Here is a 72089-nt window from a genome sequence, read left to right on the forward strand (position 1 = left end):
TTTTCTCCTCAAAATTTGGGGTGCGTCTTATAATCCGGAGCGTCTTACAAAGCGAAAAATACGGTACTTATTTTTTTGGCCTAAAATACAAAGGAAATGTGTCATCTTTTACTTTATGCCTTTTAGAGGCAAAATTTTATTTTCAACTTGCTTAACTGTTCACAATAACAGGAATTTTGACCCGAGGTGCCCAAACTTTTACATACCACTGTCTATGTCCTGCATCAATACATACAGTACTGCATAGAAGTTTTAGGCAAGAATAGAAAAAATGCTGCAGACTAAGAATGCTGTCTAAAAATAGAAGTATTAGTAGCTTATTTTATCAATTAACAGAATGCAAAGTGAATGAACAAAAAAGAAATAGAAAGCAAATCAATATCTGGCGTGACCCCCTTTGCCTTCAAAACAGCATCAATTCTACTAGGTACACATGCATAAACTTTTTATAGGATCATAGAGAGGTGATAATGATCATGGGCAGCATGGTGGCTCTGTGGTTAGGGCTACTTTCACACTTGCGTCGTTTGGCCTCTGTCACAATGCGTCGTTTTTGGAAAAAAATGCAACCTGCAAATGTGCCCGCAGGATGCGTTTTTTCACATAGACTTGTATTGCCGAAGGATCGCGACATATGGCCATACGTCGCGTCCGTCGTGCACTGGATGCGTTGTGGTTTGGCGGACCGTCGTCACGAAAAAACGTTCAAGGGAACATTTTTCGTACGTCGGATCCTGCCTTTCCTACCGCGCATGCGCTGCCGGAACTCCGCCCCCTCCTCCCCGGCACTTTAGAATGGGCAGCGGATGCATTGAAAAACTGCATCCGCTGCCCATGTTGTGCTGAATTTTCACAACGTACGTCAGTACGTCGCGCCGACGCTTAGCGACAGCCGCGTACCGACGCAGGTGTGAAAGAAGCCTTATAGCACTGCAGCCTTGTAGCGCTGGAGTCCTGGGTTCAAATCCCACCAAGGACATTATCTGCAAGGAGTTTGTATGTTCTCCCCTTGTTTGCGTGGGTTTGCTCTCACAATTCCAAAGACATACTGATAGGGAATTTAGATTGTGAGCCCCATTGGGGACAGCGATGATAATGTGTGCAAAACTGTAAAGCGCTGTGGAATATGTTAGCGCCATGTAAAAATAAAGATTTTTATTTATTTATCATTTCCATATGAGTTGAAACACAGTGAATGAATTTTTCAAAAGTATTAGCTATGCCATGGAACCCTGTCAAGACGGTCATAAAAAAGTGGCATTGATTTGTAACAGTGACATTATCAAGAATTGGAAGTCCCTCACAAGTTGATGAAAAGAGAACAAGAAAATTGGTCCCAGAGGCTGCCAAGCAATATTAACCCCTTAACTCCCAGAGCTTTTTCGGTTTTGCGGTTTCGCTTTTCGCTCCTCTCCTTCCCAGAGCCATAACTTTTTAATTTTTCTGTCAATATGGCCATGTGAGGACTTGTTTTTTGCGGGACAAGTTGTACTTTTGAATGACACAATTGGTTTTATGATGTCGTGTACTAGAAAACGGGAAAAAAATTCCAAGTGCGGTGAAATTGCAAAAAAGTTCAATTCCACACTTGTTTTTTGTTTGGCTTTTTTGCTAGGTTCGCTAAATGCTAAAACTGACCTGACATTATGATTCTCCAGGTCATTATAATTTCATAAACACCAAACATGTCTAGGTGCTTTTTTATCTAAGTGGTAAAAAAAATTGCGCAATTTTCTGATACCTGTAGCGTCTCTATTTTTAGTGATCTAGGGTCGGGTGAGGGCTTATTTTTTGCGTGCTGAGCTGATGTTTTTAATGATACCATTTTGGTGCAGATACATTCTGTTGATCACCCGTTATTGCATTTTAATGCAAGTCTCAATGACCAAAATAACGTAATTCTGGTGTTTTTACTTTTTTTCTCACTACGCCGTTTAGTGATCAGTTTAATTTTTTTTCTTTGATAGATAGGGCGATTCTGAATGCGGCGATACAAAATATGTGTAGGTTTGATTTTTTTTATTGTTTTATTTTGAATAGGGCGATAGGGGGGTGCTTTAAATTTTAATATATTTTTTATTTTTTTATATTTTTAAAACATTTTTTTTTTATTTTGGCATGTTTCAATAGCCTCCATGGGAGGCTAGAAGCTGCCACAACTCAATTTCTTCTGCTACATAGAGGCGATGCTCAGATCGCCTCTATGTAGTAGAATTACAGCATTGCTATGAGCGCCGACCACAGGGTGGCGCTCATAGTAATCTGGCATCAACAACCATAGAGGTCTTCAGGTGACTTCTGGTTGTCATGCCGATGCACCGATGACCCCTGATCATGTGACGGGGTCACCGGTGTGCGCATTTCTGGCTGGATGGCCAGAAGCGTTTGCTAAATGCAGTTGTCAGAGTTTGGCAGCGGCATTTAACTAGTTAATAGGTGTGGGGACGGATCGCGATTCTGCCCGCGCCTATTGCGGGCACATGTCAGCTGTTCAAAACAGCTGACATGTCCCGGCTTTGATGCGGGCTCACCGGGGGTTCTGCCATTAGACGTACTATTCCATCTAATGGCAGAAAGGGGTTAAAGGAGCTGCAGGAATTTCTGGCAAATACTGTAATGTGTACTTCATGTGACAATTTCCGATATTCTTTAGATATCAGTCCCGTGTAGTAAAGTGGCAAGATGAAAGCATTTCTTTACAAAGAAAAACATCCAAGCTCAGCTATGTTTTACCAAAATCTACATCAAGTCTGCAAAAAATCATGTGGGAAAAATGTTATTTATTTTTATTTATTTATTTTACTCAATTATATAGCACTATTAATTCCACATCATTTTACAGACATTATCGGCACTGTCCCCATTGGGGCTCACAATCTAAATTCCCTATCAGTATGTCTTTGGAGTGTTGGAGGAAACCGGGGTACCAGGAGGAAACCACGGGGAGAATATACAAACTCCTTACAGATCTAACTAGTGATGATGAGCGAATATACTCGTTAGTCGAGATTTCCCGAGCACGCTGGGGGGTCTTCCGAGTACTTTTTAGTGCTCTGAGATTTAGTTTTCATTGCCACAGCTAAATGATTTACATCTGTTAGCCAGCATAAGTACATGTGAGGGTTGCCTAGTTGCTAGGGAATACCCACATGTAATCAAGCTGGCTAAGAGATGTAAATCATTCAGCTGCGGCGATGTAAATGAAATCTCCGAGCACTAAAAAATACTCGGAGGACACCCGAGCGTGCTTTGGAAGTCTCGAGTAACGAGTATATTTGCTCATCACTAGATCTAACCACTGAGCCACCGTGCTGCCCTCTGAGACCAGAGCAAAGAACACCATACCCATAGTCTAACATGGTGGAGGCGGCATTTGTTTTGGGACTGTACAATTATGCAGATTATAAGTGACATTAAGGGCTGAAATTATTTTTCTTGGTATAATTTTTTTACATGACAAAAACCTTGCATTTTAGCAAGGGTGTGTAGACTATTTATATCCACTGTAGGCAGTGGGAACAATATCCAGATTTGTTAGTCACATATACAGTGGGGCAAAAAAGTATTTAGTCAGTCAGCAATAGTGCAAGTTCCACCACTTAAAAAGATGAGAGGCGTCTGTAATTTACATCATAGGTAGACCTCAACTATGGGAGACAAACTGAGAAAAAAAAATCCAGAAAATCACATTGTCTGTTTTTTTAACATTTTATTTGCATATTATGGTGGAAAATAAGTATTTGGTCAGAAACAAAATTTAATCTCAATACTTTGTAATATATCCTTTGTTGGCAATGACAGAGGTCAAACGTTTTCTGTAAGTCTTCACAAGGTTGTCACACACTGTTGTTGGTATGTTGGCCCATTCCTCCATGCAGATCTCCTCTAGAGCAGTGATGTTTTTGGCTTTTCGCTTGGCAACACGGACTTTCAACTCCCTCCAAAGGTTTTCTATAGGGTTGAGATCTGGAGACTGGCTAGGCCACTCCAGGACCTTGAAATGCTTCTTACGAAGCCACTCCTTCGTTGCCCTGGCGGTGTGCTTTGGATCATTGTCATGTTGAAAGACCCAGCCACGTTTCATCTTCAATGCCCTTGCTGATGGAAGGAGGTTTGCACTCAAAATCTCACGATACATGGCCCCATTCATTCTTTCATGTACCCAGATCAGTCGTCCTGGCCCCTTTGCAGAGAAACAGCCCCAAAGCATGATGTTTCCACCACCATGCTTTACAGTAGGTATGGTGTTTGATGGATGCAACTCAGTATTCTTTTTCCTCCAAACACGACAAGTTGTGTTTCTACCAAACAGTTCCAGTGTGGTTTCATCAGACCATAGGACATTCTCCCAAATCTCCTCTGGATCATCCAAATGCTCTCTAGCAAACTTCAGACGGGCCCGGACATGTACTGGCTTAAGCAGTGGGACACGTCTGGCACTGCAGGATCTGAGTCCATGGTGACGTAGTGTGTAACTTATGGTAGGCCTTGTTACATTGGTCCCAACTCTTTGCAGTTCATTCACTAGGTCCCCCCGCGTGGTTCTGGGATTTTTGCTCACCGTTCTTGTCATCATTCTGACCCCACAGGGTGGGATTTTGCGTGGAGCCCCAGATCGAGGGAGATTATCAGTGGTCTTGTATGTCTTCCATTTTCTAATTATTGCTCCCACTGTTGATTTCTTCACTCCAAGCTGGTTGGCTATTGCAGATTCAGTCTTCCCAGCCTGGTGCAGGGCTACAATTTTGTTTCTGGTGTCCTTTGACAGCTCTTTGGTCTTCACCATAGTAGAGTTTGGAGTCAGACTGTTTGAGGGTGTGCACAGGTGTCTTTTTATACTGATAACAAGTTTAAACAGGTGCCATTACTACAGGTAATGAGTGGAGGAAAGAGGAGACTCTTAAAGAAGAAGTTACAGGTCTGTGAGAGCCAGAAATCTTGATTGTTTGTTTCTGACCAAATACTTATTTTCCACCATAATATGCAAAAAAAATGTTAAAAAAAACAGACAATGTGATTTTCTGGATTTATTTTTCTCAGTTTATCTCCCATAGTTGAGGTCTACCTATGATGTAAATTACAGACGCCTCTCATCTTTTTAAGTGGTGGAACTTGCACTATTGCTGACTGACTAAATACTTTTTTGCCCCACTGTATGTAATACAGTAATAAAAAAAAATAATGAAAGTTATATACTTTTTAGACGCAGATAAAATATGTGGTATTCTTGAAGAAATTGAAAAAGTCCTCATTACTGAAGAAGTCTAAAGTTTTTCTATTACAATGAAATATTAACAACATAAAAATATGTTCTAACAGACAATCAGAAAGCGATGACAACCATATGATGGATTTGGCAGATGCTGTTGGAAAGTCAATATATTACACATAGATAATTACTATGAAGCATGCAACGGTCACCAATCAAAATGTCAAAATTAAGAATTGTTGTTTTTACAGTATCTATAGCTTTCATGAGTCTAGACTTAACTTTCCATGAATTTCTTAGTCAAACAGAGTTGAGCCGCCCTCATATACATACACAGCATTGTGAGTTATGCTGAGAAAAACACGCAGTTGATAAAATATTGATAAAGTATCAGTAAGCAAGTCATGCACGAGAATTGAGTAGAGGAACCTAGCGGAAAGTTCTTCTTAAAGATGTTGTCCTCTTTCACCAATTTTTTACCCAAAAGCTCAGTGATGTGTAAAATAACAAACTGAGCCTTAGTTACGCTCCCCAGGTCCAGTATTTCCTCTCTGCTGCTGCCTGTCAGTTGGTTACAGTGGCGTATCACATTAACAGCGCTGCAGCTAATCATTGAGCTCCTCAACTTATACTGTCTACATCGGCTGAACTGCAGAGCTCAGTAATGTAATGTAATGTAATGCTGTCAACATGAAGTCACCGTATAGCTGTTCAAGAGGACGGGGCAGTGGCAGAGAGGTAATGCTGGACCCAGGATGACTAGGTGAAGCTCGCTTTGATATTAGACTGTGGGCTTAAAATTGATGAAAGGGTGCAGCCTCTTCAAGTCTGGAACACAACACAACTTAATGTTACAACTACTTTTTTCATTTTTGTTTTCAGTCAAAAAATTGTGCCCCTTTATAATGGCACCCTTGTCAAACGCCTACTCTGCCTCTCCTACAGTAACATTTAAAATTAAATATAGGGATAGCGAGTAGTGTTGAGCGATACCATCCGATACTTGAAAGTATCGGTATCGGATAGTATCGGCCGATACCCGAAAAGTATCGGATATCGCCGATACCGATATCCGATACCAATACAAGTCAATGGGACACCAAGTATCGGAAGGTATCCTGATTGTTCCCAGGGTCTGAAGGAGAGGAAACTCTCCTTAAGGCCCTAGGATCCATATTAATGTGTAAAATAAAGAATTAAAATAAAAAATATTGATATATTCACCTCTCCGGCGGCTCCTAGACATCACCGCGGGTAACCGGCAGGCTTCTTTGTTTAAAATGAGCGCGTTTAGGACCTGAGAAATGACGTTGCGGCTTCTGATTGGTCGCGTGCCGCTCATGTGACCGCCACGCGACCAATCAGAAGCCGCGACGTCATTCGCAGGTCCTAAATTCCTAGAATGAGGAGTTTAGTGCCTGAGAATGACGTCGCGGCTTGTGATTGGTCACGTGGCGGTCACATGAGCGGCACGCGACCAATCAGAAGCCGCGACGTCATTCTCAGGCACTAAACGCGCTCATTTTAAACAAAGAAGCCTGCCGGTTACCCACGGTGATGTCCAGGGGCCGCCGGAGAGGTGAATATATCAATATTTTTTATTTTAATTCTTTATTTTACACATCACTATGGATCCGATACCGATTCCCGATACCACAAAAGTATCGGAACTCGGTATCGGAATTCCGATACCGCAAGTATCGTCCGATACCCGATACTTGCGGTATCGGAATGCTCAACACTAATAGCGAGACAACATCATATGACCCCTTGGAGAGCCAGTAATGACACATTTGGTAGGGTACTGGCACCAGAGGTGAGTGTAGCTGTTATTATTTTACTTGGGGGAAGCACAGGCATTGAATTTCATGTCAATGACACCTTTAGAATCTACTTGTTTAGAAAATTGCTGATGTATTCAATACTTATTTGACCCTCTGCAAGGCATAGGAAGCTGAATAAAATGATACTCTGATATATGCAATTGGATGTTTTATTTCAGAAAAATCCATGTTTTTCTTATGTGTAAATGAGCCGGACAGTGATCATTATTAAAATCTACCTCAAGGAATTATTTTAACCCCTTTCTGACATCATACGTACTATTCTGTCCAAGTGACTCGGGCTAATTTGACCATGGATGGAATAGTACATCTAAGCGATCGGCGGCAATCACGGGGGAAGCGCAGCTGATCGCCACTGGATGTCAGCTGATTCTGACAGTTGGCACCCGGCAGTAGATGCCAGGAGCGGTCACAGACCACTCCCGACACTTTAACCTCCGAAATACTGCAATCGAACATGATCGCAGCATTCCAGAAGCCGGTGCAGGGGCTGACAGTCCCTCTGACTTTGCATCTGAGACCCGGCGGCGTGACATGGGGTCCCGATGTTGCCATGGTGACCCGATGTTGTTATGACGACATCCGGGTCACCAGAGCTAGGAAACTTAATGATCATGTGCAATGCATGATCACCAAGTCTCCCTGTCAGTGCAGCACTGACAACTTATATGGCATGCAGATGCTGCTTCATCTGCATGCCACAGAAGCGATCAGCCTGCAAAAAATGATTGTCCCATAGTGGGACAAAGTAAAAAAGATAGGAAAAAGTAAAAAAAAAAATTTAAATAATTGTAAAAAATATTTAATAAAATAAAAAATAATAATAATAAAATCAATATTTATTCTAACAATAAATATTTTAATTGAAAAAAATCTAAACAATAAAAGTACACATATTTGCTATCGCCACATCTGCAACGACCTGACCTATAAAACTATACTACTAGATAACCCCTTTATTGAACACCATATGAAAAAAACCAAAACAAAGGCAAAGAACAATGCTTTATCATCATACCGTCGATTAAAAAGACTGATATAAATAAACATGGTACCGCTGAAAACGTCATATTGTCGGACAAAAAAACAGCTCTCATACAGCTCCATCAGCAGAGAAATAAAAAAAGTTATAGCTCTTAGAATAAAGAGATGCAAAAATAATTATTTTTTTATATAAGATGGTTTTTATTGTATAAAAGCGCCAAAACATAAAAAAGATATAACTGAGGTATCGCTGTAATCGTTCTGCCCCAAATAATAAAACTGCATTATCAATTTTACCACACATGGAACGGTATAAACACGCCCCCAAAAGAAATTCATGAATTACTAGTTTTTGTTCATTCTGCCTTCCAAAAATCGGAACAGAAAGCGAAAAAAATGTCATGTGCCTGAAAAGGTGCGAATAAAAATGTCAACTTGTCCCGCAAAAAACGAGACCTCACATGACTCTGTCGGCTGAAATATGAAAAAATTATAGCTTTCAAAATATGGTGATGCAAAAACAAACCATCTTTTAGTGTGTGACAGCAGCCAAGCATAAAACCCGCTATAAGGTCTCTTTCACACATCCTGATATTTCTGGTACCAGAGATGTCACTGTCCGTGTGTGTAATACTTGAGGCACACGTGTAGCATGCGTGTGCCGTGTCAGTACCACAAAGACGAACGCCAGGGAAGAAGCGTTACAGTCAGTGCTGTTTCACGGCTGAGGGTGCTGAACACAGCTTTCTCATCATTCTCCCCTACTCTGCCAGCGATCAACGCTAGCAGGTTAGAATGATGAAAGTTACCTTTAAACAATAAAAGAGACAGCAGGCGGCAGCTGATGGGACTATTACTCCCATCAGCCTACCACTGCTGCTACTAACAGTTACAGCAGGAGCGGCGGATGGGAGTATTCATCCGCCGCTACTGCGCTGTAAATAAATACAGTTCCCCCAATTTTTGATAACCAGCCAGACAAAACTCACAGCTGGGGGCTGCAACCCTCAGCTGCCAGCTTCAGCAAGATTGGATATTAAGAATAGAGTAGTCCCCACGCCATATTTTATACTTCTTTAAATAATTTTAAAAAAATTGCATGGGGTCCCCCCATTTTTGACAACCAGCCGCACACTACCTGAGAAAGGATTATCCTTTCTCTCACAGCTAAATTCGTGCATACCCCCCCCCCCCTCTGGCTAGTGAAGCACTAAGGAGGAATCCTTGGCTGGCTTTGGTGATCCTACACCTTGGCAGGTAGTGTGCGGCTATATAATCATTATATATGGGCCCACCAGACAACATACCCACTGTATGCATTTCTTTTCACAGCTATACCCAATATTTATAGACAACCGTACACTATGATGGCAACCTTTTTGCTACATGTCTGGCTTCAGAAATATAAAATATCCATTGGCAAGTACGTTATGGCTATTCTCTTCCACGTACTAGGGGATATACTGGGGCCCTCCCTGTGAGATACGATTTACATGGCTATAATTTTCCTATACCATCACATCCTGGGTTTGGGACTTATATCCTTTATGGTCTGTATTCTCTAAATCGTGCCATACTAGTTCAGCCCATCTGGGTGGTTGGGCTCCTAAAAATACCATTACCAGCCTGCCTTACACACATATTCTGTTCATTGACTCAGCCTTTTCTAACATGTACTCCCTATTGCCCTCTACAGGACTGTGTCTCCCTATTTCTGGCCTGTGTTCTCAGCGACACCGTAGATCTAGCTAAAGACAGCGCCACATAAGGGTATGCTCAATGGTTCTTACCGTTTCTTGAGTAGCGTTTTCCGAATACTGTTTTTTGAATAATGTCTTTTCAGTATGCACTCCGTATCTCTGTAAACCTTTCCCTCCATTTTGGTATCCTTATACCATATGTCATGTATTATGTATTAATTTACATTTGATATCTTGTATGATACGACTTCATATTTGGCACTGATCCTGACATGTTTTCGACATTGTATATATGCAAATTTTAGTTTTGTATAGTTATTTATTTATTGTTCTTCTATTCTATTTGTTTCAGCGATAATGTGATCAAGGCCACAGGTTGGCCGAAACCACAGCTCTATTCCAATAAATTTTTTCACTTGAAAGAAACATTTTCTATAGTATGAGTGCACTGATTATACGATTTTATAACATTTTTATTATTACGCCTAATTCCAGCAAAGCCCTCGATCTCCTGTAATAAAAATAAAATAATAAAACAACAATACACCATACCTGTCCATCATTGTGTCCCACACCGTAATCAATGTCTGGCAGATAAACAGTTTTCAACCTGGATGGTGCCAAGGTGCAACTTACAAAGCCTCATAACACCGTTGAACCGGGAGCGTAAAATGCGGGAGTACCAAGACTCACTGGTACGTTCCATCATGTTCTCCCTTCCAACCAAGAGCAGTGCTGCTAGTGCTTTACAAAGCAGCTCAGTGTGTCGAGGCAGTGGAGGAAGCTCTGCACAAAGAGGAAGCAGAAGCAGTGCCTCAGCACAAGGCAAGACCAGTTTTGCCCAAATGTGGCAAAGTTTTGTGTGCCCGCCACAAATGTCTACACTATCACAGATGGCTCCAGTCAGCAGGAGGCAACGTTTCCGTCAGATGGTGACAGACTACATGCCTTGCCCTCTCAGTGTACTCCCACACGGCTCTTCCCCCTTCAAGTTTTGGGTCTCTAAGCTGGATACCTGGCCAGAGCTTAGCCAGTACGCATTGGAGGTGCTGGCGTGCCCTGCCGCTAGTGTATTATCGGAACGCGTCTTTAGTGCCACAGGTGGTGTACTAACAGACCGTCGCATGCGACTACCCTCCGATAACGTTGACCGGCTTTCCTTTCTGAAAATGAACAAGGCCTGGATCTCACAGGAATTTGCCAGTCCTCTTCCAGATTAAATAATTGGTTGGCAACAGTATCCAGGTCTCCTGTTGTGTTCATGTTTCTACCACCTGAACTGTAATCCCTGGGCTCCAACACCGCCAGTAGCTGCTCAGAAGTGCTGTCTGCACATTCAACACATGACCCAGTGTTATTGGATTTCAGTAACGTCAGATGATCCCCTGCTGTGTATCCGACAATTTCTCCTGGTCCGTCCACACTCACACTACAACAGATATTAAACTTGCTCCAATTAGGCCTCAGCCTACACTCTGCTTCTCCTGGATTCCCTGGGCTCCAACACTGCCAGTTGCTGCTCAGAAGTGCCATCTGCACAGTCAACACTTGCTGCCGTGTTATTGGGTTTCAGTAACGTCAGCTGATCCCCTGCTGTGTATCTGGCAATTTCTCCTGTTCCGTCCACACTCACACTACAACAGATATTAAACTTCCTCCAATTAGGCCTCAGCCTACACTCTGCTTCTCCTGGATACCCTGGGCTCCAACACCGCCAGTTGCTGCTCGGAAGTGCCGTCTGCACAATCAACAGTTGCTCCTCTGTTATTGGGGCTCAGTAACGCCATCTGCTCCCCTGCTGTGTATGCAGCAATTTCTCCTGCTCCCTCCACACTAAGACTACAACACATATTAAACTTGCTCAAATTAGGCCTTGGCCTACACTCTGCCTCTAGCATTGACCCTGGGCTCCAACAGTGCCAGTCGTTGCTTAGAAGTGCCATCTGCACAGTCAACAGTTGCTCCTCTGTTATTGGTGTTCATTAACATCAGCTGCTCCCCTGCTGTGTGTTCGGCAATTTCTCCTGCTCTGTCCACTCTCACACTACTACAGAAATTAAACTGCCTCCAAATAGGTCTCAGCCTACACTGTGTTTCTAGCATTGACCCTGGGCTCCAACACCACCAGTTGCTGCTCAGAAGTGTCTTTGGCACGGGTACTCCCTCCTGCCCAGCCTGTTTCCAGCACGCCAGCTGTTTCCGGGTAGTGTCAATGTCACTTTGCCTCCAATACGATGTCCTGTCGGGTTGTGGTCGGGTTATGGTGCCTGCAGTTTAGATGCTTCCTATGTGGGCTCCAGGAACTGGCAATCGAGGCCGGTTCCGTAGTGCCAATAGGACAAGCTTCCCCTGCAGGACTGTGGGTTCTCGGTAACTCCGGCCGGCTCACGGCCTAGCAATTTTTTATTCATGTGGACCTTCTGCTGCCTATCTGAGTTCCAGCACCATTAGCTGGTTCTTTGGAAGTCAATCTTTAATAGGTCCCTCTGGTTCCAGTACCGTCAGCTGGTTCCAGGCAGAGCCTTTGGCTTAGGTGCCTCCTTCTCGGTATCCGAGTTCCACCAATGTCTGGTGGTCCTTTGTAGTGCTTTCTGGCACGGGTACCTCCTGCTTAGTAACCAGGTTCCAGTACCATCAGCTGGTCCTCGGTAGTTCCATTGGCACTTGTACCTTCGGCTACCCATCCGGGTTCCAGTACCGTCAGCTGGTTCTCGGCAGTGTCTTTTCCTCTTGTACCTTCTGGTCCCCATCCTGGTTCCAGTACCGTCAGCTTGTTCCAGGCAGAGCCTTTGGCTTAGGTGCCTCCTTCTTGGTATCCGAGTTCCACCAACGTCTGGTGGTCCTTGGTAGTGCTTTCTGGCATGGGTACCTCCTGCTTAGTAACAGGGTTCCAGTACCATCAGCTGGTCCTCGGTAGTTCCATTGGCTCTTGTACCTTCTGCTACCCATTTGGGTTCCAGTACCATCAGTTGGTTCTCGGCAGTGTCTTTGGCTTTTGTACCTTCTGCTCCCCATCCTGGTTCCAGTACCGTCAGCTGGTTCCAGGCAGAGCCTTTGGCTTAGGTGCCTCCTTCTCGGTATCTGAGTTCCACCAACGTCTGGTGGTCCTTGGTAGTGCTTTCTGGCACAGGTACCTCCTGCTTAGTAACCGGGTTCCAGTACCGTCAGCTGGTCCTCGGTAGTTCCATTAGCTCTTGTACCTTCGGGTAGCCATCCGGGTTCCAGTACCGTCAGCTGGTTCTCGGCAGTTCCTCAGCCTTCTTGTACCTTCTGCTACATTTCCAAGTTCAAGCTTTTGGAAATGATTTTTGCTAATGACTCTGGATCTCCCTGACGACGACCCTAAAGACAACGACCCTGAAGACCACCCCGAAGAAGATGACCCCGGAGATGACGACCCCGGAGACGACGACCCTGGAGACCACCCTGAAGAAGATGACGACCCCGGAGACAACGACCCTGGAGACGACGACCCTGAAGACCACCCCGAAGAAGACCAAGAAGCAGAAGAACAAGAAGCTGCAGAACAAAAAGCAGAAGAACATTAAGCATAAGACTAAAAATCAGAGTAAAAGATATTATCTAAATTATAAGCAGAAGAAGACTAAGCAGTGTATCGGGGTGAGTTCGTTCCTCCTCGTGGTGCCCCTGGAAAATACCTGCTGCTGCAGGCCAACCTGAACGCAGACAAATCCTGTTGTAAAACTTTTATAGATAACAACTACAGGAATGCCTGTCACAAAGAAGAATATGATGAAGAAGAAGAATATGAAGAAGATGAAGAAGTAGAATATGAAGAAGAATAATAGTTGAATAAGAAGAACATGAAGAATGCAAAAAAAAGAATAATGGGAAGAAGGTGAAGAAGAAGAAGGTGAATAAGGTGAAGAAGAAGTTGATGAAAAAGATACTGCTGATGAGGATGATGAAGAAGAAAGTGTGGGAGAAGTAAAATAGAAGGTGAAGAGCATGGAAGTAGTGAAACATAAATATCTGACAAAATATAAAAAAGCTTAACATAGTCAATATCTTTGTAACTCCGAATGTTTAAAAAAAAAATGTAATTCCTGTTATTCCATTTGATTGGGCTAAACCTCTATGCCTTTAATGTCTCCTCCACCTCCCCCAATACATTCTACATTATTCTTAGTTGTTTTCCTTCATGTAGAATTAACCTACAAGGAAAGAAAGGGTTTATTTTATTTCCGATATTTGTGTCCCATTGACTTGCATTGGTATCGGGTATCGGTATCGGCGATATCCGATATTTTTCGGATATCGGCCGATCCAATCCGATACCGATATTTCGGAATATTGGAAGGTATCGCTCAACACTAGTGCTGACATTAAAAATGGACATGTCAGCGTGTTTTGCCCATGGACACACGGTCCGTGGAAACCCACTGACATGTGCACATACCCATTCACTTAACCCCTTAGTGACAGAGCCAATTTGGTACTTAATGACCGAGCCAATTTTTGCAATTCTGACCACTGTCATTTTATGAGGTTATAACTCTGGAACGCTTCAACGGATCCCGCTGATTCTGAGATTGTTTTTTCGAGACATATTGTACTTCATGTTAGTGGTAACATTTCTTCGATATTACTTGCGATTATTTATGAAAAAAATGGAAATATGGCGAAAAATTTTTAAATTTTGCAATTTTCAAACTTTGTATTTTTATGCCCTTAAATCAGAGAGATATGTCACAAAAAATAGTTAATAAATAACATTTCCCACATGTCTACTTTACATCAGCACAATTTTGGAAACAAAATTTTTTTTTGTTAGGGAGTTATAAGGGTTAAAAGTTGACCAGCAATTTCTCATTTTTACAACACCATTTTTTTTAGGGACCACATCACATTTGAAGTCATTTTGAGGGGTCTATATGATAGAAAATAATGAAGTGTGACACCATTCTAAAAACTACACCCCTCAAGGTTCTCAAAACCACATTCAAGAAGTTTATTAACCCTTTACGTGCTTCACAGGAACTGAAACAATGTGGAAGGAAAAAATGAACATTTAACTTTTTTTTGCAAACATCTTAATTCAGAACCATTTTTTTTATTTTCACAAGTGTAAAAACAGAAATGTAACCATAAATTTTGTTATGCAATTTCTCCTGAATACGCCAATACCCCATATGTGGGGGTAAACCACTTTTTGGGCGCACCGCAGAACTTAGAAGTGAAGGAGCGCCGTTTGACTTTTTCAATGCAGAATTGGCTGGAATTGAGATCAGACGCCATGTCACGTTTAGAGAGCCCCTGATGTGCCTAAACAGTGGAAATTCCCCACAAGTGACACCATTTTGGAAACTAGACCCCTTAAGGAACTTATCTAGATGTGTGGTGAGCACTTTGAACCCCTAAGTGCTTCACAGAAGTTTATAACGTAGAGCCGTGAAAATAAAAAATCGCTTTTGTTTACACAAATATGATCTTTTCGCCCACAAATTCTTATTTTCACAAGGGTAACAGGAGAAATTAGACCACAAAAGTTGTTGTGCGATTTCTCCTGAATACGTCGATACCCCATATGTGAGGGTAAACCACTGTTTGGGAGCACCGCAGAGCTTGGAAGTGAAGGAGCGCCGTTTTACTTTTTCAATGCAGAATTGGCTGGAATTGAGATTGGACGCCATGTCGCGTTTGGAGAGCCCCTGATGTGCCTAAACAGTGGAAACCCCCCACAAGTGACACCATTTTGGAAACTAGACACCTTACGGAACTTATCTAGATGTGTGGTGAGCACTTTGAACCCCCATGTGCTTCACAGAAGTTTATAACGTAGAGCCATGAAAAAAAAAATCACATTTTTTTCTACAAAAATTATCTTTTTGCCCACATATTTTTATTTTCACAAGGGTAACAGGAGAAATTAGACCACTAAAGTTGTTGTGCAATTTCTCCTGAGTACGTCGATACCCAATATGTGGGGGTAAACCATTGTTTGGGCGCACCGCAGAGCTTGGAAGAGAAGGAGTGCCGTTTTACTTTTTCAATGTAGAATTGGCTGGAATTGAGATCGGACGCCATGTCGCGTTTGGAGAGCCCCTGATGTGCCTAAACAGTAGAAATCCCCCACAAGTGACCCCATTTTGGAAACTAGACCCCCCATGGAACTTATCTAGATGTGTGGTGAGAATTTTGAATGCCCAAGTGCTTCACAGAAGTTTATAATGCAGAGTCGTGAAAATAAAAAATATTTTTTTTTTCACAAAAAAGATTTTTTAGCCCCCAAGTTTTTATTTTCACAAGGGTAACAAGAGAAATTGGACCCCAAACGTTGTTGTCCAATTTGTCCTGAGTATGCTGGTACCCCATGTGTGGGGGTAAACCACTGTTTGGGCGCACGGCAGAGCTCGGAAGGAAGGAGCGCCGTTTTGGAATGCAGACTTTGATAGAATGGTCTGCGGGCATTATGTTGCGTTTGCAGAGCCCCTGATGTACCTAACCAGTAGAAACCCTCCACAAGTGACCCCATTTTGGAAACTAGACCCCCCAAGGAACTTATCTACATGTGTGGTGAGAACTTTGAATGCCCAAGTGCTTCACAGAAGTTTAGAATGCAGAGTCATACAAAAAAAAAAAGATTTTGTAGCCCCCAAGTTTTTGTTTTCACAAGGGTAACAAGAGAAATTGGACCCCAGAAGTTGTTGTCCAATTTATCCCGAGTACGCTGATGCCCCATATGTGGGGGTAACCCACTGTTTGGGCGCACGGCAGAGCTCAGAAGGGAGGGAGCACCATTTGACTTTTTGAGCGCAAAATTGGCTGTCGTGTTTGGAGACCCCCTGATGTACCTAAACAGTGGAAACCCCCCAATTCTAGCTCCAACCCTAACCCCAACACACCCCTAACCCTAATCTCAACCTGATCCATAATCCTAATCACTAACCCTAACCATAATCACAACCCTTACCCCAAAACAACCCTAATGTCAACCCTAACCATAACCCTAATCAAAACCCTAAATCCAACCCTAACCTCAAACCTAACCCTAATCCCAATACACCCCTAATCACAACCCTAACCTTAACCCTAATCCCAAACCTAACCCTAATCCCAAGCGTAACCCAAATTCCAACCCTAACCCTAATACCAACCCTAATCCAAACCCTAACCCTAATTCCAACTCTAACCCTAACTTTAGCCCCAACCCTAGCCCTAACTTTTAGCCCCAACCCTAACCCTAGCCCTAAGGGAAGATAAAAAAAATTGGGGGCGAAAGATCATTTTTGCTCTACGTTATAAACTTCTGTGAAGCAGTGGGGGGTTCAAAGTGCTCACCACACATCTAGATAAGTTCATTGGGGGTCTAGTTTCCAAAATGGTGTCACTTGTGGGGGGGTTTCACTGCTTAGGCACATCAGGGGCTCTCCAAATGCGACATGGCGTCCGATCTCAATTCCAGCCAATTTTGCATTGAAAAGTGAAACGGAGCTCCTTCCCTTCCGAGCTCTGCCATGCACCCAAAGCATATTCAGCCCACAATATCTTTTGGGGTCCAATTCTCCTGCTACTTTTGGTAAAATAAAAAAAAATTGGCCTGAATTAAAAATGTTTGTGAAAAAAACTTAAATGTTCATTTTTTTTTAAACATTCCAAAAATTCATGTGAAGCACCTGAAGGGTTAATAAACATCTTGCATGTGGTTTTAAGCACCTTGAGGGGTGCAGTTTTTAGAATGGCATTACTTTTGGGTATTTTCTATCATATAGACCCCCCTCAAAGTGACTTCAAATGTGAGGTGGTCTCTAAAAAAAAAATGGTGTTTTAAAATGAGAAATCGCTGTTTAACTTTTAACCCTTATAACTTCCTAACGAAAAAAATGTTGGTACCAGAATTGTGCTAATGTAAAGTAGACATGTGGGAAATGTTACTTATTAACTATTTTGTGTGACATATCTTATTGATTTAAGGGCATAAAAATTCAAAGTTGGAAAATTGCAACATTTTCAAAATTTTTGCCAAATTTCCGTTTTTTTCACAAATAATCACAAGTCATATCAAAGCAATTTTACCACAAACATGAAGTACAATATGTCTCGAAAAAATAGTGACCGAATCACTGGCATCCATTGAAGCATTCCAGAGTTATTACCTCATAAAGGGACAGTGGTCAGAATTGTAAAAATTGGCTTTGTCATTATCTTGCAAACCACCCTCAGGTGTAAAGGGGTTAAACAAGGCAATAGTAAAATTGAACTTTGTCTTCTTGCAAACACATTTTTGCTTCTCTCTCAGTTCTTCTGTATTGTAACAATATTACAGTCCTGCTTGCCTGTGAACTGGAAGGTGAAGCTGAGCGGAAGCTGCAGATGTGTCAGGTATAATCACACACAGCTCTGCAGTGAGATCAGGAGAGCAGAGAGCGGCCATTACATATCACACTGGTAACACTGGTAACCATTGCACATTACACTGGTAGCACTGGTAACCATAATACATCACACTGGTAACTCCCCTTTCATGTAAAATAAACCTTGGAGGCAGATTGCTATGCAGATCAGTGTCCGGCCCATAGCCTGGAAAGCTCATTTACATATAAGAAACACATGGATTCCTCTGGAATAAGACATCAGTTCGCAGATATCAACGCATCATTTCATTCAGTTTTCTAGGACCTAGATGCCCATATAGACGGTTTACGAGGGATGATCCTACTGACAGATTCCCTTTAAAGTGGTAATCCAAGTGAATTATACTTGATTGTCAAATAGTGTGAGAAATGCACAAAAGCCATGTGATTTTATCTATGTATGCACAAAATCACATGACAACAATACCACACAGCATCCAATTACATACAGCTGTCATACACTACACTCTTTAACTAATAACCTTGCCTAGCATTCATGGTAACACATGGCATAGAAAACATACAGATACATTGGGACCTTTAAATTCATTCAGATACCAGATCAGAGTTGCTAACGTAAAGTTTTAATATCTTTTTCTGGTCAGAATATAGAAAAATTATAGACAGACAATATTTTGACTGTCATTTTTTTTCCCGACCCATTAGAAAACCATATATGATACGATACGATACGATATACTTTATTGATCCCAGGGGGAAATTACAGTATTACAGCAGCAATACAAGCAGCAGTACATAAAATATTTGGACTCAAGAAATATGAAACCAAGAAGATTTTAAGTGACATGAGTCTAAAGCCCATAATTCTGCTAGGAAGACACTAGCAGCATTCACTGTAAACTGTAAGATGCTGATAATTACAGTCATAATAATGTGCAACCTCCCCCAAAAAATCCAATTCACATCAAACTTATTTGGCAAACAGGGAAAACAAAGCCTATTTTTATGGACTGTTCAAGAATTTCTGGTTGGTGGGCAACTCTTCCCCAGGCTTTGAAAATATATTCAATATAAAGTGACTAGCACACTCCAGGGTGTTGTGATGCAAAAAAAAGTGGAGATTTATTACATACAGTAAATCACAAACGTTTCGGTCGATACTGGACCTTCATCAGTGTGCTAGGTATAATTCTATACTTGTATGGCCCCAAAGACAATAGAATACTCGGATTTGCATCAATCAGACATGCTGGAAAAAAAGGCAACAAGCAGGGAAGAAACAGAACCAGGCTGGTCAACTGACGGTGAATCAGAATAATAGGTGGCGCTGAGGCTTAAAAGAGCTGTCAGTACGCCGGGACACTAGGGATAAATGCGGTATCCACCGCTAATAGAGTTTGTGCCACTGTTTCTTCCCGGCTTGTTGCCTTTTTTTCCAGCATGTCTGATTGATGCAAATCCGAGTATTCTATTGTCTTTGGGGCCATACAAGTATACAATTATACCTAGCACACTGATGAAGGTCCAGTATCGACCGAAATGTTTGTGATTTACTGTATGTAATAAATCCCCACTTTTTTTGCATCACAACACCCTGGAGTGTGCTAGTCACTTTATATTGTATACATTCAGGTTTGGGCACCTATGACTGTGCACCTCCCCTATTTAGGCTGTGCTTAGCATCTTCTATATCACATTGAAAATATATTCAGACTGTAGACTTGACCTCTGAACAAATACAGATCTCTCACAAAACCACAAAATACAACTCTCAGACCAAAGCAAAAAAAGACAAAAAAAACAGCGGCACCTCAGGGGCCAATGCATCCTCATTGCTTCATGGTACTGTGTCCTCGATGTAGAAGAGATCCTAGCACCATAGCGCTATAATGTATGAACCAAAGCATACTAGATAGCATCCTGACCTAAGTTAAAGGGACTCTGTCACCTGAATTTGGCGGGCTCTGTTAATGGTCAGATGGGTGGTGTTTTCTGTTCTTTCATGCACCCCTTCCTTTCCTGCTGGCCGCAATATTGTCTTGAATTTGATTAGGTTTCCTCCGTAGTACACGCGTGCGCAATGCAATCTCGCCTTGCGCACGCGCAGTATGCTTTGCCCAACTGCAGGCAAAGCCGAAAAGCATTAGTGCACATGTGCCGGCGCACTATGTCCCGGAAGTATTTCGCTGTGTTCCGGGACATAGTGCGCCGATACATGCGCATTAATGCTTTTCGGATTTGCCCGCAGTTGGGCAAAGCATATTGCGCGTGCACTAGTTGAGATTGCACTGCGCACGCGTGTACTACGGAGGAAACCTAATCAAATTCAAGACAATATTGCGGCCAGCGGGAAAGGAAGGGGTGCATGAAAGAATAGAAAACACCGCCCATCTGACCATTAACAGAGCCCGCCAAATTCAGGTGACAGAGTCCCTTTAAAAATAGTACTAGCTCAAATTTTCAGGGCATCTGGTGAGGGGTCAGACCCATCGGATCCATCCATAAATGGCTAAAGGCAAAAGATGCAACAATTTTAACCCAAGTCCTCCAGCTGCAATAATGATTCTTTGTCCAAAATACATGTATTTAAAAAAAAAATACCCTCAAGGTGTTTATATCCTTTCATTAGTTAATAAGTTGTATTTGACCTTACATGCATTAAAGAGGACCTGTCAGGTAATTCATGCTGCGCAAACCACTTGCAGCCAGCTATATTATACCTTGAAATACTCCAGAGTTGCAGAGAAAATATACCGTACTCTGAAGATCCAGATGGGGATCATAGTTGGAGACTGTAGCGCTCTTCGCAGCGTTGCTAGAAGTGTTTAACAGGTCTGTCTTATGTTCACACCCAGGAGAGACCTGTCAATCACCTACAGAAGTGCTGAGAAGAGGCGGCTGGGGGCGATGCCAGACAAGGCTGGATCTTCAATGTATATTTTCTCTGAAAACACAAAAGCATTTCAGAAAATAATATCCCAGGCTGAAATTGTGCAGTCAGACTGTGATTCATTCTGCCAATGGTTTGTACAGCATAAGTAGCCTGATAGGTTTAATATAAGTTGACCTGAGATAAACAAGACTCATAGAGTCAAGTTGAAAAAAAAAATGAGGGCACTTGAAATATGGAAAATGGCAAAAGTCACAATATTTTAGGGCAACCTCAAGAATCGCCAAATTTTTGTGACTTTTCAAAGTTTTTAGAGCCACTGGAGTAAAAATCTTTGATCAATGGGGCCCATAATAGATTCACAAAAGTTATGTATAGTTATATTTTATGCTGTGAATTTGTGGGATCTCAGTGTGTATCCATTATATATTGAAGAAAATACAATAACAGGACTTGCCGAATTATTTCATGTTCACATTCTACTTAATTTACAGTGAACGGTGCTTCAGCAAAATCTGCGGAATGACCAGAAAAAAAAGTCTGCAGGTCTCGATAATCGGGTCACTAAGTGTATTGTGTGTTGTGTCTTCTAGCTACAGTCATGGCCAAAAGTATTGACACCCCTGCAATTCTGTCAGATAATACTCATTTTCTTCCTGAAAATGATTGCAAACACAAATTATTTGGTATTATTATCTTCATTTACTTTATCTTAAATGAAAAAAACACAAAAAGAATTGTCCTAAAGCCAAATTGGATATAATTCCACACCAAACATAAAAAAGGGGTTGGACAAAAGTATTGGCACTGTTCGAAAAATCATGTGATGCTTCTCTAATTTGTGTAATTAACAGCACCTGTAACTTACCTGTGGCACCTAACAGGTGTTGGCAATAAGTAAATCACACTTGCAGCCAGTTGACATGGATTAAAGTTGACTTAACCTCCGTCCTGTGTCCTTGTGTGTACCACATTGAGCATGGAGAAAAGAAAGAAGACCAAAGAACTGTCTGAGGACTTGAGAAACCAAATTGTGAGGAAGCATGAGCAATCTCAAGGCTACAAGTCCATCTCCAAAGACCTGAATGTTTCTGTGTCTACCGTGCGCAAGTGTCATCAATAAGTTTAAAGCCCATGGCACTGTGGCTAACCTCCCTAGATGTGGACGGAAAAGAAAAATTGACAAGAGATTTCAACGCAAGATTGTGCGGATGTTGGATAAAGAACCTCGACTAACTTCCAAACAAGTTCAAGCTGCCCTGCAGTCCGAGGGTACAACAGTGTCAACCTGTACTATCCATCAGCATCTGAATGAAAAGGGACTGTATGGTAGGAGACCCAGGAAGACCCCACTTCTTACCCCGAGACATAAAAAAGCCAGGCTGCAGTTTGCCAAAACTTACCTGAAAAAGCCTAAAACGTTTTGGAAGAATGTTCTCTGGTCAGATGAGACAAAAGTAGAGCTTTTTGGGCAAAGGCATCAACATAGAGTTTACAAGAGAAAAAAAGAGGCATTCAAAGAAAAGAACACGGTCCCTACAGTCAAACATGGCGGAGGTTCCCTGATGTTTTGGGGTTGCTTTGCTGCCTCTGGCACTGGACTGCTTGACCGTGTGCATGGCATTATGAAGTCTGAAGACTACCAACAAATTTTGCAGCATAATGTAGGGCCCAGTGTGAGAAAGCTGGGTCTCCCTCAGAGGTCATGGGTCTTCCAGTAGGACAATGACCCAAAACACACTTCAAAAAGCACTAGAAATGGTTTGAGAGAAAGCACTGGAGACTTCTAAGGTGGCCAGCAATGAGTCCAGACCTGAATCCCATAGAACACCTGTGGAGAGATCTAAAAATGGCAGTTTGGAGAAGGCACCCTTCAAATATCAGGGACCTGGAGCAGTTTGCCAAAGAAGAATGGTCTAAAATTCCAGCAGAGCATTGTAAGAAACTCATTGATGGTTACTGGAAGCGGTTGGTCGCAGTTATTTTGGCTAAAGGTTGTGCAACCAAGTATTAGGCTGAGGGTGCCAATACTTTTGTCTGGCCCATTTTTGGAGTTTTGTGTGAAATGATCAATGTTTTGCTTTTTGCTTCATTCTCTTTTGTGTTTTTTTCATTTAAGACAAATTAAATGAAGATAATAATACCAAAGAATTTGTGTTTGCAATCATTTTCAGGAAGAAACTGGGTATTATCTGACAGAATTGCAGGGGTGTCAATACTTTTGGCCATGACTGTATTTCATAGTTTTCATTTCTATTTCGTGGTTGTGCAGATTGTCCAAATAGACCTGAAGGGACCCCGCAGATATTTCTCTCACTATTTCTTTACATATTAGCTTCCATAGACGTTGGATAACCTTATTATCATTTTGAAAACACACTGGAAAGTAAATGAGGTAGTAAGCTGATAAAATAACTTCAGGGAACTGCAGAGTGTGTGTTCAATCAATGACCAAATCAATTTCCTACAGAAAAAAAATCCACATTCCGAGCTGAGGTGTACAAAATGGTAGAGTAATGATAAAATAAAATGGTAAAGAACAGCAAGACTAGGACAACACTGCAGCCTCCCGAAATTTCACAGTGCTTCCATTTAATAATTTCTTCAACCTTTTTTCTTTCATATTAAATATTTATCGGTTTGCCTTTTTTCTTTTTGAGAGAGAAGATCATGTGACAATAAGTTTCATTTCACGCTTTTCAATAAAGCAAAAGTTTTATTAATTATACTCCGATACTCTGGGCATCACTGAGAATGGAGGAGGTGGTGGAGATGTCATAGCTGGCCAGCACACCCGTAATGTTAACCTCATTAGAGGGTGAGTGTTCCCACCTCTTGTTGTGCGTCATTCGTGTTGCCCAGCCATGATGCAATGTATAGTTTAATGCAGGATCCAGCAAAAATGTTATTATCAAAATGTACAGTTAATACCAACCCAAAGGATAAGCAACAACTTATGCATTTATTCGGGTCTGACCCCCACAACCTCCACCAATCCAGAGAATGAAATGCTGCCTCGAAATTGACTAGTGGCCATTCATGGTCAACATCTCTCTAGTCATTCTCTAGAGAATGAGACTGTCAATACGCTGGCCAATTTGCCTGGCCAATACGCTGCTTATGATGGGGGCAATCTGGCAATAGGACCCCCGGGGCCTTGGGCTCCAAGAAACAAGTCAGATTGCCCTCATTATTACTGCTCTGCAAGCAGGGCCGTACATAGCAGTCAAAGGGCCCCATAGCAAAAGTTCTATTTGGGGCCCCACATCTCTAAATAATATATATGTTTATATTTTGTCACTGAGATGTAGATATATATATATACTGTATGTGTAATATATATAGATAAAATAATATTATGCATACCCCTCCTCACATGTAAAGCGCCATGGAATATATGGCCATATAATAATAAATAATAATAATAAAATAATAATAATAATAATATATCCGTTAGCATTCGGTTCTGCTTGTTCCAGTGCAGTCATACTTGCAGTCAGGTGGCAACTAGTGTCCGTTCTTGGTGAATAGAACACGGCAGACGCGGCTGACACTCTAGTTGGCACATGACAGCAAGTGTACAGAGCGCATCCTCTTGGTTATGTGATAACTGCTGGAACCGGCAGAGCCCGACCATGTATATATTATCTTACATTATATGTCTGGTGTCTGTACCATCTTTATCTACTTTATTCATTGTCTGCGGAAATTATGGAAATAGCTGAGCGCAAAGCTCATCAGCTCTATAGATAATGAATAGAGGGGAGGCCGAGCATGCACAACTCTGCTCCATCCAGGACGAGACTGTAGATCCAAGTGGTCAAATCCCCAGTGATCACACTTACACTGTACATACATATACCGTAAATACATACACAGATATACCATAACTACATATACTATACATACATATACTCTACATACACACAGAGATACACATACATACAGGTGCATCTCACAAAATTTGAATATCATCAAAAAGTTAATTTATTGCAGTTCTTCAGTACAAAAAGTGAAACTCATTTATTAAATAGTCATTACAAACAGAGTGATGTATTTCAAGTGTTTATTTCTGTTAATGTTGATGATTATGGCTTACAGACAATGAAAACTCAAAAGTCGTTTTCTCAGTAAATTACAATACTTTATAACAGCAGCTTGAAAAACTTGATTTTTGATTGTACTTCATGATAGTGGTAAAAGTTCTACCTGCGTTTATTTATGAAAAAAAAACGGAAATTTGGCGAAAATTGTGAAAATTTCGCAATTTTCCAACTTTGAATTTTTATGCCCTTAAATCACACAGATATTTCACACAAAATACTTAATAATAATAATAATAATAATAATTTTTATTTATATAGCGCCAACATATTCCGCAGCGCTTTACAAATTATAGAGGGGACTTGTACAGACAATAGACATTACAGCATAACAGAAATACAGTTCAAAACAGATACCAGGAGGAGTGAGGGCCCTGCTCGCAAGCTTACAAACTATGGGGAAAAGGGGAGACACGAGAGGTGGAGGGTAACAATTGCTTTAGTTATTCGGACCAGCCATAGTGTAAGGCTCGGGGGTTCATGTAAAGCTGCATGAACCAGTTAACTGCCTAAGTATGTAGCAGTACAGACACAGAGGGCTATTAACTGCATAAAGTGAATGAGAACATGATGCGAGGAACCTGATTATGTTGTGATTTTTTTTTTTATAAATAGGCCACACAGGGATCGTTAGGTTAATACATTGAGGCGGATCGTTAGGTTATACTTAATAAGTAACATGTCCCACATGTCTACTTTACATCAGCACAATTTTGGAACCAAATTTTTTTTTTTGTTTAAAGGGTTAAAAGTTGACCAGCAATTTCTCATTTTTACAACACCATTTTTTTTAGGGACCATATCACATTTGAAGTCATTTTGAGGGGTCCATATGATAGAAAATAACCAAGTCTGACACAATTCTAAAAACTGCACCCCTCAAGGTGCTCAAAACCACATTCAAAAAATTTATTAACCCTTCAGGTGTTTCACAGGAATTTTTGGAAAGTTAAAAAAAATTTACTTCAGCTTCAATTTGTTTTATTTTACCAAGGGTAACAGGAGAAAATGGACCCCAAAATTTGTTGTCCAATTTGTCCTGAGTACGCTGATACCCCATATGTTGGGGTAAACCCCTGTTTGGGAGCACGGGAGAGCTCGGAAGGGAAGGAGCACTCTTTCACTTTTTCAACGCAGAATTGACTGGAATTGAGATCGGACGCCATGGCGCGATCGGAGAGCCCTTGATGTGCCTAAACAGTGGAAACCCCCAATTCTAACTGAAATCCTAACCCAAACACACCCCTAACCCTAATCCCAACTCTAACCATAACCCTAACCACACCCCTAACCCTGACACACCCCTAACCCTAATCCCAACTGTAAATGTAATCCAAACCCTAACTTTAGCCCCAAACCTAACTGTAGCCCTAACCCCAACCCTAACCCCAACCCTAACCCTAGTCCCAACCCTAGCCCTAACACCAACCCTAACCCTAGCCCCAACCCTAACCCTAGCCGCAACCATAGCCCTAACCCTAGCCCCAACCCTAACCCTAGCCCCAACCATAGCCCTAACCCTAACCCTAGCCTCAACCCTAACCATAGCCCTAACCCTAGCCCAAACCCGAACCCTAGCCCCAACTAGGGGCAGGTGCCAAGTCCTGCCAGAGAATTAAATTTCCATGTCCAAAAAGCTTGTCGGTAGAGAAAAGCATGAAGCGCTCTAAAAATTCCTAGTTAGACAGCTGCGCTGACTTTGGTCTTGATAAAACACAGTGGACCCACACCAGCAGAAACCATCATTGATTCTGGATACTTCACACTAGACCTTGGAAATCAAGGTCCCAGATTCTGGAGGAAGAGTGGAGAGGCACACAATCCAAGCTGCTTGAGGTCTAATGTGAAGTTTCCACAATCAGTGATGGTTTGGGGAGCTATGTCATTTACTGGTATAAGTCCACTGTGTTTTATCAAGACCAAAGTCAACGCAGCCGTAAACTTTAGAGCACTTCATACTTCCCTCTGCTGACAAGCTTTTTGGGGATGGAGATTTCATTCTCCAGCAGGACTTGGCACCTGTCCACACTGCCAAAAGTACCAATACCTGGTTTAAAAACAACAGTATCACTGTGCTTGATTGTCCTGCAAACTCGTCTGACCTTAACCCCATAGAAAATCTATGGGGTATTGTCAAGAGGAAGATGAGAGACACCAGACCCAACAATGCAGACGAGCTGAAGGCTGCTATCAAAGCAACCTGGGCTTCCTTAACACCTCAGGAGTGTCACAGGCTGATCGCCTCCATGCCACGCCGCATGCAGTAATTGATGTCAAAGTATTGAGTGCATTTACTGAACATCCATTTGAGTAGGCCAACATTTCGGATTTTAAAATCATTTTTCAAGCTGATGTTATAAAGTATTCTAATTTACTGAGATAATGACTTTTGGGTTTTCATTGGCTGTAAGCCATAATCATCAATATTAACAGAAATAAACACTTGAAATAGATCACTATGTTTGCAATGACTCTTCATAATATGAGTTTTACTTTTTGTATTGAAGAACTGAAATAAGTTAACTTTTTGATGATATTCTAATTTTGTGAGATGCACCTGTATATCGTACATACACACACATATACTGTACATACACACACACATATGCTGTACATACACACAGATACACATACCGTACATACACACACATATACCGTACATACGCACACACACACATATACCGTACATACACACAGATACACAAACGATACATATACCGTACATACATACACACACATATACCGTACATACACACAGATACACAAACGATACATATACCGTACATGCATACACACACATATACCGTACATACACACAGATACACATACATATACCGTACATACACATGTATGTACAGTACATACACACACAGATACAAATACAGTACATATACCGCACATACATACACACACACATACCGTACATACACACACACAGCTATATAAACATATGGAGTAAGGAAGCATAAGCTATAAAGCAAAATTACAATCTTTATTGAAAACATCTGAGTAAAAACATATAAATGAAAAATGAAGATACATTAACACAAAAATACTACCTAATAAGGCTATACACCCTCTTAAATGGACAAGTGCCTAGATGAAAACCCTAGCCTAAATGGCTAAAATACCTATAAATGATATGAACCCACAAAATCTGCCCTGTGAAAAAGACAATCAAATGCACATATAAATAGCAGCAAGCTGTAATAGTATACTTTATGGCTTATGCTTCCTTACTCTATTTGGATTGATTTTGATTTGGGAAGTGCCATTAATGTAGGCCATCATTTTTGGGTTGTATATACACATATAGTATACACATACCGTAGTGCCATGCAGGAGGACAGAGACGGCAGCCAGTGAACATTCTCATCAGCCGGTGGGAAAGCGTTGATTGGCCAGCGCCTCTCCCTGCTTTTTGAACTCCTGTATTCGGCGTACCGCGCTCTTCCCGGCTGATTACGGGAGGGGGTGAGAGGGGCCCAATGCTGCATGGCATTGGGCCCCTCTCACTCCTGCCCGTAATCTTGACTGAGTGACCCCATAGCGGCTGCATATGTTACTATGGGCAGTACGCTCCTGCCTGCAAGGGCCCCCCTCCACCTCTGGGCCGCAGTGCAGTTACACCGGCTGCACCAGCAGTGTATCTCCCCTTGAATGACATATCATCTGCTAAACTGGATGACCGATGTTTTCAACCTCCAGCCTTAGCTGTGTACCAATGGGGTCAATGTGTCTGTCAAGTGTGGTACAGGGCACAACATTGCTGTAGCCAAGTAAACTATAACTAAAGGGGAATATCAGAGAGGTAGCACTGGAATGGCATAGGAATTCAATGTATGATTACTAGGGGGTTTTGTTTTATTCTATTTCACTATTTCATCCTCTTAGGCAAATTTTGTCTCATCACAGAGAACTGCTTTAACCCTTTTAAATTCAGAACTTTGTAAAAACAAATGTGGTTTGTGCCACTATTTTCTGAGACATGTCACTTATCTATATTCTTGCTGTATGTGCAAGGGGCTTATTTTTTTTCGTGCTGATCGACTACATATATATACTGTCTATATATATATATATATATATATATATATATATAATTTTTTAAACTGTGTAAAGGGGGTAAATTAAACATGGGCTCCATAGTAATATAACTGAATATATACACATGATTGACAAGGGAGTCTGTTCCAGTGATTGATAGAAATACCAACATGGCACCTTCAGGTAATTATTTTATATTGCTTCTAATGTGCATTTCTATGATGCTAATTGCAGCCATGCATCAATACATTCTGGATAAATTGCCCTATAAGTGTTATGGAGTACATGTAAAATATTTTGTCTTGTTCAACTTGAAGATGTCACCACCAGTCGTGTAGCACATAAAAGATTTAGCTAATGGATGAGCTGACTGGTAGATAGAAATTAACTGGCTAAAACCCATCATAAATAAAAGCATACTATCAGATTGGAAGATTCATTGTGACATTATCAGACCTGGATTTCATCAACGAGGAGCAACATTATGATGATGTAATAAGAACTTTGTCCTCTAGTGGATGTGGAGGAGGATATTACTGGAAGTCAAAAGAAAATCAGTATTCAATGCCAGATATGTGGATGCCTTATATGCTGAGTCTATGGCTGGCAAAAATAAATGAAATGAACAGTAATAGCAGAAAATAATACATATAATAATAGTAATAGTAATATAGTTTAAATTGTGACTTTATTCATTACAATTCCATAAAAATAGATTATGTTATAATTTCCATTGGCATGTCGATAAATCACATTTAATATTAGCGTTGTGATGTTTTTATAGTCATGTAACTGTTCATATATTAATAATTTACATCATGAGGTCATTATTTAAATAATGATAATAATAATAATATCAAGTCTTTATTACATTGATACATAAATGTACTATTCAATGCTAAACCAGCCTGAAAGTAGATGTAAAGCTGGTATAACCTAAAATCATATAGCTTATAGGGAAAGCAATTGTTCCTATTTCAAAGATCAAAATGGTTTTCATTCTGGTGAGGAATTTTGTGACCTAAGACAGAAGAGATTGGCACGTTTTTGTCCCTCCGTATACTCTTTTAGAAACAGTTGACCCCCTTACAATTCCTAGGAGGAGTTGAAGCCAGCACAGGCTCTTGCCACTCAGTAGCTAATGGAAAAATTCTAGCCAGGGCTAGCCCTTGTCTAATGACCCAGTACCATCCACATGGTCTGCCTTAAAGTGAACCTGACAGTTGATACATGCTGCCTAATCTACAAGCAGCATGTATCAGGCACCGGCTGTATGAACTCAGTCTGGCATGTTTAACTCTGAAACTATGCAGTGTGTGGTGCAGTGACCTACGTTACAGCCAGAGGGCGCTGTGTGTGCACTTCAAGATGCGCTAGGAGGCATAAATGTGATGAGACAAAGTCCGGCAGGAGTGTCAAATGGCCGGTGTGTGTGTTGCAGAGGAAGACACTCTGCGCTGTCAGTCTGAAGTTAGGTTGGTGTGCTGGGACCTGTAGTCCCACAAGTAATGGTGTAGTGCTAATGGGAGACTGGCAGGGCTAGTTATGAGAGATGGGAGGGTCAAACTAGCCACACACACCCACACTCCCACCCAGGGGAGTGGTTGCACCTCGATAATGTGTCCAGGGTGTGGGTCACATGGGGAGGGGGTTCAGAGTGTATGGATCTGTTTGGTCCATGTGCAAGGTCCTGGACGGTCGGTGTTGAAGTCTCCTGGCAGTGGAGAAGTCCTGGAAGCACCTGAGACCGTGGACCTAGTGGACAGTCAGTGTTGGAGTCTCCTGGCATTGGAGAAGTCCTGGAAGCACTGAAGAGTGAGTCCTGCAATAGCCTGTGTGTATTGGATTGTCCTGAAGTGGGCTGGAGTCCTGGAAGCACTGCTGAGGCTATGGACTGAAGGCTCGAGGTGCTGGATTGTCCTGGTATGGGCTGGAGTCCTGCAAGCACCGGGTAAGAGAGTGGGTCCTGCAATAGTCTAGGTGTTGGATTGTCCTAGGATGGACTGGAGTCCTGGAAGCAATGCTGAGGCAATGGACTGAATGCTTGAGGTGTTGACTTGTCAAAGTATGGGCTGGAGTCCAGCAAGCACCTGGTGAGAGTGTGTGAGTCCTGGAATGGTCAGGGTGTTGGATTGTCCTGGGATGGACTGGAGTCCTGCAAGCACCTGGTAAGATCATGGACTGATGGCCTGTGTGTTGGAAGTGCCTGTGATTGGACTTCCTGGAAGCACATGGAAAGGCTGAATCTACAGAGCCTGAGATGGTTCAGTGTTGGGGAAGCTACAGTTCCTACTGTGGGTCTGGACTATCCGAGGTGCCCTGATCCCAAGGACGGTGATCCCAGTGAGCCAGTTTCCCTGTGAGCCAGCACTGGCAGTAGTCAGTGTGTGGAGCCGAAGCTCCTGAGAGGTAACCCCTGGTATGGGATAAAACCTGTAATATATGGCATAGACGTAGCTGCCATTGGAACAGAATGCTGGTGTTTAATATGCTCCCACCCAGGGGAGTGGTTACACCTCGATAATGTGTCCAGGGTGTGGGTCACATGGGGAGGGGGTTCAGAGTATATGGATCTGTTTGGTCCATGTGTAAGGTCCTGGACGGTCGGAGTTGGAGTCTCCTGGCAGTGGAGAACTCCTGGAAGCACCTGAGACCGTGGACCTAGTGGACAGTCAGTGTTGGAGTCTCCTGGCATTGGAGAAGTCCTGGAAGCACTGAAGAGTGAGTCCTGCAATAGCCTGTGTGTATTGGATTGTCCTGAAGTGGGCTGGAGTCCTGGAAGCACTGCTGAGGCTATGGACTGAAGGCTCGAGGTGTTGGATTGTCCTGGTATGGGCTGGAGTCCTGCAAGCACCTGGTGAGAGTGTGTGAGTCCCGGAATGGTCAGGGTGTTGGATTGTCCTGCGATGGACTGGAGTCCTGCAAGCACCTGGTAAGATCATGGACTGATGGCCTGTGTGTTGGAAGTGCCTGTGATTGGACTTCCTGGAAGCACATGGAAAGGCTGAATCTACAGAGCCTGAGATGGTTCAGTGTTGGGGAAGCTACAGTTCCTACTGTGGGTCTGGACTATCCGAGGTGCCCTGATCCCAAGGACGGTGATCCCAGTGAGCCAGTTTCCCTGTGAGCCAGCACTGGCAGTAGTCAGTGTGTGGAGCCGAAGCTCCTGAGAGGTAACCCCTGGTATGGGATAAAACCTGTAATATATGGCATAGACGTAGCTGCCATTGGAACAGAATGCTGGTGTTTAATATGTTCCGTTGATACATGCAATGAACTGTAATGAACTGTGCAGTCACCTGGTGACTGGAGAGATAAAGCGTGACTATTGAATGCTTTGTAAAGCCATGTGTTAAAGTAACAGACTAAACCGCTGCATTACCAGCTCTACCCTCACCTTCTGTATTCTCACCCATCCCTTGCAGATTGTGAGCCTTCGCTGGCAGGGTCCTCTCTCCTCCTGTACCAGTTATGACTTGTATTGTTTAAGATTATTGTACTTGTTTTTATTATATATACCCCTCCTTACATGTAAAGCGCCATGGAATAAATGGCGCTATAACAATAAATAATAATAATAATAATAATAATGGGTAAGCTGCTGACGTGTAACCTGGCTTACAGTACAGTTTAGGATGCTTTAATAAACCGGAATGGACTTAATTTGTGGAAATATCGTGCCTGTATGCGTTATTCCCGTGCAAAGCGAGTGTCCCCCAAGACCCGAAGTAATGGAAACGCTACAGGTGTTGAAGAAAAAACTTTTTTACAAATCTGTCTTTCAGGAGACTGTGCTGGTCATAAGGGTGTGGCACTGGTGTCACTCATTGCTTTTATCTCTGCCCCGTGATGACTTTTCATTTGAGGGTGATTATAAAAGTGGTGGAGCTGTGCTGGTGTCACTTACTGCTTCTATCTCCACCCTCTGATGACGTCTTGTCTCACAGAAAATATGGTGGCAGCAGAGATAGAAGCAGAATGCCAGCGCTGCACTCACATCTCTCACAGAGTCTATCACCATAGATCCAAGACATATTCAGAGGGCAGCAATGCAAGAAATTGTAGTAAGTAACTGCAGCCATGCTCCCTAATGACGTCTTGTTCCAGGAGAGACAATAGATGTGAGAGGGAAGTGATACTGCAGCCTCTGTCTCTTGTCCCTGTGATATCGTGTTTGAGTCTCTTCTCAAACATAACGTAACAAGAAGTAAAGTTGAAAAAATACACTTAGGGATCAAATAGATAATGAGAAGTGTAAGGTATTGTATAATAAAGCTAATTACAAAATTGGTTAGCTTGTAAAGATAGATATTTGGAAAGGATATTTTACATACTAGACCAAGCTGTTAAAATTGATGTATAGTGTAGGGAATGGTAAAATGGGAAAGATTGTGGATGTGTGACTATATAAATGTGACTTTTATTTATATACATTATAATTTGCATTAATTAAAATGCTTATTCCTGCAGTACTGTCTGTACAGTTAGTATATGTATATATATAAATTCATCCTGCTCCCGCAAAGGTGCAGGCCTTGACAAAGTGCCCCCAGACAACAAAGAAAAAATTAAGACATCTTTGGACAGATCCGAAAAAAATTGCATTGCCAGTCAAGGCAGATTGTCTGTATCCCACGGGAATGGTGTTGTGGCTTCTGCACTTTTGGAATTCGTGATTTTGGTATTTTATTAGGCTCATCAGATATGATAGCTTCTCTAAGCCTCTAGTCTTGGAGGGCACATGGCAGTGAGAACTTGGCACACACAGCAATCTCATGAACAGAAGGATGGATGAAGTAAAACCCAACCGGTATGAATCCAAGTACAAACACAAAAGCACATATGGTGGAGCACACCAAACATAGAACTAGAGTCTCAATCCCAAGACACAGGTGTATGTCTAAATAGGCCTTAAATAGGTCTATAGAAATGATATCATTGATTCATCAAAGTGGAGCACAGCAGACGGCAGCGGATCTAGGAGAAGGAAATGGAGCTTGGGATACTGGGATATTATGTAGCACACTATAAACACCTATTGTATTTTGCCTACAGGAACAATGGGATAAAATTAAAATAATATTCAAAGGAACTGCCCGATTCCTTACCGCAGGGGTGGGGAACCTCAGCCCCCAGGGCCATTTATGGCCCTCGATGATCTTTTATCAGGCCCCTGAGCAGATTCTCAGGGATCACATTCTTGGGCAAGGAGCTGTATTTTGATTGCCGCAAGCTCATTAATTTCTTCTTGCTCTGTTAGCACACACACAGTGTTCACTACTGAACACTGAAGGGCATGAAATAAAAGATTATGAACTGAAACCAGTGCCAGAGTCAGGATGTACTTTGTGGGTGGAGTTTGTATGGCCCCCGAAGGATGGTATAAATATCCGAATGGCCCTGGGCAGAAAAAAAGATTCCCCATCTCTGCCTTACCGGATAAATGCAATTATTGTAGATCCTAGTTTTGCATAGTATTATTCCCTTTCCCTCATAATAATATTAATAGGAAAATAAATTTTAATTCATGCAAATTATATTAATGCATATAAATGAAAGTTATATTTTATATAGTCACACATCCAACAATCTCATCTCTCTCTTCCCTACACTATATGCATAGTATGAATCAGTAGATGGCATATGGAACTATAGTTAATTTTAGTTTCTTTAATATTGATGGCCTATCCTTATAGATACAGTAGGTCATTAATATATAATTGGTGGGAGTCCAACATCCAACACCCATCAGATATTTGCAGCGCCAGCAGTGGGAGTATGTGCACAGCGTATGGAGCCAAAACAACGCAGCTCCCTACACTCTGTAGTGGTCAATCCTGGGTATTGCAACGCAGCTCCTATTTCCACAGTGTATAGAGCCATGTTGTCCGCCATGGGAGCTACTGAACAGCTGCTCAGTGAGGGCGTTATGGCCAATCTCGAGCATAGATGTCAATATATAAGTCCTGGATGGCCCTTTATATCTAGCCTGTAGAGCTGAGAATAGAGAGTTAAAGTTTCTTTTACTGCGCATTTCATGTTGAAGTCTTTAATGGCCTCCTCTTTGAATTGTGAAGCAGAACGCGTCCGCAACCATATACAAATTTGGCAGCCGTACAATTCTGAAGTAATAAAACAAGTAACATCATTCAGATTGGATTTGGATTTCTTCATAAATAGTCTTCGGTGACTCTGAATGTTTGCTCTTTTCTTTTTTTTTCTGCGAGGTTATATGTCCCCTGAAAGTGGAATATCATTAAATATGCATGGCAACAGATGAGCGATGTATTTGTTATTCAAGTATATTTGAAGTGATGTTCCAGCTTGTAATGTACGAGGAGAGAATAGAAGCATAGACGGAAGAGTACATTACAGACTAATGAGAACGCGGTAAGGTTTTACCCCACCGTGTTATCTTCACGTGTGATTTCATGCTGCGGAATAATACCTTTACTATAACGTTCATGCCTGAAGAAACAAGGGGTCTTGTCAGGGACCACCCTAATAAAGGATTCAGCACATCTTAGCAGATCAGTCAACGTAAAGTATAATGTGATTGCATATAGGTAAAACACATCCCTGCTCTCCCGTGAAAAACGTTCATTTTTTTTCTTTCTCGTGTTTTCCTCCTCTTCTTTCACGAATAATAACATCTTAACTTTTCCATTACCATCTGCATATGATCGCTTGTTGTCTGCAGGATGAGTTGTAGATTTTAATGTCACCGGTTATTGTCCCATATAATGTTCTGAAAAACTGGGGAAAAAAAAGTCTTTGTAAGGGGGAAATGGGAAAAAAAGCTTTTACCCAGCTGTTACCTACATGGCGTTTTAAGACGTTCACTGTGTAATGAAAAATATATTCTACAACTTAAACAAAAAAAGTTTTAAAGAAAATAAAAGTGTAGTTTTATAACTCCATATTATCAGCCCTATAATTATTTTATTATTGTTTGTTTGGGGAAAGCCATTATTTTTATTGCATTTTTTAAATCCATTTCATTTAAGGCAATGTGACAAAAAAAAACAACAATTCTCACATTTTCATTATTTATTTTTGTTCATGTGTTTCACCTTATGGGATAAATAATGTGATATTTTACAATATCAGACTTTCACAGAAGTGAGAATACAAAATATGAAGATCGGGGCTTCAATAAGCCATAAACTTAAATAAGAATCTATTGGCACTCCCCAATTGCATTGTGGAAGAGTGTTTGATGGTGTGACCAAGCGGGTCCATCTGTCAGATCATTAAGATACCACAGTAGTTGCTATTGTAGATGTAACAAGGTGGCATGAGGCGGTAGTCATGACCGAGTCCATTAAAGCAACAGTCCATAAGCACCTCGGCCCCTTGCACAGAGAAAAACAGATAGAGTCCCGGTCCTATAGCACAGTCAATTACCTCCAGCACATGATGGCTCTCCACACAGGAGCGGTGTCCTCCAGATGCACCACACTGCACACTTCAGCTCCAACAGTAGAAAACTTTAATACAGGTGAAAAAGAGGAGGTATTACTTCCCTATCAAGTTCTATCACAGCATCAGCTCCCATCCGGTTCCTGAGAACTGACTGTCCTTTGGTGGGCACTTCCACAGTCTTTGTGCCCGTTTTTCACTGCCCGGCAGTCCTCAGCAGTGGCTTATCCCCCTTCAGGGGTATGCTCTGCTCCCAGCAGAGAGGGGCGTCCTGCCCTGGGCAAGCCTGCCCGGGCACTGCTCATGAAGCACGAACTTCCTGCCTCCTTTAGGCTGCTAACCCAGCCCACCGGATTAACTCCTGCTATCCCTGATCTTAACATGTTCAATACAGTACAGTTTATACAATACAAATAAAGGGAAAATCACACAGTGCACATTGCACACTGAAACATGGCATAACATTGTAAACACATGGGAACCCTTAGGGTGTCGCATGAACTGAGTGCATAGGAGAGAGGAGGCAAATGAGGGTCTCCGCCACCTCCTTACATAGTCAGAGCTACTTCTGGTAATATCAGTGTAAGTTGACCCCATCTTAATCTGTTTATTTGCCCCCAAGAAAGTAATAACACCTATACTCAACTCCAGTGCCAGCACAGTTTCAGTCACATGATCATGGCAGCCAATCAGAAGCCGCTTCACTCTCCCCGCCTTTGGATGTGTCTCATACTGCGCAACCAGAGGAAATGAGAGAGTAGTAGCTTTCGCTTCCTCCAGATGTAAGTGATTTCTCTGAAAGGGTGAAGAGTGAAGTGGTCTCTGATTGGCCACAGAGATTGTATGATGTCACAATATCACGCAAGCCCCAGGAGAGACAGTGTCGACACCGATGGAATGACGCAGACATTCGGGGTGAGCATAGGTATTATTTTACTGGTGACAAACATACAGATTTAAAAGTGGTTGTTCGAGTAGTGGGCAACCCCTGTAAAGGCAGATGTTAGCTGTATAATACAGCTGGCACCGACTGTCTATGGAGCAGGCTCAGCTCCTTAAATGCAATTGATCCAATAATTCATGACTTACAACTTAATAGCATACATTATTTACCATACTTTTTACCAAATAAGGACTTTTGGATTATACGCACCTGTTAAAGCCCATTTAAATAGAACAATAGTGAGCTAAGGAAATGGTAATGAGCTCATGCCAATTAGAGCAAATTGAATATAAAAGCTCATGATTAGGCATTTAATTATTTATAAAAATTTTAATGATCATTGGTCAGATACTATCAGATATGTGGAAAAAAGAGCTTTTGTGGCAGAGCAATGGGCTGGCACTAAAGGAGCAAGAAGACAATCATTATTCTTGAAGCATCATAACTATCATTATTCTAGTTACACCATGGTTAGTACTATTTTAGGAACTCCATGGCTGGGACTACTTCAGGGGCAGCTGATCTAATTGTAGGACACTATGGCTGGCACGCTTCTTGGGGTGTTGGGCTGCAGTCACACTACTAGTATTTGGTCAGTATTTTACATCAGTATTTGTAAGCCAAGAGTGGAACAATTAGAGGAAAAGTATAATAGAAACATATGCACCACTTCTGGATTTATCACCCACTCCTGGTTTTGGCTTACAAATACTGACGTAAAATACTGACCAAATACTGATAGTGTGACGGCAGCCTTATATTTGATCTAATGTAAGGGACTTAAGGTTGGAACTATTCTCGGGTCATTAATCCTGACAATATTGTAGGGAGACTATGGCTGCACCTATTATATTGTGTATTTATTTTATTTACTTGTGTAGCACCATTAATTCCATAGGACTTTATAGCCATTATCATCAGAGTCCACATTGGGGCTCACAATATAAATTCCTTATCAATAAGTCTATTGCATGACACATATATAAGGGCAATGTGGCTGAAAATATTCTAGTAATATTGTAACTGTCATTATTTCAGTGATAATGTGTGAGCAACTATTCTCGGAGTATTATGGCTAGCACTATTCTAGGGACTTGTGTCTAGCCCTAATTTGCTCAGCTGAATCTTTTCTAAGAACAGTGTGGTGGACACTATTCCTGGTCCATTGTGACTGGCACATACTTACTACTAGTCTACTGACCAGAAATAAAGAAATGGCTTAATTGCATCCATATAAATCTATATTTTTATACCCAGCCCTGAAAGCTGACAAGCATGAGCTGCATACTATATGAATCTACTATATAATTGTCCAAGGGTCACTTCCATCTGTCCTTCTGTCTGTCTGTCACAGATATTCATTGGTCGCGGCCTTTGTCTGTCAAGGAAATCCAAGTCGCTGATTGGTCGCGGAAAAAAAGCCACGACCAATCAGCGACGGGCACAGTCCGGAAGAAAATGGCCGCTCCATACTCCCTGCAGTCACTGCCCGACGCCCGCATACTCCCCTCTGGTCAACGCTAACACAGGGTTAATGCCGGTGGTAACGGAATGCGTTATGCCGCGGGTAACGCATTCCGTTACCGCCGCTATTAACCCTATGTGTCCTCAGCTTTTTACTATTGATGTTGCCTATGCGGCATCAATAGTAAAAAATCTAATGTTAAAAATAATAAAAAATACAAAAAACCTGCTATACTCACCCTCCATTGTCCGCCGAGCCGCTCGCGGCTGCCGCCATCTTCCGTTCCCGGCGATGCATTGCGAAATTACCCAGAAGACTTAGCGGCCTCGCGAGACCGCTAAGTCATCTGGGTAATTTCGCAATGCATCCTGGGAATGGAAGATGGCGGCAGCCGTGCGCTCATCGCCTGCGCCAGATCCGAAGGTGAGTATGTTACAACTACAATGGGCCCTCGGATCCGAAGGTGAGTATGTTTATTTTTTATTTTTTAACCTGTGACATACGTGGCTGGCCAATAAACTACGTGACTGGGCAAAATACTACGTGGCTGGGCAATATACTACGTGGCTGGGCAATATACTACGTCACTGGGCAATATACTACGTCACTGGGCAATATACTACGTTGCTGTGCAATATATTACGTGGTTCTGTGCTGTATACTACGTAGCTGGGCAATATACTACGTCGCTGGGCAATATACTTCGCCACTGTGCAATATACTACGTCGCTGTGCAATATACTACGTGGCTCTGTGCTGTATACTACGTAGCTGGGCAATATACTATGTAACTGGGCAATATACTACGTCGCTGTGCAATATACTACGTGACTGGGCAATATACTACGTGACTGGGCAATATACTACGTGGCTGGGCAATATACTACGTGACTGGGCAATATACTACGTGGCTGGGCAATATACTACGTGGCTCTGTGCTGTATACTACGTCACTGTGCAATATACTACGTCGTTGTAACATAGTAACATAGTTAGTAAGGCCGAAAAAAGACATTTGTCCATCCAGTTCAGCCTATATTCCATCATAATAAATCCCCAGATCTACGTCCTTCTACAGAACCTAATAATTGTATGATACAATATTGTTCTGCTCCAGGAAGACATCCAGGCCTCTCTTGAACCCCTCGACTGAGTTCGCCATCACCACCTCCTCAGGCAAGCAATTCCAGATTCTCACTGCCCTAACAGTAAAGAATCCTCTTCTATGTTGGTGGAAAAACCTTCTCTCCTCCAGACGCAAAGAATGCCCCCTTGTGCCCGTCACCTTCCTTGGTATAAACAGATCCTCAGCGAGATATTTGTATTGTCCCCTTATATACTTATACATGGTTATTAGATCGCCCCTCAGTCGTCTTTTTTCTAGACTAAATAATCCTAATTTCGCTAATCTATCTGGGTATTGTAGTTCTCCCATCCCCTTTATTAATTTTGTTGCCCTCCTTTGTACTCTCTCTAGTTCCATTATATCCTTCCTGAGCACCGGTGCCCAAAACTGGACACAGTACTCCATGTGCGGTCTAACTGGGGATTTGTACAGAGGCAGTATAATGCTCTCATCATGTGTATACTACGTGGCTCTGTGCTGTATACTACTTCACTGTGCAATATAGTACGTCACTGGGCAATATACTACGTGGCTGGGCAATATACTACGTCGCTGGGCAATATACTACGTGACTGGGCAATATACTATGTGACTGGGCAATATACTACGTGACTGGGAAATATACTATGTGGCTGGGCAATATACTACGTCGCTGTGCAATTTACTACATCGCTGGGCAATATACTACGTAGCTGGGCAATATACTACGTGGCTGGCCAATATACTACGTCACTGGGCAATATACTACGTGGCTGTGCAATATACTACGTGGCTGTGCAATATACTACGTAGCTGGGCAATATACTACGTCACTGGGCAATATACTACGTGACTGGCCAATATACTACGTGGCTGTGCAATATACTACGTAGCTGGGCAATATACTACATGGCTGGGCAATATACTACATGGCTGCGCAATATACTACGTGACTGGGCAATATACTATGTGGCTGGGCAATATACTATGTGGCTGGCCAATATACTATGTCACTGGGCAATATACTACGTGGCTGCGCAATATACTATATGACTGGGCAATATACTACGTCACTGGGCAATATACTACGTGACTGGGCAATATACTACGTCACTGGGCAATATACTACGTGGCTGGACAATATACTACGTGACTGGGCAATATACTACGTGGCTGGGCAATATACTACGTGGCTGGACAATATACTACGTGGCTGGGCAATATACTACGTGGCTGGACAATATACTACGTGAATGGGCAATATACTATGTGGCTGGGCAATATACTACGTGGGCTGTGCAATATACTACGTGGACATGCAGATTCTAGAATACCCGATGCGTTAGAATTGGGCCACCATCTAGTATGGTACATAAATGCCATATGAACATTTTGTTTTAAAAGGAGATCTGAATTCTTTTAAAACTAAACACAATATTTTTGTTGACTGAAACCAACAAATGGGGGAGATAATGAGCCCACCTAAGACTGATTTATATTAATAGAAACTTTATTAACTGTGCCAAATGCAGGCAAATAAAAAAGTCTATGGGGACAATTTAAGTTCAATAGGTAGCAATATATAAAATAAAGTGATACCGCTCACCTCGTGTGGTTGAGACTCAACACTAATGGGATTTTTAAAAATCAAGGTTTTTCTGCCGTTCCAGCTCCACAGGTTGGCAGATCCAACATGATATTAAAGTAATCGGAAAAGTGGGCAACCTGCGCTGCTGGTGTAGAAGGAAACAGTAAGGTTTACTCTCAACGCTTTTCAGACTTCAGACAGCGTATGACGTCACAGGCCTACGGAGGCTCCTAAGGAACCTTTTTGGTCCTTAGGAGCCTCCGTAGGCCTGTGACGTCACACGCTGTCTTGTCAGCGTCGGCCATCTTTGTTTCCTAGTGCAACCAGGGACGCCTCCGGCCGGGACGTTCCCTGGCTCTGCACTTAGTAGCGGCACCCTATACCGCTCGTCCGCACACGCTCCTGTGTGTCCACCCTCCGGTCATCGCCAGTGGTTCGGACCGTACCACATCCGCACTTACACCCATTAGCAGCGGAGTGTGCCCATTATCGTTACCCACGGTAAGGAATCCACTTTTTCCATTTGGACTCTTAGTATTGTTCTTTAGAGGGTGCACATTTGAAGCACATAGCAGTGCAGCGCCTGATTAGCAGCGCGACCTTTAGTACTCTGTTTGTAGTGGGACTTATGTTTTTACCAGCATACCCGGGGTAATTGCGCCCCTGTGGCCAGGCATAGGTCACTTCAACAACCCAAGCGCGGTGCCGATGGTGATAATATTGATTTGGTCTTTACAGAAAGTGGCACATGTTCTGTGGCTACCAGCAGCTGGATTATTTCATTAGGTTACCCCCATTTATGTAGTGGGTTGAGGTGTAGAGCGCCGGTGATAGTGTGTTTTATACTAAATTAAATGGCTTCTATCTCTGGAATCGTATAATGGATTTTAAAATAACGTAATATAGTAATAATAAAGTAATTCATACTCATAATAAAGTTCTTCATACTCAGGGGAGCAGTGAGAATAAAATAAGAGCAAGAACTGGCCACTTTTGGCTTGGTAACAGGTCTCCTTTAATTATGGTGCTTGAACCCTCTAGGTATCCACACGTCCTGTGTGCCCCCCCTTCCTGTGTGTGATAAGTAAGTGTCCACCCCGTCCTGTGTGTGATAAGTAAGTGTCCACCCCGTCCTGTGTGTGATAAGTAAGTACCCCCATCCTGTGTGTGATAAGTAAGTGCCCCCATCCTGTGTGTGACAAGTAAGTGCCCCCATCCTGTGTGTAATAAGTAAGTGCCCCCATCCTGTGTGTGATAAGTAAATGCCCCCATCCTGTCTGTGATAACTAAGTGCCCCCATCCTGTGTGTGATAAGTAAGTGCCCCCATCCTGTGTGTGATAAGTAAGTGCCCCCATCCTGTGTGTGATAAGTAAGTGCCCCCATCCTGTGTGTGATAAGTAAGTGCCCCCATCCTGTGTGTGATAAGTAAGTGCCCCCATCCTGTGTGTGATAAGTAAGTGCCCCCATCCTGTGTGTGATAAGTAAGTGCCCCCATCCTGTGTGTGATAAGTAAGTGCCCCCATCCTGTGTGTGATAACTAAGTGCCCCCATCCTGTGTGTGATAAGTAAGTGCCCCCATCCTGTGTGTGATAAGTGCCCCCATCCTGTGTGTGATAAGTGCCCCCATCCTGTGTGTGATAAGTAAGTGCCCCCATCCTGTGTGTGATAAGTAAGTGCTGCTGTAAATGCCCATCTAGTTCTAATTAAAATATGTGTTTTATTTTTTATGCAGTTTGGTTGACAACATAGTTCTAAACTAAATTAGTGCCACCTGAAAATGCTGAAATTGTATTCCATATTGAATTGCTTCATTCATCTGTTGTTCCCAGGACAGGAAAATTAAAGCATGACAGTCCGAGTCACAAGATACCCAGATTTGGAGCTATGCGTGCCACAAACAAATTATATCGTTTTCAAACAAATATCTCTGTTGTATGTAAGTGTTTGGATTGAAGAGGACAATCCAGCACTTGTTAATCATCGCTTTATAGAACAGGGCCGGTTGAGAAGGGTTCAGAAAGCTGAGCTACATGCCATTCATACCAGACGAGTAACACGGTACTACAGACATATGCAGCAAGCCCCGCTCTGGGAGGGTGAAGTCTGATATCCAGACCTTATTACAGGCTCGAGCTAGTCCTCTGCCCTGTGTAACTAAGATAGGAGCACTTTTTTAACCATGAACCATTCCTAGGAGAGCCTGGTATGTCTTACGGTAAAGCTTCTTTATTAAAATGAGGAACACAGCAGCCACCGCTCTAATTGCACTTACATATTGTAATGTTACGGTTTGGATTCCTTATTGACTGGGAACAAGTTACTACCATGAGTTCATATACAAGGAAAATGGAACGTTTGGCAGCCGCCCATACATCCTGTGAAAGAAATGACCATTCATATAGCAATCTTTACCAAGCTCTGAAGTAATAGTCGCGAGATGGAAAAAAATAAATGAGAAATCCATTCTTCTCCTTGGTCCACAGAGGATATCATGCTGCAACTGCCTAGGTAGTCAGAAGTTGAGAGAGCATGATGTCATGATATTTCAGTGAAATTGTATATAATAGCGCTTATCAATAATAAAGATTATAATGTCACTAGGTCAATAGATATTAGGATGGGAGAGAACGTTATGGTGTCATCCCTCATTCCATAATGTAATACGTATATAAGATCTGTACAAACCTCTGAAGCTGAGTTCGACCCCAAATTCCACTTACAGAGACCACTGAAATGAGCACATACAGGTGGCAATAGTATTGTACAAGTATCAAAGTGCTATATAGTGTTTTTATACAGTAAGTGTTTGCATAGGTCTATGGTCATTAGAGAAACTAAGTTTTGCAATACAGAGATAATCCCATAAGATCTACCATTGGCCATGAAAAAGGCATAACCTACCAAAACATGCAGGCCAGTGTAATTGCTTCACTATTTATGTTGATATTGATTATTGATAACTTGTTTTAACCATGATGTAAAGTAAACATTAAATGTTCTATCTGGGACTGTTTTATTTTTTTCTCATGGGGGCTAAGAACTTGCCTACAGGTAGTTACTTACCTGCTTCACGTCAACAGAGCAACTCCTTCTCTTCTGAATTCCTATGTTGATGAGGTATCAACCTGCGTGCAGTGCCTGTTGCTTATCTCTGCCAGCTCAGTGTGGCCATGGACCGCTCCTGCTGTTGATTCTGCAGTTTCCGGTTGTCATGCCCCTGAATTTGATCTCTTGAGTTTTGTATTTTGTGGTTGGCCAAGCCACAGGAGACACATCTCTTCTTTTGGGTGTAAGGGTTCTGCTTTTCTGGCTGCAGTCTACTTAGTTTTAACACAGATGTTTTCATTTTTCATCCTATCACCTTTTGGGTGCAGCTTTATATTCTGTCCTCCTGAAGGCGTTTTCTGCTGGTGATAGATTCATTTGGATCTTCTGACATTCTGTTGATGTTTGGAGCCAGTCTGTGAGATTCCAGCTAACGATTATTGCTTTGCTTTTTCTTTGCTTTTATTTGTACCTATCTTCTATTTATCGTTAGGAAGTTAAAAGGATATTTGTTAACAGTACTTGCTTTATTCTTTTTGTTTGGAATTTCATTATTTACTTTACTCACTCTGGAACCTTACTTTTGTTCAGCACACTTCTATTCTTGTAGGTAATACACACTCTGCTCTGCGCCCTCTGGTTAGCAGTAAAGTGAAGCAGATTGTGGGCATTTTAGGCAGTTAATGCAAAGTTGCCATCTTCTGGTCTGTGGTTAGGTTTATTTCTGCACCCACAGAGAAGGGCTTTTATCAGTCTGAACAGGGATTTGTCAGGTTCAGGTTTTTGTCCCCCTAGTTTGTTCACTACCCATGTGCTTGTGCAGTCATGAGACTGGTTACATCATGTCTACAGGGCAGCTGCTTCACTTCCACCCTGCTCTCTTGATGGGGCATAACTGCAAATTTCATGCTGATTGACAGCCAGTCCTCGCTGCACAACTGTGTGGACCCAGCAACTACCTGCCTGTTATGCCCAGCACAGGCCCATAGTGACCACAGAGTGCTCCTGGAGAAGATTCTGCCACTTCACATCAACAGAGCAGCTCCTTCTCTTCCGGGCAGCTCTGTTGATGAGGAAATATTGCTAATACCATACTGATTGACAGCTGGCTCCCTTCATTTATGCAGCGGGACTGGCTGTCAATCAGCATGACATCAACAGCTACGTCCCATCAATAGAGCAGAGTGGAAGAGATGTAGCTGCTTTGTAGATTTGACATTACCGGAAGCCGCACAATCTCTGACAAGAGCGGCCCATGGCTATTCTGATTCAGGAGAGATTGGCGACAGGTACAACATGCAGGTAGTTAGCCACAACCTATTATTTACATCTTGGGCCCATAAAAAAGTGAAAAATAGTCCCAGATAACCCCTTTAAGTCTTATGAGATTGTCTCTGCACAGCTGGATTTTTTGTTTGGTATTGAGGAGTCTGTGAATCCAGGCAGATATCCATTCAAATTGAGAGTCCTCAACAAATCAGTGGTGAGATCATTTTTGGTACATGTATTAAGTTTTATTCAATGGATTTATATATCAGGACATAAACAAAATTAATTTGGTCCTTATAAGGTCCTTAGTAAATACAATCTCAGATCAATAGTACATATGGACATTTACAGTGTCTGTATTTACCGTATCTAACAAAAACTAGACCAAAATGCAGATATAATATAAGAAAAATTAAGTATAACCTTACTACTTCCATAATAATTACAATGGTAAGTAGCAGCCAAGTGATACTAATCAAAAGTTCTTGATTAATTGTTCATCTGGAAGTGTGACCACTTTTATTCCTCGGATGTTTTAGCAGGTTGTTGGAGAGCATTCAGCCTTGTGTAACCACAATACCAAGGATGAAAGACATCAGCAATGATCTTAAGGTGCCTTCACACATAACGATTTCGTTAACGATATCGTTGCAACCTCACGCTTTTTGTGACGTAGCAACGATCCCGCTAACGATCTCGTTATGTGTGACAGCGACCAACGATCAGGCCCCTGCTGGGAGATCGTTGGTCGTTGGGGAATGATCAGGACCTTTTTTTGGTCGCTGATCACCCGCTGTCATCGCTGGATCGGCGTGTGTGACGCCGATCCAGCGATGTGTTCACTTGTAACCAGGGTAAATATTGGGTTACTAAGCGCAGGGCCGCGCTTAGTAACCCGATATTTACCCTGGTTACCATTGTAAAAGTAAAAAAAAAAACCACTACATACTTACATTCCGATGTCTGTCACGTCCCCCGCCATCAGCTTCCCTGCACTGACTGTAAGCGCCAGCCGTAAAGCAGAGCACAGCGATGACGTCACCGCTGTGCTCTGCTTTACGGCCGCCGCTGACACAGTCAGTGCGAGAAGCTGACGGCGGGGGACGTGACAGACATCGGAATGTAAGTATGTAGTGTTTGTTTTTTTTACTTTTACAATGGTAACCAGGGTATCGGGTAACTAAGCGCGGCCCTGCACTTAGTAACCCGATGTTTACCCTGGTTACCCGGGGACTTCGGCATCGTTGAAGACAATTTCAACGATGTCGAAGTCTTTCCCCGGATTGTTGGTCGCTGGAGAGAGCTGTCTGTGTGACAGCTCCCCAGTGACCACACAACGACTTACCAACGATCACGGCCAGGTCGTATCACTGGTCGTGATCATTGGTAAGTCGTTTAGTGTAATGGTACCTTTAGAGAAGCAATTGTTGCTGCCCATCATTATAAAGTGAGAGAAATTATTTACAAGTGGAAAACAATGATAATCATAATAATGATAATAATAAAACATTCAAGACAGTTGACAATCTTCACAGGAGCGGATATCCCAGCAAATTCACCCTGAAGTCAACATGTTCAAAGCTCAGCAAAATTGCAAAAAAAAACAAAGCTACAGCTCAATCTTTTACTGAACCAGCACCGGCACCGGCACCGCCCCCAGCTCTGACTGACACAGGCTCTGCATTGGGGCTGGCTGTCAGTCAGGGCCAGAGGCTCAGTTTCAGTCACGTGGTCAATGCCAGATGGGAGCTCAGTCACCGCTCTAAGTATACAGAGCAGTGGTGAAACCACTCCCCCGATCTTGACTGTAAATTGGTCTGTATTAGGGCCGGCTGGCTGGCTGTATACTCAGAGTGGTGATTGAACCAGTGCCACTGCCACTCCCATGATTGAAACCCAAGAAACCCTGCTGGGGAGAATAAAGTTAATTTTCTCCCTGGAACATATGGCTACGTGCAGGCGCCAGCTAGCATAATAACGCTATTAGCCTGTAGGTTAAGCCCATATCTGCAGGTTAATAACATTTTTTTCTGGTGGCAGGTTCTTTTTAAATGCTTTAGATGTAGAGATGAGAGAGCACTAAAATGCTTGGATGCACATTACTCAAACAGGGCTATTCCTAATGCTCAAATGTAACGAGCATAATGTGAGTCAATGGGAAATCCAAGCATTTTTCTGTCAGAACCTACAAGGAAATCTGGGGGCAGTGAAAATGTTGAACTGGGTGGAAAAAGTGCTGAATGGAAGGAGAACTACTTGGGAAAGACTCCTGGAAGCATCTCTGACTCCCAGACCGCTCCTGAGTACAATGAAGTCACACTTTTACTCCACTTTAAGGACTGACAATAAAACATTTAAAATCAATGAGAAGTTGGAGCTTACAAGAAAAAAAATGATGAAAAGACTTGTATATAAGGCAAAATTAAAAAAAAGATTTAAAAACAAATAATTTAAGCAAACCAAAATTGAAATTTTTATTTAAAAATTGGAAATTTCAGAGTAATTTATGAAGGAAGCAAGAACTGAAAAAAAGTGATGAAAGCGGGACTCAGATACCCTGTACTAGACATAAAGGAGGGCCTCATACACATTTTGTTCAAATTGTCATGTAGTGGTACTTCTAAACTCATGAAGGTTCGCACTAAGTGCAAAGCCTGCCAAAAATTAAAAGCAGGATCATCCATACACACTTGAAGACACCAACTATAGTACCTCATTCAAATATTGTGAACAAAGCATATTTGTGGTACTCCTACACTCATAAAAGATCTGTACAGTGCAAAGCCTGAGAAAATTTAAAAGCAGGGTTATCTATACACCCTTTAAGACACCAACTGAAGGACTTATTTCAAATATTGTGAACAAAGTATAGTTGTGGTCCTCCCTCACTCATAAAAGTGGAAAGCCTGCCAAAAATTACAAGCAGGATCATCCGTACAACTATCAAGGCACCAACAGAGCACATAATAATCTATAGGTGAGTAAATGAATCCAGAAAAGTTTTTCAATGCATTTTTGGCGTGTGATATACTACCAAAATGTACCTCAAAGCACATAATACTGTATGGATGAGTAATTGAATGCAGAAAAAGTGTTACAGCTCTTTTTTTAGTGTTATATAACACCAAAATATAGCACAGAGTGTGTAATATTGCATGGATGAGTAAGTGAATCTAGAAAAGTTTTTCAACACTTTTTTTGAGTGTTATATACTACCAAAATGTACCACAAAGCACACAATACTGTATGGATGAGTAATTGATTCCACAAAAAAATGTAGGCTTTTTTGTAAGGTTATATACCACCAAGATGTATCACAGAACAATACTGTAGGGATGAGTAATTAAATCAAATAAAAATTTTCAGCACCTTTTTGGAGTTTTATATAACACAGACATATACCACAAAGCATGGAATTCTGTATGGATGAGTAATTGAATCAAGAAAAATTTTACAATGCCTTTTTGCAGTGTTATTTACCACAGAAATGTACCACAAAGCACGTAATACTCTATTGATGAGTCACTGAATCCAGAAAAATTTACAATGATTTTTTGTAGTGATGTATACCACCGAAATGTACCACAGTGCACGTAATACTGTATGGATGAGTAACTGAATCAAGAAAAATGTTTCAACTCTTTATTGTAGTTTTATATAACACAACAAAATGTACCACAAGGCATGTAATCCTCTATGTAATTGAAACAAGAAAAATGTTACAACACTTTTTGATAGTGTTGTATACCACTGAAATGTACCACAGTGCACATAATACTGTATGGATCAGTAATACAAAAATGTTACAACGCTTTTTTATAGTTATATACCACCTAAATGTTCCACAAAACACAATACTCAACAGATATATATATAACATCGTAGTTGAGCTCCTTCTCTGAAATTTTTTTAGAAAAGAAAGCACAAGGATGCACCCCATCTTCCCCCTCCTGGGACAGAACAGCCCCCACTCCTACTGATGAGGCGTCCAACTCTACCAGAAATGGCTTAGTCTCATCTGTCTGGATCAAAACAGGAGCAGAGCTAAACCTCTCCTTGAGATGCTCAAAAGCTTTAACAGCCTCAGGGGACCATTGGACAGTATTTGAACCATTCTTAGCAAGATCAGTAAGGGGCTTTGCGATAACAGAAAAATTCTTCATGATTTTTCTATAATAATTTTCAAACCCCAAAAATCTCTGAATCGACTTCAAACATTCAGGTCTAGGCTACTCCAATACCGCCTCAACCTTCACCGGGTCCATCTCAAAACCATCACTGGAAACAAAGTACCCTAAAAAACGAATTTTCTGTACCGCATACTCCCATTTCTCCAGTTTAGCAAAGAGTGTGTTTTCTCTGAGAAACTGCAGAACCTCACGGACTCTCTGCCAATGTGACTCCAGATCAGGCGAATATATCAAAATATCATCCAAATAAACAATCACACTCCTACCGATCAACGGCTTCAAGATGTCATTAATGAAATTTTGAAAGAACGCCGATGCATTTGTAAGGCCGAAAGGCATTACTAGACACTCAAAATGACCTTCCGAGTTATTAAAGGCTGTCTTCCATTCATCACCTTCATTAACCCACAGAAAATTATATGCCCCACGGAGATCGATCTTAGAGAACCACTTGGCTCCAACTAATTGGTTAAAAAAATCCGGAATCAGCAGCAAGTGGTAAGGATTGCACACAGTGATCTTATTAATCTTCCTGAAATCCAGACATGGCCTAAGACCTCATCTTTTTTTTTTACAAAAAAGAACCACACTGCCACAGGGGACTTAGAGGGTCTTATATGACCTGCAGCAAGACTCGTCTGCAGGTATTCCTTTAAGGCCTCCCTCTTGGGAATCGACAGATTAAATAAACGACTCTTAGGGAGAGTAGCACCTGGGACAAACTCAGTACCGCAATTCTAATCTCTATGAGATGGGAGAGCTTGTGACTCCACTTCTGAAAATACTTTCCAGAATTCCTGAATGGCTTGAGGTAGCTCATTTTTCACAACAGCAGCAATGTGTACATCACAACACTTCCCATAACACTCCTGACTGCAGGATCTTATCGTTCTTGACGACCAGTCCAGTACAGGATTGTGCATTTTTAATCAGGGTAACCCCAGGACAACTGGAAAAGGCAATTTATCAAGTACAAACAAATCTAAAGATTCCTGGTGTTCCATATTGATAGAGAGTGGAAACCCCGTGACCTTTCGAGAAACGCACCCATGCTCTAGAGGAGTGTTATCAATCACCACTACTGGAAAAGGGCGTGATAAAGGTACAGAATCAATCTTATACTTGTCTAGAAATTGTTGATCAATCAATTTAAGTGCAGAACCACAGTCCACCATCACTTGAAAATCAATCGAATGACCACAACAGGTAGATCTACCAGAAAAAGAAACTCCTGCCGACCGTAAAAATGCAATGCGAAAGGGAGGGTTATTTTGATTGACCTTTTTTTTCTCTTTTCCTTGTCTATGCATCCTTCACATTGCTTAATAAAATGGGGTCCAAACCGTAGAAGCGCCGGTGTTGGTGTGAAACAGCCGTCATTCCTTCCCTGCTCACCTCTCTCCTTGTCATACTCCCCCGCGCCGTGAAGACAGTTGTTTATATGCTACAATAAAGACGAATCCCTACAACAGGCTCGGTGAGTGTTGCCGCATGTTGTTCTCTTGTCACTACATTCTTTGGTACTGCATCTCATCTCCCATTGAAGTGAATGTAGTCTTAAGTTTCAGTACCCCGGTTCCCAGTTCTGTATGTAGTTTACAATTACAAACAGCTGATTCGTAGTGGTATGGATATCCATATCTTCCAAATGACCCAAAATCTGATACTAAGGATAGGTCATCAATATAAAAAAAAACCTGGACAACCCTTGTCCCTGGACAACCTGAGTGAAGTTACAGCACAGGACTAATGCACACACGATCTCACAGTACAAGGAATATGCATCATATGTCATGTTATAGGGCAAAGATTAGCACAGCACAGAAATGATAAAACAGTGATGTCATAACACAAGAATAACACATCCAGTGATGTCATTATATTGTGATATAGTATATGCTACTACAGAGAAGGAAGATCACACAATGTGCAAAAATACCCCATGATTATGTCATCATGTGTGTATAAAACCTACAGTATACAACACGGGGATAATGTAGTGATGTCACAACACAAGAAAGAAGGAAGAGGAGATGAAACAGAGAAATAATGCAAATAACAGAGATACAATGTAATCATAGGGTTTTTTAAATAAACGTTACCAGTGTGAGGACATGGACCCCATAGTTGTTGTGCCCCATAGCTGATCTATGATTGCTACTCCATGTATAAAACAAAGAATCTATTTTATGAGATATAAGATATAATGTATGGTTAATAAAAATTTGTGCTATTTAATAGCACAATCATAAATTAGTTTTGAGAGATTGCATCACTATTTGCATAGAACGAGCAGATATCAACTGACGAAATAAGCATAAAGACATTTACTGTACAATAAAGTCACAGGTTTCGTAATTTTCCCCTTTTTATGCCACTTAGCTGCGGTTTAATGGATAGTCGATGGCGCCTCAACAGTTCTATAATTAATAATTGTAATTACTCTGAATGCATTCATTTATGAAATGTCCTTTTCTCTACTGTAAAGGAAAATACTTTGTGTAAAATCAACAAATATTAATTCTAAAGCTGGACAGAGAGCCATTGTTGGTGGAAATGTCACTGGTGTGTCCAGAGCTAATAACATTTTCTCTGCTATTTATTGGTTCTGCCAATTTACACAGAGTCTAACTCCATAGCATAGCTAAAGTTGGATATTTCACCCTTAAGATGTTCCTGAATGGATTGTTAGATCAAAAGTCTTATGGAAACTTTAGATGTTAGATTTTGCTTTGCTTTTTGCCGAGGTTCATTGGCGGAAGGATTAAGAAGCATTAAGAACACTTTCGGGGGCAATTTTTTAACTTCTATACAAATTTTTGAGGCAAAAACATTTTTGTATTTAGGATTCCTTATTATTATTAGAAATTTTGAATGGCTTGACTTTTACAAGCTCTCTGTGTCTCTGAAGTTAACTGAAGATTCATCAGTGAGCTCATTGTGAGGAGAGTTTATAACTTTTTAATGTCTTTTTCAGAACTCATTTCAACTGATTTATGACCACATCAAAGATCAGTCAATGTGATCATAAATCAGCACCGGAGAGTATGTATGAAGGCCCTGGATATTGCATTTAGTTGTGGACTTTATGTAATCATTTTACAATGTACTTTATCTGGAAACTTTATATATGTACTCAGGAGAGATTTTCCAGAATATATAAAGTTTATATTATGTAGAAGATATAATCAATTGGAGGAGGGGGAGGAGCACAATGGTGGCAGGCTAATTTTTAGAGATTGATCCGTGGAGGATTGGGCTCCAGTTGAAATTCCTGAATCTCACAGTTTCATGCAAATTCTATATCTTTATTCTTTATTTTTTTTAATATAGGGCTAACATATTCCGCAGTGCTTTACACAATTTGCACACATGCTGTCCCCGATGGGGTTTACAATCTAAATTCCCTATCAGTATGCCTTTGAAATGTGGGAGGAAACCGGAGAACCCGGAGGAAACCCACACAAACACGGGGAGAAGATACAAACTCCTTGCAGATGTTATCCTTGGTGGGATTTGAACCCAGGACTTAAAGTTTTGAGATTCGATTAGCGATTTGCAATTAAAAAAATAATGAAGCATCAGAGTGGGGTAACGTCATTTTGCCTTGCTGCCCGGGTCTCCAGATAATGTCCTGTAGCTATGACATCTAGAGGGTTATCATACTTTGTATAATGGGGGTCAGTACCTGGATCATCACAGATAAACGGTTCCCAGTGGAGCACAATTTGTGCATTTGAATTGTTATCCATATCCAGAGACACTGAGCAAGTCTCTCTCTTGTTTGTAGACGATAAGCTCTTATGGTAAGTGAGGTTCTGCCTCTCTCTTGTCTGTAGAGTTTAAGCTCTTATGGTCAGCAGGGTCCTCTCTCGTTCTTCTGTAGAGTGTAAGGTTTTATGATCAGTAGGGTCCTCTCTCCCTTATCTGTACACTATAAGCTCTTAGGGTGTGTGCACACGTTCAGGTTTTTTTGGCGTTTTTTTGGCGTTTTTTCACGATAAAAACATGATAAAACCGCATTAGAAACTGCAGACATATGCATCCTATCATTTAGAATGCATTCTGTAATTTTTGTGCACATGATGCGTTTTTTTTCCGTGAAAAAAACGCATTGCGGTAAAAAAAAAGCAGCATGTTCATTAATTTTGCGGGTTTTTTTTGCGCTTTTCCCGCTATTCTATGCATTTGGAAAAAAACGCATCAAAAACGCATCAAAAATGCGCAAAAAACGCATCAAAAATGTGCAAAAAAACGCATGCCATTTCTGGCAGAAATGTCAGGTTTTTGTCAGGAAAATTTCTGCAAGAAATCCTGATGTGTGCACATAGCCTTATGGTATGTGGGGTTCTGTCTCTCTATCTCCCTACCCCACCCACACATGTATTTTCTAAGCAATTACAAGCTTTCCAGAATTGAGATTTCAAGTCTCATCTCTAGTACTTGGGGCTGTGTCTGTTTGCACTGGGAATTAAATGTATGCACTCTGCACTCTGTTTTATCTAGGTACAGTATGTACTCACATGCAATAATTATCATGCTAGATAAGCTCTTATTACCCCCTGCCGCCTCCAACTCAAAAATATTTCCAGAATCCATCCTTTCCTCAGCCCTGAATCTACTAAAATGTTAGTGCATGCCTTCATCATCTCCTGTCTTGATTACTGTAATATAATCCACTTTGGCCTCCCTGCTAACAATCTTGTACCTCTCCAGTCCATCCTTAGCTTCACTGACCGACTAATTCACCTCTCTTCACGCTACGCCTCTGCTTCTCCCCTCTGCAAATCCCTTCATTGACTCCCATTTCCCCAAAGTATCCAGTTCAACCTACTGACATTGATCAATAAAGCTGTCTATAATCTGTCTGTCTCCCTTATATATCCCCAAACTAATCTCCCGATTAGTGTTGAGCGATACCGTCCGATACTTGAAAGTATCGGTATCGGATAGTAACGGCCGATACCCGAAAAGTATCGGATATCGCCTATACCGATATCCGATACCAATACAAGTCAATGGGACACCAAGTATCGGAAGGTATCCTGATGGTTCCCAGGGTCTGAAGGAGAGGAAACTCTCCTTCAGGCCCTGGGATCCATATTAATGTGTAAAATAAAGAATTAAAATAAAAAATATTGATATATTCACCTCTCTGGAGGCCCCTGGACATCACCGCGGGTAACCGGCAGGCTTCTTTGTTTAAAATGAGCGCGTTTAGGACCTGAGAATGACGTCGCGGCTCGTGATTGGTCACGTGGCGGTCACATGAGCAGAGTGTGCAGGTCAGAGGGCGCGATGACTCATATAGTGTGCGCGCCGCCCTCTGCCTGATCAGTCAGTGCAGAGAGACGCTGGGACCAGACGCTGAGGAGCTGCAAGCAAGAGGTGAGTATTTTTTTTTTTTTATTGCAGCAGCAGCAATGGCACAGATTTATGTGGAGCATCTATGGAGAAATATGAACGGTGCAGAGCACTATATGGGGCACAGATATGGGGAAATATGAACGGTGCAGAGCACTATATGGGGCACAGATATGGGGAAATATGAACGGTGCAGAGCACTATATGGCACAACTATGGGGCAATAATGAACGGTGCAGAGCACTATATGGCACAGCTATGGGGCAATAATGAACGGCGCAGAGCACTATATGGCACAGCTTTCTATGGTACATCTATGGGGCAATAATGAATGGTGCAGAGCACTATATGGCACAGCTATGGGGCCATAATGAACGGTATGGAGCATCTATTTTTATTTTTGAAATTCACCGGTAGCTGCTGCATTTTCCACCATAGGCTTATACTCGAGTCAATAAGTTTTCCCAGTTTTTTGTGGCAAAATTAGGGGCGTCGGCTTATACTCGGGTCGGCTTATACTCGAGTATATACGGTATATATATATATATATATGTGTCAGTGAGACACATATATATATATATTAATATATCATACAGCGCTAGATAGTAGGGTTGAGCGTAACGGATCGGTCATTTTCATAAGTCGCTGACTTTTGGCAAAGTCAGGTTTCATGAAACCCGACCCGATCCCAGCGTGGGATCGGCCACGCGGTCAGCGATCTTCGCGCCAAATTCGCGTTTCATATGATGCGTTCAGCGCCATTTCTCAGCCAATGAAGGTGGACGCAGAGTGTGGGCAGCGTGATGACATAGGTCCTGGTCCCCACCATCTTAGAGAAAGGCATGGCAGTGATTGGCTTGCTTTCTGCGGCATCACAGGGGCTATAAAGGGGCGTGCACGCTGACCGCCATCTTACTGCTGCTGATCTGAGCATAGGGAGAGGTTGCTGCAGCTTCGTCAGAAGCAGGGATAGCGTTAGGCAGGGTACATTAACCCCCAAACTGCTTGTGCTGTAGCGATTTCCACTGTCTAACACCACCTTTTCTTAGCAGGGACAGTGGAGGCTAGATTTTTCTTTATCAGCTCTGTAGCTTATTGGGCTGCCCTAGAAGGCTCCCTGATAGCTGCATTGCTGTTTGTACGCCGCTGTGCAAACCAACTGCTTTTTTCAAAGCACAAATCCTGTTGCTCCTTCCTTTCTGCACAGCTATCTTATTTGTTTGTCCACACTTTTGTGTGCAGCAGTCCTTTTTATTGCTGCCTGCCATACTTTTCTGAGATTATTGTAGGGAGATAGTAATTGTAGTACAGTCCATTTTTTAAATATATATCTTCAAGCCACTTTCTGCCCATGAAACTGTGTAGTGTAAAACAGTGGGCCTGTATTTTTCTGCACTGTCCCACACCTAAAAAGGGAGATTTATATTGCCAATCAGTGCTTCTGCGCCAGTCCTGTCTGTACTATCTGTCAGTCATTTTCTGCCACAGAAACTATACTGTAATACAGTGGGCCTGATTTATTCACTAGTCTCCTATATTAAAAAAAGGGGAGATTAATATTGGCAAATCTGTGCATCTGCGCCAGTCCTGTCTGTGATATCTGTCAGTCATTTTCTGCCACAGAAACTATACTGTAATACAGCGGGCCTGATTTATTCACTAGTTTCCCATATAAAAAAGGGGGAGATTAATATTGGCAAATCTGTGCATTTGTGCCAGTCCTGTCTGTGGTATCTGTCAATAGTAGAAATACAGTGATCCCCCTTTTGAAAAAGCTTGGCGGCGAAACGTGCGTCAAGGGGTTCCTGGTGTGCAGTGGGTGAGCTGTCCGGTTTACATATGGGTAAGCATGCAGTGGGTATTGTTCATTTACTAATGGATTTAGTGTTCACCCCATAGAATACTGTCTGTGACAGCGGGGGATATATGCAGGATTTAACCTTATAATATAACTATGTCTATGGCCCTATACTAGTAACATTCTTATCCCCGGATGTACGCTATACTCCCCATGTACACCTGTACTACTAGAGTTTTTCCTCCTTAGTTTCCATCTGTTACGGTGCTTATCTGCAATTTTATTGGTGTTATATTTTTGGAACTTTTTGTAATGTTTATATGGTATAAATAAAGGTATTTGTTTTTACTATGGTATCTGGGATTTTCTTACTCCATTTCTTTGTTAGTATGTTATACAGTGGGCCTGATCTATTCACTAGTCTCAGATATAAAAAAAGGAGAGATTAATATTGGCAAATCTGTGCATCGGTGCCAGTCCTGTCTGTAGTATCTGTCAGTCATTTTCTGCCACAGAAACTATACTGTAATACAGTGGGCCTGATTTATTCACTAGTCTCCTATATAAAAAAGGGGGAGATTAATATTGGCAAATCTGTGCATCTGTGCCAGACCTGTCTGTGGTATCTGTCAGTCATTTACTGCCACAGAAACTATACTGTAATACAGTGGGCCTGATTTATTCACTAGTCTCCCATATAAAAAAGGGGAGATTAATATTGCCTAATCTGTGCATCTGTGCCAGTCCTGTCTGTAGTATCTGTCAGTCATTTTCTGCCACAGAAACTATACTGTAATACAGTGGGCCTGATTTATTCACTAGTCTCCTATATAAAAAAGGGGGAGATTAATATTGGCAAATCTGTGCATCTGTGCCAGACCTGTCTGTGGTATCTGTCAGTCATTTACTGCCACAGAAACTATACTGTAATACAGTGGGCCTGATTTATTCACTAGTCTCCCATATAAAAAAGGGGAGATTAATATTGCCTAATCTGTGCATCTGTGCCAGTCCTGTCTGTGGTATCTGTCAGTCATTTTCTGCCACAGAAACTATACTGTAATACAGTGGGCCTGATTTATTCACTAGTCTCCCATATAAAAAAAAGGGGAGATTAATATTGGCAAATCTGTGCATCGGTGCCAGTCCTGTCGGTGGTATCTGTCAGTCATTTTCTGCCACAGAAACTATACTGTAATACAGTGGGCCTGATTTATTCACTAGTCTCCCACATAAAAAAGGGGGAGATTAATATTGCCTAATCTGTGCATCTGTGCCAGTTCTGTGTTAGGACTGGCGGAACGCACCAAGACAGATGGTATAGATGCGTTCGCAGTCCGGGGTCCACCGTGCAGGTGAAAACCTGCTGCTAGCAATTAGCAGACTATATGGCGGTACACTAAAGTATACACGCGTGGGTTAACCTCACCCAGCGTGAAAGAAGCAATCCTGTTAAGGCACAGGACCGCGGTACCGCACCTAAAGCGCGAGCAAGTAGTCAGCGAACTCAACCCCAACTAGGATTAAAGTCCGATTAGACCCTTGCTGGCACAACACCGCAACTGGGTGTGTAAGGAAACTGAAGAGCAATATTAAGGCACAAGAGTGCATGCAGTGCCGCACTGACGAACGCCACTAACCACCCAGGCTTGAGTAAGGAAAGCACAGAGGAAGTGCACGGCGCCGTACTGGCGGTCACAGCAACTGGACGCTATAATGTGTGACTAGTGCTGTAGGATAAGTCGGGCGCTAGGTAGCAGCCATACACCTTCCGCGAACAGTCATTCAATAGGGTAGGGGTATCCAAGGACGACTTGCACTCACAACATACACACATTAGCGATTGAAAGACAATACTAGCGCATGGCCGTGCGGTCATGCGCAGTTTATATAGCAGCAGCACAGGAAGTGGCCACAGCACCTTTGCCCTTCCAAGACCTGCCAAGAGGACCAATGGAATGTGCTGCAGAGCCTGAGCACATGACCCTCGATTTCCAACGGGAGATCTTACCCTGGGCATGCTCAGTACGTGCAGACAAGGACTTAGTCCCAGAGAAGTCCGCTCGCTGCTGATCAGCACTGACTTTAATGGCAGAGACTGGAGAAGCAGCAGTAACTCTCAGAACAGAGTGAGAATGAGCAAGACGCTGGGACCGACGTCTTTGCTGAGCAGACTCCACTGCGGCTGGACAAGAATGGGAGACCGCAGCGGAGGTGGCTCGAGATTCCCCCTGTGCAGAAGCGGGAACTCGACCCTTAACATTACCCCCCCTCCTAGGGCCCCCCCCTCCTTGGGCCTCGCTACGTTCGAAGGCAGCAATGAGCTGCGGAGCCCGAATGTGCTCAGCAGGCTCCCAGGACCTATCCTCAGGGCCGTAACCCTTCCAGTCCACCCCAAAAAAATTTTTGCCACGTACCACCTTGCACCCCAAGATAGCGTTCACCTCGAAATCGTCCGTAGACGAACCCGATGTCCCGGCAGATTACTCAGAAAACCGGGACATGTATACGGGCTCAAGGAGGGACACATGAAAGGTGTCGGTGATACCAAGGCGTGGAGGAAGGGCCAGACGGTAGACCACAGGATTAACCTGTTCGAGGACCTTGAAGGGACCCAAGTAGCGAGGAGCAAATTTAGTGGACTCAACTCGCAGCCTGATGTTACGGGCGGAGAGCCACACCAAGTCGCCAGGAGCAAAGGTCGGAGCGGGGCGCCGATGAGCGGAGGACCTCATTCTCTCCTTAGAGGCCCAAATGGCATCCTGAGTGCGGTCCCAAATATCCCGTGCCTCCACAGCCCAGTCTGCCACCCTGGAGTCTGCGGAAGACACGGGGATAGGCACAGGTACCCGTGGATGCTGACCATAGTTGAGGAGGAATGGGGTTTGTCCAGTGGAGTCGGCTACGGCGTTGTTCAGCGCAAACTCTGCCCATGATAGCAAGGATGCCCAGTCATCCTGCCTGGCTGAAACAAAATGTTGCAGGTATGTGACCAAGGTCTGGTTGGCCCTCTCTACCAACCCATTCGTCTCGGGATGATAAGCGGAAGAGAGATTCAACTCAATACTGAGAAGACGACATAGCTCTCTCCAGAACCTAGATGCAAACTGGGGACCCCGGTCACTGACAATTTTGTCAGGCATACCATGTAGGCGGAAGATGTGCTTAATGAACAACGCAGCCAAGGCCCGTGCAGAAGGTAACCGTGGTAGCGGCACCAAATGCACCATTTTCGAGAAATGATCGGTGATGACCCAAATGATGGTACAGCCGCGAGACTTGGGCAAACCCACGACAAAATCCATCCCGACCATCTCCCAGGGCCTATCTGCCACCGGCAAGGGATAGAGCAACCCAGCTGGCCTTTGACCCGGAGATTTATTTTTTGCGCAGGAGACACACGCCAGAATATAATCCCTGACATCCCGGACCATATGCGGCCACCAGTACGTCCTCGCCAGTAGCTCAGATGTCCTCTTTGTCCCAAAGTATCCACCCACTCTGGATGAATGAGCCCAAGAGAGAACCTCCGGTCGCAAATTAATGGGCACAAAAGTCTTTCCCGGATGGCACAGACTCAAGCAAAACCGGCGCTACGGTTCTCAGGCTCTCAGAAGGAACAATAAGCCGAGGCTCCTCTTCCTCCTCTTCAGTTGACATAAGGGAGCGAGAGAGAGCATCAGCACGAATATTCTTCTCCCCGGCGAGAAAATGAAGAGAAAAGTGGAACCGGGAAAAGAACAAGGACCATCTGGCTTGGCGAGAATTTAGCCGCTGGGCTGTTTGTAAGTAGACCAAATTTTTGTGGTCAGTGTAAACCTGGAAGGGAAACCGCGCACCTTCCAGAAGATGTCTCCACTCTGAAAAGGCCAACTTCATTGCTAGCAGCTCCCTATCCCCGATGGAGTAGTTTCTCTCTGCTGGCGAGAAGGTCTTAGAGAAGAAGAAGCATGGATGCTTCCGACCTTGAGCATCCACCTCCATTAGGAATGGCTTATCCACATCGGGATGATGTAAGATGGGAGCGCTAGCAAAGTGGGACTTAATAGAAGTGAAGGCCTTGGAGACCTCTTCCGACCACAATTTAGGATTCGCTCCCTTCTTGGTGAGGGCTACCAAGGGAGCTACCAGAGTTGAGAAGTGGGGAATGAACTGGCGGTAATAGTTAATGAACCCCATAAAGCGCTGCACCGCTTTAAGAGAATGGGGCTCTTGCCAGTCCATCACAGCCTGTAGTTTGGCAGGATCCATAGCCAATCCCTGGGCGGAGATGATATAGCCCAGGAACGGCAAAGACTCCTGCTCAAACATACACTTCTCCAACTTAGCGTAAAGAGAGTTTGCCCGTAGGAGGTCGAAGACTCTGCCAACATCTCTCCGGTGGGAGTCAATATCTGGAGAAAAGATGAGAATATCATCTAGATAGACTACAACTGAGGTGGAAAGCATATCCCGGAAGATGTCGTTGACAAAGTCTTGAAAAACGGCTGGGGAATTACAGAGCCCGAAGGGCATCACCAGATACTCATAGTGCCCATCTCTGGTGTTAAACGCCGTTTTCCATTCGTCCCCCTCACGGATGCGAATCGGGTTGTAAGCACCCCGCAGATCTAATTTAGTAAACACTCTAGCTCCCCGAAGCCTATCGAAGAGCTCGGATATCAAGGGCAAAGGATACTTGTTCTTAACGGTGATAGCGTTAAGGCCCCTGTAGTCTATGCATGGACATAGTTCCCCATTCTTCTTCTGCACGAAGAAGAACCCTGCCCCAGCAGGTGACACTGACTTCCTGATAAACCCTCTTGCCAGATTCTCTTGAATGTACTGAGACATGGCCTCCGTCTCCGGGAGAGATAATGGATAAACTCGACCCCGGGGAGGCTCCGCACCAGGCAAGAGATCGATAGGACAGTCATAGGGGCGATGGGGCGGAAGGGTCTCCGCCGCCTTTTTGGAGAACACGTCTGCGTAAGACCAATATTGCTTGGGGAGAGAGGATAGATCTGCGGGTACCTCAGTAGTAGCAACCTGAACGCACTCTCAGTAACACCTACCCCCACATGATTCACCCCATCCCAGAATTCTGCCTGAGGACCACTCGATGTGAGGAGAGTGGTACCGTAGCCAAGGTATCCCCAACAGGACCTCATCAATACCCTCAGGAATGATGAGCAGAGAAATAATCTCCTGATGGGATGGCGACATGGACAGAGTAACAGGGATGGTCTGATGTGTTATCTGCGCGGGGAGTGTCGACCCATTCACCACTCGTACCGTTACTGGTTGAGATAGCATAACCAGGGGTATTGCGTGACGTTGGGCGAAGGCAGAAGACATAAAATTGCCCTCCGCCTCAGAATCCACGCAGAGGTCTACCGAGTGGGAGGATGAGCCAAAGGTAATTGTCCCCTTAAAGGACAATTTGGAGGCAAACGTCGCAGTGTCTAGTGCACCTCCACCTACTACCACTAGACGCTGACGTTTCCTCGACCGCTGATGACATCTGGTGGCAAGATGTCCTGACTGTTGGCATACATGGAAACCCTAGAGTGCACGAGCGGTCTGGGACTTAGATCCCGCTCGTGACACCACCTTAGGTTCCTGGAACTCAGGAGCCTGGACTGGAGATTCCAAAGGTTTGGCGAAGGTGGGAGCCAGCCGAAACCTCTGCCTACACTGGGCTCGCTCTAACCTCCGCTCGTGAAAACAGAGGTCGATGCGAGTAGATACTGTTATTAACTCTTCCAGTGTGGCAGGAATCTCCCTAGTGGCCAGAGCATCCTTAACGTGGTCAGCCAGCCCCCTCCAAAATATAGGGATAAGGGCTTTATCCGACCACTCCAGCTCAGATGCTAGAGTGCGGAAATGGACTGCAAAAAGGCTGACCAAGGACGAGCCCTGAGTCAGTGCCAACAGTTGGAGCGCCGTGTCATGGGTGACACGAGGTCCTAGAAAGACCTGTTTCAGAGTGCTCAGGAATAACGGAGCACTCTGCACCACATGATCGCCACGCTCCCACAGCGGCGTAGCCCACTGCAACGCCCTGTCCGACAATAAGGAAATTATAAAGCCCACCTTAGCCCGCTCTGTAGGGAAACGAGAGGCCAGAAGCTCGAGATGTATTGAGCACTGACTCACGAAACCCCTACAGGACTTACTGTCACCAGAAAATTTCTCTGGTAGCGGGAGGCGAGATAGCGTCGGTACAGGGGCGGCAGTGGACAAGGTAGCTGCAGCCACACTTGCAGCCTGAACAGCGACAGCAGTAACATCCACAGCTGAGGTTGAACGCTCAAGAGCCGCCAACCTTCCCTCCAGCTGCTGGATGTACCGCTGTAAACGCTGGTCGTCCGCCATTTTACTAGCCAGACCCTGGCGCTAGTATTCTGTTAGGACTGGCGGAACGCACCAAGACAGATGGTATAGATGCGTTCGCAGTCCGGGGTCCACCGTGCAGGTGAAAACCTGCTGCTAGCAATTAGCAGACTATATGGCGGTACACTAAAGTATACACGCATGGGTTAACCTCACCCAGCGTGAAAGAAGCAATCCTGTTAAGGCACAGGACCACGGTACCGCACCTAAAGCGCGAGCAAGTAGTCAGCGAACTCAACCCCAACTAGGATTAAAGTCCGATTAGACCCTTGCTGGCACAACACCGCAACTGGGTGTGTAAGGAAACTGAAGAGCAATATTAAGGCACAAGAGTGCATGCAGTGCCGCACTGACGAACGCCACTAACCACCCAGGCTTGGGTAAGGAAAGCACAGAGGAAGTGCACGGCGCCGTACTGGCGGTCACAGCAACTGGACGCTATAATGTGTGACTAGTGCTGTAGGATAAGTCGGGCGCTAGGTAGCAGCCATACACCTTCCGCGAACAGTCATTCAATAGGGTAGGGGTATCCAAGGACGACTTGCACTCACAACATACACACATTAGCGATTGAAAGACAATACTAGCGCATGGCCGTGCGGTCATGCGCAGTTTATATAGCAGCAGCACAGGAAGTGGCCACAGCACCTTTGCCCTTCCAAGACCTGCCAAGAGGACCAATGGATTGTGCTGCAGAGCCTGAGCACATGACCCTCGATCTCCAACGGAAGATCTTACCCTGGGCATGCTCAGTACGTGCAGACAAGGACTTAGTCCCAGAGAAGTCCGCTCGCTGCTGACCAGCACTGACTTTAATGGCAGAGACTGGAGAAGCAGCAGTAACTCTCAGAACAGAGTGAGAATGAGCAAGACGCTGGGACCGACGTCTTTGCTGAGCAGACTCCACTGCGGCTGGACAAGAATGGGAGACCGCAGCGGAGGTGGCTCGAGATTCCCCCTGTGCAGAAGCGGGAACTCGACCCCTAACATTCTGTCTGTGGAATCTGTCAGTCATTTTCTGCCACAGAAACTATACTGTAATACAGTGGGCCTGATTTATTCACTAGTCTCCCATATAAAAAAGGGGAGATTAATATTGCCTAATCTGTGCCAGTCCTGTCTGTGGTATCCGTCAGTCGTTTTCTGCCACAGAAACTATGCTGTAATACAGTGGGCCTGATTTATTTACTAGTCTCCCATATAAAAAAGGGGAGAATAATATTGGCAAATCTGTGCCAGTCCTGTCTGTGGTATCTACCAGTCATTTTCTGCCACAGAAACTATACTGTAATACAGTGGGCATGATTTATACACTAGTCTCCCATATAAAAAAGGGGAGATTAATATTGGCAAATCTGTGCATCTGTGCCAGTCCTGTCTGTGGTATCTGTCAGTCATTTTCTGCCACAGAAACTATACTGTAATACAGCGGGCCTGATTTATTCACTAGTCTCCCATATAAAAAAGGGGGAGATTAATATTGGCAAATCTGTGCATTTGTGCCAGTCCTGTCTGTGGTATCTGTCAATAGTAGAAAGATATTTTGTTATAATGACAGGTTATGCCTTAAAAGGACCATTGTCTTGCCTTCTATCACTGCCACTCCTATGTCTGTGTATCAAAAGATTTAAGGTAAACATTATATTTCCCCTAAACAGTGGTTAACTGATGTACTAGAATTACCTCTTAGCTACAGGCTTACTTTTCGCTGCTCCGGACAGTATTCCCTTCATCGCCTCTGGTTGCCTTGTATATATTGTACATATGATATTTTATATTTTGGTGTATGTTTATTATTTTGTCTTTTTTGTTCTTATTTGTTTTCTTTTACGTATAATGTTATGTCACATACAGTTACTTATACTGTTTATTTGCTTTCCTAGTAACCCCATGAATAAGACCCGGGAGGGTCGAAACGTCAGGTTTCAATCTACTAATTATCACAGTGGCAATTGTTGACTTGTTTTCGTGAATAAATCTGGCATATACCTTTTTGCATCATACCAGTTTCGAGTGTGCGGTATTTTTTCTTCTACTATTGACTTGACCACACGGTCTGTTTTACCAGCACCTCCGTGTCCTTGACCAGAGTGTACATCATTATCCTTGTTCATGTAGTATCTGTCAGTCATTTTCTGCCACAGAAACTATACTGTAATACAGTGGGCCTGATTTATTCACTAGTCTCCCATATGAAAAAAGGGGAGATTAATATTGGCAAATCTGTGCATCTGTGCCAGTCCTGTCTGTGGTATCTGTAAGTCATTTTATGCCAAAGAAACTATCCTGTAATACAGTGGGCCTGATTTATTCACTAGTCTCCCATATAAAAAACGGGAGATTAATATTGGCAAATCTGTGCATCTGTGCCAGTCCTGTCTGTGGTATCTGTCAGTCATTTTCTGCCACAGTAACTATACTGTAATACAGTGGGCCTAATTTATTCACTAGTCTCCCATATAAAAAAGGGGAGATTAATATTGCCTAATCTGTGAAACTGTTCCAGTCCTGTCTGTGGTATCTGTCAGTCATTTTCTGCCACAGAAACTATACTGTAATACAGTGGGCCTGATTTATTCACTAGTCTCCCATATAAAAAAGGGGAGATTAATATTGCCTAATCTGTGCATCTGTGCCAGTCCTGTCTGTGGTATCTGTCAGTCATTTTCTGCCACAGAAATTATACTGTAATACAGTGGGCCTGATTTATTCACTAGTCTCCCATATAAAAAAAGGGGAGATTAATATTGGCAAATCTGTGCAGCGGTGCCAGTCCTGTCTGTGGTATCTGTCAGTCATTTTCTGCCACAGAAACTATACTGTAATACAGTGGGCCTGATTTATTCACTAGTCTCCCACATAAAAAAGGGGGAGATTAATATTGCCTAATCTGTGCATCTGTGCCAGTTCTGTCTGTGGTATCTGTCAGTCATTTTCTGCCACAGAAACTATACTGTAATACAGTGGGCCTGATTTATTCACTAGTCTCCCATATAAAAAAGGGGAGATTAATATTGCCTAATCTGTGCATCTGTGCCAGTCCTGTCTGTGGTATCCGTCAGTCATTTTCTGCCACAGAAACTATACTGTAATACAGTGGGCCTGATTTATTCACTAGTCTCCCATATAAAAAAGGGGAGAATAATATTGGCAAATCTGTGCATCTGTGCCAGTCCTGTCTGTGGTATCTACCAGTCATTTTCTGCCACAGAAACTATACTGTAATACAGTGGGCCTGATTTATACTCTAGTCTCCCTTATAAAAAAGGGGAGATTAATATTGGCAAATATGTGCATCTGTGCCAGTCCTGTCTGTCATGATCCCAATGGCAGGGGATCACAAAAAGGACAAGCACAGATACAAACAAGCTCTAGGGCGATGGAACCTGAGCTGACCGCGACCCTGAACCTAACACACAAATAAACGTAGCCGGGGAACGTGCCTACGATGATCCTAGACGTCTCGCTCCAGCCGAAGATCTAACTTCCCCTATCAGAAGAAACACAGACCTCTCTTGCCTCCAGAGAAATACCCCACAGCAAATAGCAGCCCCCCACATATAATGACGGTGAAATGAGAGGAAAGCACATACGTAGTATGAAAACAGTTTCAGCAAAATGAGGCCCGCTAAAGCTAGATAGCAGAGGATACAAAAGTGAACTGCGCGGTCAGCGAAAAACCCTTCAAAAAACCATCCTGAAATTACTTGAACTCATGTGCCAACTCATGGTACATGAAAAGCAATTTCAGCCCACTAGAGCAACCAGCAGCAGAGAATCACATATCTGCAGGCTGGACTAAAAACCAAATTAAGCAAAACACAACACAGGAAAATCCAAACTTAGCTTGTCCAGAAGGTTCTAGGAGCAGGGAGCAGAGGTAACAAGACACACTGGATACATTGATAACCGGCGAGGAAATGCCAGCAAAGCCAGGTTAAATAGGAAACTCCCATATGCTGATGGAACAGGTGGAACCCAGAAACCCAGGAAAGACAAGTCACCCAGTACCATCAGTAACCACCAGAGGGAGCCCAAAAACAGAACTCACAACAGTACCCCCCCCTTGAGGAGGGGTCACCGAACCCTCACGAGAACCACCAGGGCGACCAGGATGAGCCCTATGAAAAGCGCGAACCAAATCATCAGCATGAACATCCGAGGCAACCACCCAAGAATTATCCTCCTGACCATAACCCTTCCACTTGACCAAATACTGGAGTTTCCGTCTGGAAACACGAGAATCCAAGATCTTCTCCACAACATACTCCAATTCTCCCTCCACCAGCACTGGAGCAGGAGGCTCAAGAGAAGGAACAACAGGTACCTCATACTTCCGCAACAACGACCGATGAAACACATTATGAATAGCAAACGATGCCGGGAGATCCAAACGAAACGACACAGGGTTAAGAATTTCCAAGATCCTATAGGTACCGATGAACCGAGGCTTGAACTTAGGAGAAGAGACCTTCATAGGAACAAAACGAGAAGACAACCACACCAAGTCACCAACAAGAAGTCGAGGACCCACGCGGCGACGGCGATTAGCAAACTGCTGAGCCTTCTCCTGGGACAACTTCAAATTGTCCACCACATGACTCCAAATCCGATGCAACCTATCCACCACCATGTCCACTCCAGGACAATCAGAAGGTTCCACCTGACCAGAGGAAAAACAAGGATGAAACCCCGAATTACAAAAGAAAGGAGAAACCAAGGTAGCAGAACTAGCCCGATTATTAAGCGCAAACTCGGCCAGCGGCAAAAAGGTAACCCAGTCATCCTGATCAGCAGAAACAAAACACCTTAAATAAGTTTCCAAGGTCTGATTAGTTCGTTCAGTCTGGCCATTCGTCTGAGGATGGAATGCAGACGAAAAGGACAAATCAATGCCCATCTTAGCACAGAAAGTCCGCCAAAATCTAGACACAAACTGGGATCCCCTGTCAGAAACGATGTTCTCAGGAATCCCATGCAAACGAACCACATTCTGAAAAAACAGAGGGACCAACTCAGAGGAGGAAGGCAACTTAGGCAAGGGTACCAGATGAACCATTTTAGAAAAGCGATCACACACAACCCAGATGACAGACATTTTTTGAGAGACAGGGAGATCCGAAATAAAGTCCATGGAAATGTGCGTCCAAGGCCTCTTCGGGATAGGCAAAGGTGACAACAATCCACTGGCCCGAGAACAGCAAGGCTTAGCCCGAGCACAAACCTCACAAGACTGCACAAAAGAACGCACATCCCTCGACAAGGAAGGCCACCAAAAAGACCTGGCCACCAAGTCTCTAGTACCAAATATTCCAGGATGACCTGCCAACGCAGAAGAATGGACCTCGGAGATGACTCTACTGGTCCAATTATCCGGAACAAACAGTCTCTCAGGCGGACAACGATCAGGTTTAGCCACCTGAAACTCCTGCAAAGCACGTCGCAAGTCTGGGGAGACAGCAGACAAAATCACCCCATCCCTAAGGATACCAGAGGGCTCAGAATTTCCAAGGGAGTCAGGCACAAAACTCCTAGAAAGAGCATCCGCCTTCACATTCTTTGAACCTGGCAGGTATGAAACCACAAAATTGAAACGAGAGAAAAACAGTGACCAACGAGCCTGTTTAGGATTCAGACGCCTGGCAGACTCAAGGTAAATCAAATTTTTGTGATCAGTCAAGACCACCACACGATGTCTAGCACCCTCTAGCCAATGACGCCACTCCTCAAATGCCCACTTCATGGCCAAAAGTTCCCGATTACCAACATCATAATTCCGCTCAGCCGGCGAAAACTTTCTAGAAAAAAACGCGCATGGCTTCATCACTGAGCCATCGGAGCTTCTCTGTGACAAAACCGCCCCCACTCCAATCTCGGAAGCATCAACCTCAACCTGAAAAGGGAGCGAAACATCTGGCTGACGCAACACAGGAGCAGAAGAAAACCGGCGCTTAAGTTCCTGAAAGGCCTCCACAGCCGCAGGAGACCAATTAGCAACATCAGCACCCTTCTTAGTCAAATCCGTCAAAGGCTTAACAACACTAGAAAAATTAGTTATAAAACGACGATAGAAATTAGCAAAGCCCAAGAACTTCTGTAGACTCTTAAGAGATGTAGGCTGCGTCCAGTCACAAATAGCCTGAACCTTGACGGGATCCATCTCAATAGTAGAAGGGGAAAAAATATACCCCAAGAAAGAAATCTTCTGGACTCCAAAGAGACACTTTGAGCCTTTTACAAACAAGGAATTGGCCCGCAGGACCTGAAACACCTTCCTGACCTGCTGAACATGAGACTCCCAGTCATCAGAAAAAACCAAAATATCATCCAAATACACAATCATAAATTTATCCAGATATTCACGGAAAATATCGTGCATAAAGGACTGGAAGACTGAAGGAGCATTAGAAAGTCCAAAAGGCATTACCAAATACTCAAAATGGCCCTCAGGCGTATTAAATGCGGTTTTCCACTCATCACCTTGCTTTATTCGTATAAGATTATACGCACCCCGAAGATCAATCTTAGTGAACCATTTAGCCCCCTTAATGCGAGCAAACAAATCAGTCAACAATGGCAAAGGATACTGATATTTTACGGTAATCTTATTCAAAAGACGATAATCTATACAAGGCCTCAAGGAACCATCTTTCTTGGCCACGAAAAAAAAACCTGCTCCCAAAGGGGACAAAGATGGACGGATATGTCCCTTTTCCAAGTACTCCTTAACATAATCCCGCATAGCAGTATGCTCTGGCACTGACAGATTGAACAAACGACCTTTAGGAAATTTACTGCCCGGAATTAAATTTATAGCACAATCGCAATCCCTGTGAGGAGGAAGCGAACTGAGCTTAGGCTCCTCAAAAACATCCCGATAATCAGACAAAAATACAGGAATCTCAGAAGGAGTAGATGAAGCGATAGAAATCGGAGGTGCATCATCATGAACCCCCTGACAACCCCAGCTTAACACAGACACTGATTTCCAGTCAAGGACTGGATTATGAGTTTGTAACCATGGCAGACCAAGTACTAGAACATCATGCAAATTATACAGTACCAGGAAGCGAATCACCTCCTGATGAACGGGAGTCATACGCATGGTCACTTGTGTCCAGTACTGAGGTTTATTCATAGCCAAAGGTGTAGAGTCAATTCCCTTCAAAGGAATAGGGACTTCCAGAGGCTCCAGACTAAACCTACAGCGATTGGCAAATGACCAATCCATAAGACTCAGGGCAGCGCCTGAATCCACATAGGCATCGACGGAAATGGATGATAATGAACAAATCAGAGTCACAGACAGAATGAACTTAGACTGTAAAGTACTAATGGCAACAGACTTATCAACCTTTTTTGTGCGTTTAGAGCATGCTGATATAACATGAGCTGAATCACCACAATAAAAGCACAACCCTTCTTTCCGCCTATACTTTTGCCGTTCACTTCTGGACTGAATTCTATCACATTGCATTATCTCAGGTGACGGTTCAGACGACACCGCCAAATGATGCACAGGTTTGCGCTCCCGTAAACGCCGATCAATCTGAACAGCCATAGTCATAGACTCATTCAGACCAGCAGGCGCAGGGAACCCCACCATAACATCTTTAATGGCCTCAGAAAGGCCATCTCTAAACTTTGCAGCCAGAGCGCACTCATTCCACTGAGTAAGTACCGACCACTTCCGAAATTTTTGACAATAAATTTCTGCTTCATCTTGCCCCTGAGAGAGGGCCAACAAAGCTTTTTCAGCCTGAATCTCTTGGTTAGGTTCCTCATAGAGCAAACCCAATGCCAGAAAAAACGCATCTGCATTAAGCAACGCAGGGTCCCCTGGTGCCAATGCAAATGCCCAATCTTGAGGGTCACCCCGCAGGAAAGATATAATTATCTTGACTTGCTGAGCAGGGTCTCCAGAGGTGCGAGATTTCAAAGAAAGAAACAACTTGCAATTGTTCCTAAAATTCAGAAAACGAGATCTATCTCCAGAAAAAAACTCTGGGACAGGAATTCTAGGTTCAGACATAGGAGCATGTACAACAAAATCCTGTATATTTTGAACCTTAGTGGCAAGATTATTCAGGCTGGAAGCCAAACTCTGGACATCCATGATAAACAGCTGAGATCAGAGCCACTCAAAGATTAAGAGGAGGAGGAAGTAGCCAGGCTGCAATAAGGCTAGGCAGCAAACTCTGAGGGGAAAAAAAAAAAAAAAAAAAAAACTTCCTCAGACTACTTATCCTCCTACTTCAGCCAATACAATTAACACTTTGTTGGCCAGTTATACTGTCATGATCCCAATGGCAGGGGATCACAAAAAGGACAAGCACAGATACAAACAAGCTCTAGGGCGATGGAACCTGAGCTGACCGCGACCCTGAACCTAACACACAAATAAAAGTAGC

The sequence above is a fragment of the Ranitomeya imitator genome, chromosome 1 (assembly GCF_032444005.1).
Source record: "Ranitomeya imitator isolate aRanImi1 chromosome 1, aRanImi1.pri, whole genome shotgun sequence".
Lineage (NCBI taxonomy): Eukaryota > Metazoa > Chordata > Amphibia > Anura > Dendrobatidae > Ranitomeya > Ranitomeya imitator.